Genomic DNA, 54,476 nt, shown 5'->3' with positions numbered 1-54,476 from the left:
TGGGTTTGGTTCAAATATTTTATTCGGCAAAAAGAGGTGGGAGATTCCATTAAACTATATTGCAGCTGATGGAATTGTGGATCTGGTGAGCTTAGCTGTGTCAAGATCCAAAAAATAGAGAGAGAGAGTAAGGTGGGGTTGTTAGAGTTCCTTCTTGGCTTTCCATGGCAGATCGAGAATGATGGCTACATATCAGAATTAGAGAGGGAGACTGGGTTTAGGTAAGAAGATCAGTTTGTTGCTAGTGGGAATTGTTTTAATCATTTTAAAAGGTAAAGGGAGGAGGAGGGATGGTGGCTGGGGATGAAAGACGGACTCAGGATTTGAAAATGACATGGGCTAAATTCAAGGGCGAAGTTAGGAATATTTGTAGGAGTAGGCTAAATGTTGAAACGAATCCAATGATTGATATATTTTTTTAGACTGTGTTTAATGGATACCTTTTTTTTTGGGGTAAATTGTAAGCTCTTGTTTGTTATCAAAAAAAATTATAAGCCCTCTTTTTTCAATATATATTTTTTCTTTATCATATTTAGAACTTTTTTTCTATTCTACTGACAATAAAAAATTATAAGCCCTCTTTTTTCAATATATATTTTTTCTTTATCATATTTAGAACTTTTTTTCTATTCTACTGACATTTGAAACAGACAAAAATCTTGGAATTATTGATAATATTGTTGAAATATTTGGAAGGGATTGAAGGGAAACAAAGAAAAAAAACAAAAACAAAAAGAAGAGGAAAGCTACATATGTACTGGGAAATATTTAGAAGGAATTGAAGTAAAAATAAAATAAAAACACATATCTCATCCCAACACACACATCCTTTTTTTTATTCTATTTCCTCATTTCCCCTTTTTTATTCTATTTCTTTTCTCTCTCTCTCTCTCTTTCCGATTGTTTATCATCTCCCCCTCTGTTTTTTTTATTCTTTTTCCTTCTTCTTCCTCTCTTCCTTCTTCTTTCTTTCTTCTTCCTCTCTGTTCTTTCTTCTTCCTCTATTCTTTCTTCTTGTCAGCCGATTGATTGCCTAGGCTAGAGTACGAATTTAGTCCCCAAAAAAAGAAGTTCCCTGGGCTATAGCCCAGGTTAACATGTTCATGGGACCGTCCCTGGATACAGAGACGGAAGGGGGATGGGAAGGGGTGGCTGAGGTCGTGATGGGGTTGGCTGGGTGTGGAAGAGACTGTGAGAGATTTTTTTGTTTTGAATTTTGAATTTTTATTTATTTAATATAATTTATCTTTTTTTTAATATTTGAAAAAATAAAAGAATTGTTTATCATATATTTTGTCCACCTGTAAGTCCACTCCATTAAAAAATGGAACTAACATTCGCCACGTCAGCATTTAACAGATTCACTAACGGTTTGGCTAACGAAGGGGCAAATTGTAGGTTTTCCGCGACGTTGAGTATGTACTCGTAAATGTCTCCAAAATCAGATATAAACTCGTAAATGACCCTATAGGTTGAGGGGTTTACTGTAGTTTGTCCAAACAAGAACAAGAAGCAAAAACACCAAAAGAACAAAACAAACGAAAAAACCACACAACAGAAGATTACTTGTGGATGTGTACTCAATTGATTTAGTTGTTGAAAGCGCGAAAGAAATTAATAAGATATACTTTTCTGGTAGAAGTTAGAACCAGTTTTAAGACTTTAAAGACTTTGAATGGTTAGCTTTGGAAGACTTTGAAGACGATAAACTTCTCTTCACCTTCTTGGTTTCTTCTCTTTGATTCCCTTACTTTTTTTTTTCAATTTTTTATACTTTCTCTAGTTACAACTACGTTTTTCATGAGTTGTGCGTCTATAAAAGGAGTTTATAATTTCTCCACCCTTAATTGTGTGAGAGCCATAATTAAGCATACATAATTAGAAAAAAAAATTGTTGAGCCCATGCCCCATGGTTTATGTCAGCCACTTGAATAATATATGGAATTATTGAATCGCATGCTTATAAATATATTAAAGTATAAGATAAGAAAATGTGCTTTTATCTCTTGGAAATAATGCACGTGGCTTTTCTTGACCCCAAGAATAATAAGTTTCTCCAATATTAAATAATTTGTAAAACTAATGAATACACCACTTATCTGATAGAGGCTTTGGTAAGAGTAGTGTCATTAGTAATTTTGAGGCAAAATCTGAGTGGAGGGTCAGGAGAGGTCACACAGGGCTGCCGTTCGGTAATTTTGAGAGTTCAGCGTCCTTGGGTGCCTTGAGAAGTCTCATAGTGACGGATAGAGATCCAGTCCGTTCAGTGCCTTCAGCGACATGGCTGATGATTTGTTTTGTATGCTGCCGTACGGTAGGACTTCTCAGCTTTTTATGTAATTGCATGGCTGAGTGCCTTTTGGTGGTTATCATTTTGATATTCGCCATGTATGTTGGCAGCCCTCCTTAGTAAAGTATGCAATGTGGGATCCCTCCAATAATGCTTTCCAAGGAATATGCCGAACGGAAAGGCATGTCAAGAAAAGATAGGGTGGCCCATGTGTTTCCTCTTCTTCTGAATATTATATTGCAAGGATTTATCTTCTACATGTCACTGCTTTAGCATTCATGGTTGCTCCAACATGGTATTGCCGAACGGCAACTTAGGTGATGCTGATTGTAGGGGTGCCGAAGGGCACTGAAGAAGGGGAGAACGACAGAAGCCTTTTGTGTCGATTCCCACAGACGGCGCCAAACTGTTGACGCACAAAAATGGTTCAACACTTTTGAGCCCAACTTAGAAATGAGGTGTAATGATTGATGGATGAAGGTGAGGGTCTTCAGCATGTGTGTGAAGATTTGGGCAAGCGATAAATATACAGAAGACAAGATATACGTGGTTCACCCTTAATGAATGGGCTACGTCCACGGAGAAGTATATTCTCATTATTATAACAATGTGTATTTATATTTGTACAAGGGGCTGGGCCCAAATATAAAGAGAGAAAAGGAGAAGCCCATGACTGATTATAAAGCCCAGCTTAAGGGGGATCCCTTCTTAGGTGGAGAGTGGTCTCCTTTTATAGGTGAGAGGGAGTCTTCACTTCTTGCAATATTTCAATGTGGGACTCTTTGCCTTGCTTAGAATCGCTTCTAGTTGCTTGGTCGAATAGGGTATAAACATAAACCAAATTTACAATAAAAAATATGCATGACAAATTCACGACAATTTACAACCAAGAAAACTGGATTTTTTTTAATAAAAAAAACCAAGAAAAAGTTCCCAAATGCTCAATTATTAATGAAAGCTTTGTGCAAAGAATAATATTTAAAGCAAGATTAGGGAGGTGAAAGACAAGATATAATATATTATTAGGTTATGTGTTGGAAACAATGACTTTACATTCAGCATACGCACCAAGTTTTCTTTTATGAGAAAATCCAAGATACTATTTTTCTTTCCTGTTGCATTTCTGATCAAATATATAAATTAAGATAATTCCTATTCACTTGTGAAAATACAATTAGGGACCACTTCAATTTCTTTCTTCATAAATCAAATAATTTGTTTTTTATTTAATTCCTATACACAAGTCTTGTTTTTTATTTCTTGTCACATAGTTAAAACATTACATACTATATTTCCTTGTGCATATAGTATCCACACATGACATAATTGATAAAGTATATGCAGAAAAACAAGATTCTCTTAGTTAAAGAAACTCACTTGTCGATAAATTTTGTGGCTTCTGTTTCTTTCCGCGAAGTTAAAGCACTATGCGTTGCTTTTGGTGATGCTTATAAATAACTAAGTGCACAAATTTAGTAAAATAAAAATATATGTTGTCTTGAAAAAATTATCTAAGGACGGATTAGAAAGTAAACTATTGTTTTGTCAAAAATTACATTATAGTACGTTGCGTATAAATTTTGTGAATTTACATATCTTAACAAACTTTATAGTTGGATCCAAGTGTGGGGATTGAATATGTGACATAATGGAGATAACTTTGGTCTCCCTACCTTCATGAAAACTTTTGATTCTATCGAAGATACTAGAAAGTGAAAGATGAAAAGAGTAATTGTTAATATTTTGATAATGCGATCAAAGAAAATGAATCATTAATAAAGCATATGTTGTCCTGGCAAAATTATGAAGGGCCAGACTAAAAAATAAAGTTAGTAAACTATTGTTTTGTTTAAGTTTGTATTTTATTACTGTTGTTTTGTTAAAATTTGTATGTCATACTTAAATGATAATTCAAATTTGGAGATTGAATCATAACATAGGGGAGAGTTGATTACCAATATCAAAAAGCACAGGGAGACGAAGAGAGAGAATAACAATGGTTGATATCTTGAGAACAAGAGTAAATGGCAAAGAAGTTAAAAGCATGGAAATGAAGAGAGAGAGAGAGAGAGAGAGAGAGAGAGAGAGAGAGAGAGAGATGGGTTTTTGGGGGGTCACAGAAGAACCAAAAAGAAGTAGAGGAAAGTGTGATTTCTTGGCCTCTTTGATCTTCGTCTTGGGCTCACCCCATATTCTTTTCTAGGATCTCGGGTATAAGTGTAAACGGTCTCTTGTTTTTTTCTGTGCTATCTCTGTGTATTTTGATTTGGGTCTGATTTGGTTTTTCCAAAGATTATAATGAATTTGTCAATTTCTTGGCCAATTATGAACTAGGTCTGTTTCATTTGTTGAATTAACTACTCATAATTAACTACTTAGGATTGGCATTAGGGTATTGTGTGATAGAGTGTATTAGGGTGTAGGGGTATTTTTGGTAGTTAAATAGGGTGTACTTAGTTAATTTTACATTTTGATTAAAATATTAGGGTGTACTTAGATCATTGGGTGTACTCAATTAATTTTAGGGTTCGTTTAGTAGACAGGAGAGACACAACGTACCAAAGAACTAAAAACAAGAACAGGAAGCAAAAATACCAAAGAACAAAACAAATGAAAAAACCACACAACAGAAGATTAGTTGTTGAAAGCGCCAAAGAAATTAATAAGACATATTTTTCTGGTAGAAGTTAGAACCAGCTTTAAGACTTTAAATACTTTGAATGGTTAGCTTTAGAAGACTTTAAAGACTTTGAGTGGTTAGCTTTGGAAGACTTTGAAGACGATAAACTTCTCTTCACCTTCCTGGCTTATTCTCTTTGATTCCCTTACTTTTTTTTTTATTCTTTTTTTTTTCACTTTTTTTTTACTTTCTCTAGTTACAACTACGTTTGTCATGAGTTGTGTGTCTATAAAAGGAGCTTATAATTTCTCCACCCTTAATTGTGTGAGAGCCATAATTCAGCATACATAATTAGAAAACAAAATTGCAATGGGAATGGAATCGTGGCGGTCGAAGTTCATTTCTCTACGTTGTTTTATTTTTCTGTCACTCATTGCTACTCAATGTTTTTTATTTGTGCAGACTCATGCACTTGGGCAGGTTGATGAGTGCTCAGCCTTGCTGCAGTTCAAGGAAAGCTTTGCAATTAAGAAGTCTGTTTCTGCAGATCCTCTTGCTTATCCGAAGGTTTCATTTTGGAAGCGAGAAGGAGATGGGAATCGGAGTAATTGTTGTTCATGGGATGGTGTTGAGTGTGATGAAGACTTTGGCCATGTTGTCGGCCTTGATCTCCGTAGCAGCTGTCTCTACGGTTCTATCAATTCCAGCAACACTCTCTTCCGCCTTGTTCACTTGCAGAGGCTTGACCTCTCAGATAATCACTTCAATTTCTCTCATATACCATCAAGGTTCGGTGATGATCTTTCGAGTCTAACATATCTCAACCTTTCAAATTCCTTTTTCTCTGGCCAAATTCCATCAGAAATTTCAAAGCTATCGAAGCTGTCTACCCTTGATCTGTCTTTCAATGGTTGGAAACTGACCATGGCCAACATGAGAAGCCTGGTTCAGAACTTGACCGCCATAAAACAACTTCATCTTAATTATGTAAAGATGTACTCCACTGTGCCTGATATCTTGGTCAATGCATCTTCTCTCACATCTCTCCAACTTCGCTATTGTGGGTTGAATGGGGAATTCCCAGTTGGCATTTTCCACCTACCAAACTTAGAGGTTCTCGATGTGTCCTCTAACTCAAACCTTACCGGTTATTTCCCTAACTTTAACAGGAGCAATGCCTTCAAGAAATTGAATGTTGGGGGCACAAATTTCTCTGGCATGCTGCCTGTTTCTATGGGAAACCTTCATTCCTTAAATTTGTTGGACATCAATAACTGTCATTTTTACCCCCTTGTTCCTTCTTCACTTGGAAACCTTACCCAGCTCAACTCCCTTTACATGACTAGATTTTTTGACGTTCCAAATAATAATTCCACAGGCCAATTAGTTTCTGAATATTCCTTGTCTTGGATAGCAAGTTTAACCAACCTCCACCGTTTGAACCTTGCGGCCACCAAATTCAGGGGAAAATTCCCAAGTTTTGTGGCTAACCTCACGCAACTTTCAATTCTACACTTGAGTGTTAACGAAATAACTGGTCAAATCCCATCTTGGCTTATGAATTTGACCCAGTTAACTACTCTATACCTCTGGGGTAACAATTTGCAAGGAGCAATTCCTAGGTCACTCTTCCAGCTCAAAAATCTTGAAGTTCTTGACCTTTCCTCTAATAGCTTGAGTGGACAAGTTGAGTTTGATCAGTTTTCCCAGCTCAAAAATTTAAAGCTACTTCGATTATCATACAACATGTTATCTCCACAGATCATAACCAATTTGAGTGCTACTGTTCCACAGCTTGAACTTCTAGATTTGAGGTCATGCAACTTAACAGAGTTTCCAGAACTTTTAAAATATCAATCCAAATTGCGCTACTTACAACTTAGCGACAACAACATTCAAGGGCGAATACCAAAATGGGTGTGGAATGCAACTAGAGAAACTTTGTTGACTCTCGAGCTCTCTTCCAACTTCTTAACGGGATTTGACCAAAATCCAATCAATCTTCCATGGCAGAATCTACATGATTTAGATCTCCGGACCAACAAGTTACAAGGATCACTGCCAATTCCACCACAATCAATCAAAAACTATGTGGTCGGCAGCAATCATTATAGTGGAGAAATTTCGCCATCGTTCTGCAACTTGAATCATTTGCAGACTCTTGATTTGTCCAACAACAGCATGAGTGGCATGCTTCCACAATGTTTGGGGAACTCCAGTGCTCTTGAAATATTGATGCTGACGCACAATTCTTTTCATGGCAGTATTCCTCAAATGTGTCCAAATGAAAATAGTTTGAAAATGGTTGATTTAAGTTACAATCAGTTACAGGGGAAGATACCAAGATCAATGGCCAATTGCACTCAATTAGAGTTTATTAACCTCCAAAACAATCAGATAAGCGACATCTTCCCATCTTGGTTAGGAGCACTTCCAGCATTAAGGGCTCTCGTTTTGAGGTCCAATCGATTTCATGGCATGATTGGGAAGTCTGCAACAAACCATGACTTCCCAAAGTTGTGCATCATTGATTTATCTAACAACGGTTTTTCAGGTATGTTGCCCTCTGACTACTTAGAGAACTGGAATTCCATGAAATTTGTTGATGCGAACGAGGAAACTTATTTTGAAGTCGTTTCGAGCTTTTTAAGCACACCTACACGTGTCTATTTATATCCATACTCGATCAGGACTTTTGCAAAGGGTGTTGAGTTGAAGTATACGAAAACACCTTATCTTCTAAGATTGATAGACTTCTCAAGTAATAGCTTTGAAGGAGAGATTCCAGCAGGTGTCATTGGGAATCTAAGAGGCCTTCGTTTCCTTAGCCTTTCCAACAACGCTCTCACTGGTCTCATCCTGTCATCTTTATGGAACTTGACGGCTCTTGAATCGTTGGATCTCTCCCGAAACCAGCTCTCAGGAAGGATCCCCAGTAATTTGGCACAACTCACTTTCCTTGCATATTTCAATGTATCTGATAACCATCTTTGGGGTCCTATACCACTTGGCCAACAATTTGGTACATTCCTAGAAGATTCATACCAAGGAAACTCAGGTCTGTGTGGAAAGCCTTTGTCAAAGAAATGTGATAGCTCTATATCACCACCATCAGTCTTTGAAGAAGATGAAGATTCCGGGTTTCAAATTGCACTAGATTGGTATGTGGTTCTGCCAGGAGTTGTTAGTGGTCTAATAGTTGGAGTGGTTGCTGGGAACTTTTGGACAAGCAAGAATCATGAATGGTTTTCAGAGAAATTTAGCAGGAAGAGGCAGCCAAGAGGCACACGGGGGAGGAGAGGACACAGAAACTAAGTACTTATTTAAAATCCATGTTCATCTTGCAGCTGCTGCTGTTGTTGTTTTGAATTCTTGTATGGGGTCTGGTGCATTCTGTTTTATTACAATAAGGGTGGTGGTGTAATTTGCTTGTATTAATTTGTGGTGCTGTAAGTTGCTTGTATTAATTTGTACAACAATGTTTGTAATATGTTTCTGTACGAGTACAAAAAAGTAGTGTACGTTTTCGACTAGCTACGAACTACATTTTCTGTTTCCTGTTTGCTTAGTTTCTTTGATTTCCTGTATTGATGTTCTTAATTAAGTACCCAATATTTGGATGCTTAATGCTTACTTTGCAGACTTCCCAATCTCTAGAAATTAATTTGCCAACTCTCTTGAGGTTCATTAAGCTGCTGCTGTTGTTGTTTTGAATTCTTGTATGGTGTAAATGTAAGCCAAATTTACTATAAAAAATATTCATTAGTTTTATGCACATGACAAATTCACGACAAAGTTCCCAAATGCCCAATTATTAATGAAGGCTTTGTGCAAAGAATAATATTTAAAGCAAGATTAGGGAGGTGAAAGACAAGATATAATATATTATTAGGTTACGTGTTGGAAACAATGACTTTACATTCAGCATACGCACCAAGTTTTCTTTTATGAGAAAATCCAATGATACTTTTTTTCTTTCCTGTTGCATTTCTGATCAAATATATAAATTAAGATAATTCCTATTCACTTGTGAAAATATAATTAGGGACCACTTCAATTTCTTTCTTCATAAATCGAATAATTTATTTTTTATTTAATTCCTACACACAAGTCTTGTTTTTACTTCTTGTCACGAAGTTAAAACATTATGTACTACCTTTCCTAGTGCATATATTATCCACACATGACTTAATTGATAAAGTATATGCGGAAAAATAAGATTCTCTTAGTTAAAGAAACTCACTTGTCGATAAATTTTGTGGCTTTTGTTTCTTTCCACGAAGTTAAAACACTAATGTGTTGCTCTTGGTGATGCTTATAAATAACTAAGTGCACAAATGTAGTAAAATAAAAAGGGAGCTTTAATAATATACCCAAAATAGGACTTGAAATTATAAAAAAAAAACCCTATATGAAATAGACTTTAGAAACATACCCAAAAACTATTTACTATCTACAAAATGAGTGTTGAAGTTCCTATAAATTACATCTCTGCCATTGATTAATTTAAAACAAGCCCAATACAAAAAACTCAAAAAAACCCAAAATAAGCCCAGCAACCCCGAAGTACATTGTTAATACCATGCCATAGAAGTATATTGTTAATATCATGTCATAGAAATACATTGTTAATATCATTTAATAGAAAAACATTGTTAATACCATTTCATACAAAAAAAACTCAAAAAAAACCCAAAATAAGCCCAGCAACCCCGAAGTACATTGTTAATACCATGTCATAGAAGTATATTGTTAATACCATGTCATAGAAATACATTGTTAATATCATTTTATAGAAAAACATTGTTAATACCATTTCATACAAAAAAACTCAAAAAAAGCCCAGCAATACATCCGATATCCTTTGCAAAAACCATCTCCAATTGTCCATAGTTTCACCAGAAGCAATCGCAAAGGCCCTCTACAAGAAAAAAAAAATGTACACTGTTAATACTATGTCATAGAACTATCTTCCTAGTGAAAATCACATTATGCATATCATAAACTTCAAGTGCACAGCTATATGAGCAAAATATAGAGCATGCTTTGTTACTAAAAATCTGTAAATACTATGTCATAGAAGTACACTGTTAATACTATGTCATAGAAATCAACTCAATTGCAGGGTATGAACAGTATAACAACTATTCATACCACTTACTGGAAGCTAACAATTACATTTCATTTGCATAATAGGTACGATAAAAATGTACAACTGCAAAAACCCCATGTTCATAAACCAACAACCTTGAAAACATAATGGAAAACACAACCCTTTAGAACAAACCTAGGAAACCAGAGCAAAAACCCCATGTTCGTAAATCGGCAACCTTGAAATACAACTGAAATTGAAAGAACAAGTGTTGCAGGTCAACTGGTTTGGCAACAAGTTGCTGCGAAAACTGCCATGACAGAAACAAACACTATGAGCTGCAGGAGCCAATGGTCTGATTTTCTTTTCACTTTTTGCCACTGGTAAAAAAATATTAAATGTCTTCTTCCTTGCTAACTAATGGCAACAAACTTTATACTGAGCAAACCCCTTTGCAGTTTCCATGGATATGGTAACTAATTAAGATTAGTAAATTTGATGTGACACAAAAGCAAATGGAGATTGCTGGCTAGAAAACCGAGCACAGTGAGCGATAGACAAAAGTTGAAAAGGGAATTTTGCATTCCATTATTAGAACAGAAACCATTCAATCAATACTCCAATTTTCTACCACATCAGATAATCTATCTGAAATTACTCATGCTTTTTTTCTTCTTGTTGGGCTTTTTTGGGTTCTTCTGATGCATGCATGCAAATACTCTCTTCTGTAAAACAGATGCTAAGATTTTAACCTTGCCTCCTCTGCTTCAGAGAGTTGGTCTATAGATTATGAAAAAAAAGAAGAAGATTGGAGAGTGAGAAAGAGAAAACAATTGTTACCAACTGCAAAGAATCTTGAGCAGATAATAAAATTGCTCAGAAAGTGGTCCAATTTTCTGTACAAGCCATCGCTCTCTCTATCTCCCTATGATATTCTTAAGCCTAAAAGCATTTAAGAAAAAAGTTTTACTTTACACCTCAATTGCACAGGCCAACAACTACTGTTAAATTTGCTTCCTCTCAGATTGTCTCACTTGAAGTTCTCATATTAACATTATTACAGAAAACAGATGCTACTAGCATTCCAACAACCCCGGATAGAGTCTGAAACGAACATACCAAGCATACCGTCAAAGTCAAATGGTAACCTATCGCTAAAGATTCCCAAAACTCCCTGCAATACCTATACCAATATATTCAGACTAACAAGGGGAGTAATTTTTGGTCTTGGACCCCGGCCAAAAAGTGGCCGAAGCAATCCAGAACACTGCCAAAGCTGTCGGTCAAACTAGGGTGTAATGATTAATTTCCAAAACTCCAAAATCTATCCTAACCACATACATAAACAGCTAGAGCACAAAAATTAGATGAAGTTTCATACCTCGATCGATTGAAACAACTGCCGGAGTCACTGGAAACGACGTCGGAAAACTTGAAATCCACAAACCTTTCCGAGCTTGCAGCGGCATCGTAAGTGGCTGATGTGGCTGGGCTTTAGCCTAGGCTTGATCGTCGGCCCTGGCTGGAGCACCAAGATCACTGGCCTGGTTTTCGTGAAGGGAGAGAGACGAGAGAGAGAGTGCCCAGAATTTTTCAAAAAAACCAATTTAATACTAAATGGGTAATAAAAGTATTTCATTTAACTAATTAAACTAAAAAAATGTAACAGCTGTTAGTTTTGGGTATTTTTTGGGTGTGTTTATATACATTGAATGGTATAGGATTTCTTTATAGAATTATGTCTAGGAATGGGTATTTAACTAATTTTCTAAAATAAAAATATACGTTGTCTCTAAAAAACTATCAAAGGACGGATTAGAAAGTAAACTATTGTTTTGTCAAAAATCACATTATAGTACGTTGCGTATAAAGTTTGTGAATTTACATATCTTAATGAACTTTATAGTTGGATCCAAGTGTGGGGATTGAATATGCGACATAGTGGAGATAGCTTCGGTCTCGCTAGCTTCATGGAAACTTTTGATTCTATCGAAGACACTAGAAAGTGAAAGATGAAAATAGTAATAGTTAATATTTCGATAATGCGATTGAGGAAAACGAATCATTGATAAAGTATATGTTGTCTTGGCAAAATTATGAAGGGCCGGATTGAAAAGTAAAGTTAGTAAACTGTTATTTTGTTAAAGTTTGTATTCTATTACATTGTGTAAAAATTTGTGAAATGTCAATCTCCATACTTAGATGATAATTCAAGTGTGAAGATTGAATGATCACATAGTGAAAAGTTGATTTCCAATTTGAATGATTCCAATACCCAAAAACACAAGGAGACGAAGAGAGAGAATAAGAATGGTTGATATCTTGAGAACAAGAGTAAATTGAAAAATTGCAAAGAAGTTAAAAGCATGGAAACGAAGAGAGAGAGGAGAGAGAGAGAGTGAGAGATGGTTTTTTACAAGAAAACGACACGAGAGGAATGAGAGGGAATTTTTAATTCAAATTTAATTTGAAATAGGTGAATGGGGGTAAAATAGGAATTTTAAAATTTAAGAAGCGTGTTAAACACAATATTTTTTTTCTTCTGGTACCAAGCGTGTCGAACACTACAATGCAAAAAATTTTGGTTATTTAAATTTCTGCCTCAGATCAAGTAATCAATAATTTGATTTCGGCCCATTTTTTATTCTTTGGGGTCAATAATCATAATTTCTCATTTTCCTTGGTCTGAAAAATCACAAATTTAATTTTTTTCTCCCACTAAATCAGAGTTTACCTCCAAAACCAAAAGTTTGTGATTTCCCTCCAAATCTTTCAAACTCAAATCCATGTCTCTCCATCTTTCTCTCCTCTCACTATTTATTCTGATCATGAGAGCACTTTCCTTCCCACCTCTCTTCTTCCCTCCCAAAATTTTAAATCCCTTCTCTTTCTGTAACCCTAAATCCATGGCTTCTTTCAAGCCCTCAATTCCCTTGACCAGCGATTCTGCTGCCTCTGTCCCTTCCAGCCGCACCTCCGGTGAGGTACATGTTATCATGGGCCCCATGTTCGCCGGCAAAACCACCGCCCTCCTTCGTCGGATCAAGTCCGAGGGCAACAACGGCAGGTAAATATCGAATTTTTATGTCTAACCCAAGGTGAATTTGTGGGATATTGAATAAAGATTGAAGCTTTGGTCCAGGGCAGGTGGATTGATTCTGAATTTTCATTTAATTTTGATAAAGATGAGAAATTTATAGTTTGTTGTTTGTATATTATGTGTAGAAATGTGGCAATGATAAAATCCAGTAAGGATACGAGATATGCTATCGATTCGGTTGTGACGCATGATGGGGCAAAGTTTCCGTGCTGGGCTCTGTCCGATCTGTCGTCCTTTAGGCAAAATTTTGGAGGAGAGGCTTATGAGAAGGTAATTTTGGAGCTGGGAAATGTATAACCTTTGTTGGGCTTTTATCAAACTTTTTTTTAAAATTTTTTCTAATTATATATTACCGAGTGACGTTTATCTATTTGATTTTGACCTTGATTTCTGTAAAATATGTTGTGATATGCTAAAACAATTTGATGATCTGTTATGAGGAGGTACAGTTGTGTTAGTTATGTACAATTTGATGATCTGTAAAACATGTGATATGCTAAACCTATCTGGGTTTTGATGGTTGCTCTGTAAGATATGGCAAATCATGAGAAGTGGGTTGACTTAAATTAAAGGAATTATTTAATTAACATAGAATGACTTATTGAAATGAAAGAGTTGGAATTTGTTGTGATGGTTAGAATAGGCCAATGACCTAAGGTCATGGTTAGTGTCTGTGATTTGATACATATGATGTATTCTAATTCCCTTCTCCTTGTTGGGATATGTTGGCAGCTTGATGTCATCGGTATTGATGAGGCTCAGTTTTTCGAGGATCTATATGATTTCTGCTGCATGGCTGCTGATCATGATGGAAAAACTATTATTGTTGCAGGCCTGGATGGTGATTACTTGAGGTGCCTTTCAAATAAACTTTCTAATTTTTTTAGGGTTCTTCTTGCCCTGCAGTTATGCTTGTGTTATTAGCTGCTGTAGTTGGTTTTTGTTGCTCTCTCATTGATGAATGTATGATTATTATTCGCAGGAGGAGCTTTGGCTCTGTGCTTGAAATAATACCTCTGGCTGACACTGTGACCAAGTTGACTGCTCGATGTGAACTGTGTGGCAAACGAGCTTTCTTTACCCTGAGGAAGACAGAAGAGACACGAACCGAACTGATTGCCGGAGCTGATGTCTACATGCCTGTCTGTCGCCAACACTATGTCAATGGACAAGTTCTCGTGAAAGCTGCAAGAACTGTTGTGGAGTCTCATAAATTTAAGAGTGACACCTTTCCTGAAGTAGCTGCAGTTGTTTAGTAACAATAGTATATCTTTCACAGCCTATTATGTCTTTGGGTTTGCTATGTATTGTAATCAGGCAATGATTCAGCTTATTGCCTGCTTTTGTAATCTAAGCATGGGCGATTTGGACCTAACTTGGAGTGTACTTTGTTGCATATCCTTTCATTATGTTAATAGACTGAAGTTTGCTTTACAAAACCGCTTCTGTAGGTGTACTTATCAATCAAAATTTTAACAAGAAATCGTGTTATTTCTTACAAATTCCAAATTCTCTTTCTTGTGGGATCAATTTGTTAGCCTCCTTGAATTTTGCATTTGCTACTTGTTGAATATATGAACATGTAATTCTATGTGCTCATGGCTGCAAGAATGCACAAAAGCATTAAACTATTCATATATTGATGCCCTGGTTGTATGTGAATGAGCAAACCACTTTTTTCCAGGAAAATTTCACAATGAGCAATTATTCTCGCCTTGTATATGATCATTACTGGTTCTGATTTTCATACTTCTTTTGCTGATGAGTGTTCTGCTGCATTGGCATGGGCCATGGGCTGGGGCCACCCCCTCTTTGGTTTTCTACTTCCAAACAAGGAAATCCGGCGGAAGATCTTCAATAATCGACTGGCATATTTTCTTTGTGAGGCGAAGTTCACAGAACCAATGCAACTTGTCACTTGTCCAAGAGGGTTACTCTTTTTGCTCATTGATCTACTTTCCTTACCATACGATTTCATGCTATATGCTGTGGTTGAAATTGCCTCTTTTTTCTTTGCAATGCTCTGCCATTGAAGGCTTCGCTTCAAGGACATGAGCTCTTGTTCAAGGTTCTGAATTCTGAAGCTTGTTGATTCATATTCCTTCCTTGATAACTCAGGTCTCTGATTTACATTGTCCTTTTGCAGTAAGAAGCTCAAGGGTCTGCTGCCTTGCTCTGCTCCATCTACATATGGACTATCTCCTAGATTCTGGCTTTTGGAGTTTGGGCATCTGGAGCTTGAGAGGCTCCCAGAAAACTCTCCACAGTGTACATATCTGAATGAATCTGAGCATTCTTTGAAAGCTTGGTGAGTGCTGATTTGCTGGACAAAAAGTGCCTGAACTATTAAACGTAGCGGCATCAATTCATTTTGCACAGCCTCAATGCATGCCTCTTGTGATAGTTTCTGGCAGTTGAGGTACTTGCAGACTGCCCACTTCTCTTCTTGGGATATATTTGGGTTTGCCTGAAGAACATAACATATGCTGGTATGAGAACTGACATCTCTGCTGACCAATTTGTTTGGGTTTTAATTCATGTTAGATTGTTTGAGTTGAAAATGTCTTTTTATTACATATTAACATATCATGTTTTTTTATCCTTTTTTTTTCTTCTTCTGTTAGTAATTAAGTGGATGCTATAAAACCACATTTTTGGCAGAGTATAGAGTTGATCATAAAGTACTTACCTGTAGGAAGGTGTTCGTTGCTCTGTAGAGTTTGTCATGACTGTGTCTGTAGGATATCGGCACTCTTTCGATGAGTTCCATGAATCTTTTAGGCTCCATATTTGGATCAGGAGCTATGTAGGAAAGATATGCATCCCACAATTCTGCAACAATAATTGAATGGCCTGCTGAAAGACTATGGTCTGACTCCATGTTAGATGATACATATGTTGAAATTATGCTCTCCATTGTAGCCAGCTCCATGCTAGAAGAAATTGACTCAGTTCCACTTTTTGGAAAGAGAAAGTCTTCTAGTTGGGCAAGGTGCAATATAAATACAATCTGCTCTTGCAACTTTGCCCTGCTATCGATTCTCAAACCTAATTCAAGGGATCTAGAAAGGATTGCAAAGTAAAACCCGACTGGAATTGATCGACTAGATTTCTCCCCCATGGGGAGCAAATCAAGAACACCTTGTAGGATGACTGAAACTTTGTGATCATCCCCAGTTTTCTGACCAGAGTTCTCCCAAAATTGGAGGGTCTTCTTTGAAAGCACCCATTTGTTAGCATAGAAAACAATGATGGGGCTTAAATATTTTTCTTTCATACCTTGTCTTCTTAAGGACCCTATAATCCTTTTAAAGAATCCAAATGGTAGAGCAATCAGATCCTTGATCCAAAGGTCCTGACTCATAATCTCCCTCCCTATCTCACAGCTCCAATTTCGGGTGCTCAATGCCTCTAATGTGAGCACTGGGGTGTCACGTCTTCTCTCTGGATCAAGGATCTCCATGCAAGCCATGAAGGCAAGGCACTCGATGCAGCGGCTGACGATGAGCAAATCTTCAGACCATGGAAGCAAAGTTTGGCACTTTTGGAGTACTATTAGAGTGTCATCCCAACTCTGCATGACCACTTGGTTTAAGTAGAGATCAAAGCGCTCGCAGAGGTTGCCAGAGCAGTAATCTTCTGTCATCTCAAGAAACTCTGCTGCACATCTCAGGGCTACAACATTGAATGGATCAATCAATGTGGAGGAGCCATAGATGAACAATGCAATCATCTCAAATGTCTCTGGCCCTCCAGGGAAGTCTGGTGGCAGCTCAAGCTCAGTTGATTCATTCAATCTTTTCTTGAAATACCCACTCTTTGAAAATAGTGGAAACTGAAGAAGAAGAAAAAATCAGTAAGTGTAAACATTAGGCCAACATTGGACAGTTACTTTCTTTATATCAAAAAAGGGTTGTAAGATTCAATCTCTGACCTTGTGGAGGTTGAAGATCTTCCCACGAACTCTAACGCTAACGGAAACAGGCAAACCGGTCTCTTGGGTCCTGAGACAAAGATTCAAAACTCAGAAACTCAAACAAGAGAGCTTAAAGTCAATGCTGCAAGTTGCTAACAAATGTAAATGAAATGACAGAGCCATGAGCCAACAATCTTACTTACCATGACAAAATCTTAATCTTGAGCAAGGCTCCAACGTTTGGTGAAGAGAAAGGACTTGATGAAACAGAACTACCTTTTAATGGGCTTGCAGCTTCCATTGGCAGAGCTCATAAGACTCTCTCAGACTGAGATTTACTGAAAGTGAAACTTTGAGAAAGCAATGGCAGTCGATTTTTCTCTAAGCATGGACATGTGCTTTATAACATAATCCTTTTTTGCCTGCCCAATTGCCATAAAATGCTCGGAAGTTGTCTCAATATTCAAAGAAAATTAAAATAGAGTATAGTATACAACTATACACACAAGGCTTCTAGAATTGGCAAACCAGTGGAATCAAATAGAAGAATGATTGAATTAAAAGAGGTGGTTTTTAAAATTTTAATCAAGACATTGTGTAACACACACATTCGTGCAGCTTAATTTTTTTTTTTCTAGTCAAAGTCAAATGCACACGAGTGAAACCCTCTCAATGTCCAAATTTTAAGGCTTCAAAAACGTTCTCGAGTGCTGAGCAGTTGAATTCTTGGTGCTACCAGTCACTAGAATATGGTAATTCTCCACTCCTTTCCATGTCATAGGCTTGCACAACAAGTTTTCTGTCTATGCATGTATGTGACCCAAACTAGAACCCCATCAAATTGAATGCAAATCCTAACCGTCCGATTGGACTTTCCTTTGGTACCCATTAATTAGATCAGTTCATTCATTTTCTCAATATATTGGTTTAGTTTCTCCCAATTGTGAGTTCAAATCTCACATACGACAGTTGTTGATCAGAAAGGTAAAAGAAAAAAAAGACCCCACAAATATGAGGAAGGCCATGTACCCATGAAAACTCAAGTTAGAAGAGGTGAGATGAAAAGTCATGGAGATTTGCAAAGGATGTGTTGGGAAATTGAAAAGGGAAGAATGAGGCAATGTAAATTGGTAAACTAGTTTAGAGGAAATGATTAAAATATGATAAAGGGAGAAGATGAAGTGCGGGCGAAGCTTCGTGTTTACATTTTATGTAGCATAACAAACACCCAAGACGGCACGGCTCCTGATTGTTGTCAATATTCTGGTGCTCGGGATGAAGGGGTCTTTGCTTGCTTTCTCCCAACAACCCCCAATCCCCAAAATTACTTTTACTTTGTATTTCCATGCAACTTTATACTTCATTATATTATATATAGTATATCTGTGTGTGTATATAATACTAAATACATAACGTGTTAGACAGTCAATCTGACCGTTCAATAGGTAAAATCATGTTTGAGTGTGCGGTCCTGATTACAATTGCGTGTATACAATTGTCGTCTAAACAAATATCTTATAGCATAGAGGAAGACAGCAAATTGTAATGGACTGAACTGAAGTACCAGCTAAGCTATGATCCTTTTAGCTCAAGCAATACATTCCCTTAAAAGCTGCAGATAAATATAATGGTTTTTTTATCCGTCAAGGGATCGCTGTAATATTATTCTCAATGAGAAGCTTTTATGTTTTTATTTTCATGAGATGCAAATTCTATGTGAAAACTCCGAAAATCTCAAGGGGTGTTAGTGTAAATAACTACGGGAAGTAAGGTACGCGCACACTCCACTGATTTTATTTTACCAATATGAGAGAGAGAGAACTATTGCTAAAGCAGTCTCATTGAATTTTTCATAATATTCTCATAATATTTTTGTTTTTAATACAAATTCAACTACACAGCATTACCAATATCTCCATTACTAAAATCTACATTACAGAGAGAGAGAGAGAGAGAGAGAGAGAGAGAGAGAGAGTCTATAGGTATATACTTGAACAGAAACACCACGGATCAGTTGTGATGGTTCAGAAATGAGAGCCAAACCCCTAGATCATCATCAAATGAGGTCTTGAAAAGATCATTAATGTCGAAAAGCCATCAGAGGATTAGTTCAATCTCTTCAATATTGGATTTGGATTCAGACAAGAAAGGGTCCTTGAGAAGATCAGAGGCAGTAGGTCTTGCCCTCGGTTGGGCTATGGATTTCTCAATGAACGCCCTCACCTCTGGATCAGTCACCTTGTTCAAGCCTTCAGGCTTAATACCGGCTGTGACCTTCTTGTATATCTTGACAACAGAATCACATTCACTGTATGGTATCTCCATTGTCACCATCTCCAGCAAGCACATCCCAAAGGAGTATATGTCCACCATCTCTGTGTAGTCCTCCTCGTATAGCTCAGGTGCCATATACTCAGGTGTCCCTATAATCGAATGTGCTGAATGGTTCTTACCAACTATTGCTGCAAATCCCAGATCACCAATTTTCACCTATAAATCAAATCCATAATGGTTCAGGCAGGGCCAGAAACTTATGAAAAGGTTCATGAAAAAAGGATAGACATGAATTAGGATATTGGATTTGCATTCCTATAATATTAGGAAATTATACATGAAGTGGGGATATAAATTCTAAATTTTGTAGTTCACACTAGATTTTCAACTCTTCAATCAAAACATGCAAGGCTCTTTTGGGGTTCAGAAAAATAGATGTACCCCAAATCACTAAGGACTATATGGTGATGCAGAGTAGAATGTAAATATAGAAATGCTGCACCATTACAAGAATAGGATGGAAAAGTCTGTTTAGTGGAAACATAGAGAAATCCAACCTCATCTTACTGGCATGCACTACTCAGATTCATTTTCCATCTGAACAAAATAGGTCTAAATAATTACCCCAAAACCCTCATCTAACTTTATCACTTCGTGTTCTTCAAGTTTACATGAAAACACTATCAAAGATTTGGATTGCATGACTGTAAAAATAAATTGCCATTGTTAGCTATATATATTAACTCTGATTTGGGAATAGCTTTCATTAGTCCAAACAGATTATAAAATTCATAATGACGAAAAAGAGAGCGACCCAATTTATGCTCACAGAAATCAGGAGAAACAAGTTGATACAACTTACGAGTTATAATTACCTGGCCAGTGTTCCCATTGATGAAGATGTTGCTGCAATTGAGATCTCTGTGAATGATGCATGGCTCATGTGTATGGAGGTATTCCAATCCCTCAAGCACCTGTCTTGACCACTTCTTCAAAGCCCTAATAGACACATGGCGATGCTTCTTCCTGTATTGCCTTAGGTTTCCAGATGTACACACCTCAGTGATGAAATTCAAAGTGTTGTGCGCCTCATCCTTCCAAACATTGTAACAAACAATGATATACTTGTTCTTCAATGTGCTCAATAGCTTTACCTCTGAGTAAAGCCGGTTCATGAGAGTTGGATCTTCACTGAAAGTCCTCAAGCGGACCTGATTCCAGGCCACCTCTGTACCTTCCTGCTGATCAAAAGCCCTATAAACCTTCTTCACAGCACCATGACCAAGGAGATCATCATACCGCCCAAACCGCCCAGTTGGATCAACCTCCACAAATGGCTCAGTATCTCGATCAGACGTGTTTGAGTTCTCAATTGGCATCTTCAAAGATCAATCTGATGAGGTAAAGAACCAGTTAAAGCTCTAAATAACTATACCCTTCACAAGGGACTTCGAATCATGAGACAATTCACCCTAACGGTCCAAACAGAAACAGAATAGAACACTAGTCCTACTGCTGTGATGCATGAGAACTAATTATCTCTAAATTTTCCAGCAAATGAGTAACAAATAAGAAAAAAAAGAGAGAAAATATCTGAATGAAGAAATGCAAATGCCATCCTACGTGTTCCGCAGAGAAACTTCATTTCTGATTATTATTATCACAACTTGAGTTTCAGCAGCAAAACTGAAGAAGGAATTTTAACCATCACTCTCTACACAGATACACACAGTCATACAACTATACTGCAAAATCATCAAAAGGTAATCAGAAAATTAAGCCAAAAAAGAACAGTTAGAAATTGTAAGGTGAAGAAAGAAGGCTCAACTGAATTTCAATATTAAGGTAAAGAAAGATAGCTCCAACTGAATCTTGATTCTTTTTAATTACAGAACTACGTTTTCAGTTACATAATTTCAGTCTCATTCATACACAATTATACATTCAGAAACAAACGGAGATAAACTATCAGAACAAAAAGAAACACAATTCAAGCACACAGTAAAACAGAAAACAAAATTACAAAAAAAAAAGAGAAAAAGAAGTCTTATTACTACAAAATTAAGCACTACGTAGTTGTGTGCGTGCGTATGTGTATGTATGAATGTAAACTGCCAAGAAACGCAGAGTTTTGAGAACTGTATAGCAAATTGAAGAAAATCAGAGCGAAAGAAGGAGAAGAAAGGCTGAAATTGAAGCGCTAATCATGCTGAAGATGAATTTAAATCCAATTCTTAGAAAGATCGTCAGAAACAGCAAATGCTAAATGCATCAAATAGATTCTTATGCATGCTAAGCAACGATTACAGGTCTTAATTTCTCATACATACATACATACATACATACATACATACATGTATGCATACATAACATACATACTACATGCACTTCAAGAAAGAGAGAAGAGAGAGAGAGAGTACCTTGAGATTCTTTGGTAAACGCGAATAACAGGGAAGCTCTGCGAAGCGAAGAGAGATAGTGAGAGAAAATGGTGGTGAAGGACGGCTCTATGTATAACTGCCGTGAAGCGGGGATCAGTTTCTACTAACGACGTCGTTTCGTAGATCGAATAACGACTTCGGCTTCGCTTTTTCTCAGCTGTTTTGTCCGGTCAAGTTTCTCAGCCGTTTCGTATCGAGAATATAAAGAAGGTTACGCTGTTAGAGATTTTATTCTTTCTTTTTCTTTTATTTTTGTTTATTTTATGTATTATTTTGGTTGTTTTCCATTATGAGAAGAAAAATACTTTCCACATTTCAATAGAAACTACATTTCTGCCAATAACAATTTCATACGTGTGTAAATGTTTTTCTTTTTATATTTTTTATGAATTATTTATATATATATATCAAAATGTGATTTTCTGGAAGAGGGAATATCTCATTACGGCCTGTCAAACAAGTATTCAATTTGGTCAATTTGCAAATAATGTTCAAATTTGTTAAGCATTTTGGTAATTTTTTTAGCATTATTGTGCAGACATAGAAGAATCAGTTGGCATGTGAAGCTTGTGAAAGTATCCAACTGTAAAAGTCGATGGGTGGTCCATGAAGAAGTCGAAAACAAATCAAAGAGCTCTCATGATGGCCAAGCAGGCAGAGTAAGTAATAAAAGTAAAATGAAAGAAGTGGCCAAATTAAAAGAGCCTCCCTTACTGCTCAAACTTCACGTAGCACCCGTGCCAGAATCCAGCCAAGATTTTCCAAACACTGTATCTGACCTTTTAGAAGGACTCCGAGAGGCACGGATAGCAGATGCCAACTTCAGTCCATGCAAGTAAAATGATCTCTACTTTAATGACCAGTTCATAAAAGTTTGAAAGGTTGAGGCAGATTTAGGCAGCCAAGATTTGCAGGTCGATTTTTCGACGACAATGAGTGATTCTAATACAGTCCTCCAACTCCATATTAGATGAGAGGATTATGCATCCCCCAAAGACCAGCAAAACCTTATGAATCTATCTCTCTACAGAATGACCAGACAAAGTTCATATCCTCGACAGCATGATAAGACTCTGCTGCAATACTGAAATACAGCAAAACGTTGAATGACAAAACAAACAATCCACATCAACCAAAAGAATCATCCAGCAATGGTACCAAGATTTAATCCAACATTTTGAAACTACATCCGCTACCAAGTCATAACCCCACTAACAACAGTAGCTAGTTACCTTTCAGATTTTTGCTACTCAACAAGCAATAGTTCTCTGTATTATATTTTCCATCAGCGCTTAAGTAACTTTCCAAACACACATATGGATTGGAGCTTAATAACTTTGTGAAGAGGAACACGAGGAAATCGATACAACATATCACAATCTAAAACTGAAATACTGACAGAAGTTTGAACAAAACTTATATCCTAAATTTATTGCATTCATATAAAAGACCTTCAATGGAACAAGTAGTGAAGTACGAAATCGAAACTGACATTGTTAAAAACAAGCATAGAAATCTAGAATATTTGGAGCTTGTTATAATAATCTTCCACTTATCAACATAAAGAGAAACAACTGAATTTTTACATATATGGTTAAAATACATAAGGCTTCTCCAGTGCCAAACAAAGCATTGATTCTAAACAAAGAAAGCTCCTAATTACCAAGGAGGATTAGAGTCCACCCTTGGAGATGGTGATCTTGAAATGATACTAGCATCTCTTCCCAACCTTGACATACTCCTCCCACCTTTAGGTGTAGAAAACCCAGGACTTGTACCTCTGTAACTGGCACGAAGAGTTTCATCAACAGAAGATGAAGACTTGGCAATTGCATTCCTGACAAACTTCTGGGCAGCGGGAGATAGCGTCCGCACACTCGGACTGGCACTGCCACCTCTAGAGGGAGTTGGCAATGGTGGCTTCTGAAACATTTTTGACCTTTCCCTCAATTTGCGTGCAGCTTCCCTTGACAGTGAGTGAGCCTTTTCATCTCTTACAGGCGGGCACGGGATCCTATAATGAGGCCCTTCACCACCGCCAATATCAATCTGAGTGTCCTCCAGGTCCAACCTCAGGGGCGTCCCTTCAATTTCACCCCATGTAATAAATGGAGATTCATCAACACCCGGTGCTGGTGATGGTGTCCGCACAAAACTATAACCATTCTCCGCTTTCTTCCCAGATTCCACATAAAAAGGATTCGGGGTCTTCCTCAAATCATCCAAATCATACTTCTTAAACTTATCCCCATCCCTATCCATAATAACCGGGGTTGCACCTGCAACTGTGGTATAAAGAACCTCAGCCATACCATCCTCCTTTGGCCTAGAATCCAGCATCTTGCCATGCAATCGAGTATTGGCTCGACTAATCTCCTTCTCCAAACACTTCATCCTAACTGCCCGTTCCTCTGTTGTCAATGGGGCCTCACCGCGATCAGCTGGATGGTACATCAGCAAATTCTTTGCCGTAAACTTGCACCCTTCCAATGTAAACGGGGGCTGATCAGACGTCCCATACCCATCTGTAATCCTATCCCTCTTGGCATCCTCAATCGATTTAACATCCTCCTTTTCTCCTTCTGTCAAATACTCATATCTCTCCTTCCTCTTCCTATTCACCTTCTCCATAATATTTGAAAAACTCTGATTGTCCTCACTCGTATACCGCCTAAAAAACTGGTCGAGCGACAACGAGGCCTCTACCCCATCATCAGCCCCGTTAGACTCTACCTCACCAAACAATCCCATGTTTGAAACACCGGGAGTTTTCGGGGTTTTACCATCAAATTCATCGGCAGGGGTGAAACTACGCATAAAAGTCGAACCAGGGGTTCTACCATCAGGGTCAGGATTATGAGTTACCTTCTTGCCGCGGCGCTCAATGATCTTCAACTGGGCATCGCGGATCTGAACCGGGTCCCGGGTCTTGATCGCTTCGAGCCAGTCAAGGCGGTCCCGAAGCTTCGAGATATCGGGAAAGAAGTCCCTTTCGATGATCTTCTCGATCGCGGCGACATAGGTGTCTTCGTCGAGGACTGTGGGATGGCCTCTAGGGTTTCTGGAAGTGATTTGGGCGGAACTTCTTGGGGTTTGGACGGAAGTATCGGAAATTGCAGACGGTGAAGGGGATGAGAGGTGGCGAGGAGAGTGACCCGGAGTAAGAAGCATTCTTCTTGAGAATTGGGGTTACGATTTGTGATAGAATGAGAAGGTTAGATTGAAATTGAGGGTTTTGGCGAGAATTAAAGGACGAACTTTCCTTTTAGGTTTAGGGTTTGCTCTTTCCTCTCCGTGCCTGGATTGGAAATTGGAAATTGGGGGCTGATTTTGTCAAAAGGGACGAAACGCGTGCGAATCTGTGTGGCGGTGTATGTCCTAAATTGCGCCGACGGGCGTACGGTATTTCCGTGGAATAACAAGGAAAGAGGATGGAAATACATTTTTAACCCGCATGTTTAGTCAATAGTTGAGGTTTTAAATCAAGGCAATGGCTAAAAGGGTATTTTAACAATTAAAAACGTTTTTTCCGAAAAAATAAAACAATTATAAACGTTTTTTACAACCAAATTTTAAAAAGCTTCTAATTTATAAGAGCATCGGTGAGGATCATTTCAATTTTATTTCAATAAATTGAGCTTTGGACTTGCAGTAGTAAAGTTTAGTTCATTTTAGAACTATAAAATGAAATTCATTTCAATAAACTGCCCTACCATAATAACTCTATAGCCTTTTTCTTATTAACACATAGACAACATTACCTTTACTTTTTAATTTTTCCATTACATTTAATTTAAACTAGTGGTTAAGTTTTTATTTTATTTTATTTCAAAGTTTTCACTGATTTGTATACTAGCCTCTCTCTATGGAACGACTGAGGAAGAAAAATTGTGGTGGAAGAGTTGTGAGTAAAGAGTGTGTAGGAAAAAGAGTTTATAGTTGCATTAAGAATTTTGCTTGGTTTCAATGTGGTCAAGTCTTTGTTTTGATTTCTATGTGGTCAAGTCTTTGTTTTGGCAGGACTTGAAGAAAACAATAGGACGCGTGTTGTATTTAATTAACAATGTTAACTGCAAACACTAGTGTAATGGTTTGGAGCAATTGCTTCCCCGAGAAAAGATCATGAGTTCGAGTCCTTCATGCTCTAAGACATTGTTAATGCTTTCTTCACGAAGCACATGAGCACTTCCAAGTGCTATATACCAAGTTCAAATTATTATGCTTAACCAGATTTAGTTTTGCTTATTTATATTCAATTTTGTTATGCAATAACCCGAAAAAGAGGTGCTTTAATGTATTCTCATTTAATCTCAACTTCCAATCCTTCAGAAAAAAGTGTTAATATAATATTATCACCAACCAAAGAAAATTTTGTTACTAATTTTTTATAGTTTATATATATATATATAATTAGTCTTTTTTAAAGAGATATTTGAAACCATTTTAATTGTATAATTCTTATTGTAATTAACTATATTCATTTTATTTTATTTGATTATTTAAAAAGATATAGTTTTTAATTTGTAAGCTATTGAACTGCACCACTGTAAGTGAAAGTGCAGTTCAGTTCAATAGCTGCCAAAAAAGTTCAATAAATTGAACTATTGAATTGAACTGAAATGAACCGTTGAGCAACCATTATAGATGCTCTAAAAACATTGTTAATGCTTTCTTCACAAAGCACATGAGCACTTCCAAGTTCAAATTATTATCTAAATTATTTTGATGTATAGAGAGGTGGATTGAACTCATGTGACACACTGTCTTGATCAATTGACTTAACTCATATATCCTCAAATAAAATCTTTCTCGTTAGGTCGTTGGCTGTGATAGTGAATCCGCCACCTTCCAACCAAATTCAAAATTCTCCCTCCATAAATCATATTAATTTTTAAAGTAATTTAAATTATGACTTGTATTAAAATAATAAGTAATAATTAAATTAACGTCGTTAGAAAAGAAAATATAAAATTTGGCATCAAAGTGATTTTAAAATGGGCCAAGCGACATGGTTCTATTTACACACCGGAAATGGCGTTATCACGGTCCAAACCAAAGTCCAAGGCCAAGTCCGAGGAGAACCAGCCTATGGCCCGCATGCTTTCCGTGCTTAAAGATTCCAACGGCTTATAACCAATCAAAGCCCCAGACAACCAGGGAACAAAGATTCCTCTCTGCACCTCATCGCAGCCAGCAAATTTCTCCTCCCCCTCTTTCTCCCTTCATCGTATTACGGATTAGACTTTTGGAAAACCTCAGAGCTTCGACTCGTCGTCTCTCACTGCACCCAGCTCCTTACCTTCAGCTCAATCCCCAGCAACGGCTCTGATTCAATCTAAAGCCGGCGGCTTCACGTGGAATTGGAGCACCTGATCGCGAAATTTATAGGGTTTGTAATTTTGAGCTCCAAAATAGATTGTTTGCAGATGATTATTATAATTATTTGATTTACACTGTTTTTTATTTTTTTAAATATAATTGACCTGAGCTCAGGTGATTTGGTTTTTTTTTTTTGGTCATTAAATTTTTTTTTTTTTTGGATGTAGTTGTAGCTCTTAATTAGCATATGCTTTGTTTGGGTGATGAGAAAGTGTGAAAAATAGGGTAGCCGAGTCCTTGGATTTTCCATCTTTTTACTTTTAGTTACCTAAAACTTCTCCTGAACTGAGCTAGTACTAGTAGGATTGTTTGACTCAATAGTTAAATTCTTTAAAGCCATCAACTTTTTGTTTCTCCTTGACTGTGATGGAGGGTATATTCTAAAATTTACATTTCTGGGTAATTATTGAGTGGTAATTTTCTTCTTTTTTCCCCCCTAAGAGTAATAGATGGAACAAAAGATTTGAAATTTTGTTTATGGTGGTGTCTCATGCCTCTTTTTGCAAATTTGAAGGGTTTTTTTTCTTCTAAAAAGTGGCAAATTTTGAAATATAAGTACCAGTACTGCTTCTACTACTACTTTATTAATACGCTCAAACCAAATTGAAACAGTTTATATTCATGTATACACCCGAGCACCCACGCACAAATATGCATATATATGCACATCCATTCACATTGATAGGAGAGTCCGCTTTCATTAATTTTGTTTCCCCTGAAAACCATACAATTGTGCTGTTCATGATCTTTGTTCAAATAAAATTAGGTCTTGGGACATTACCTTATGACTGTTCTGATCTGTTCTGAAGCTAGGAAGTCCTGACCGCCATTCGTGTCCTTACTTTACATTATCAGAGTTGAACAACTTGTGGTATGTGCATCTTTTTGAGGCCGAGGTCAATTGTGATGATGGCACCGTGAGTTGAAGTGCAGGCTCTTCTGTATCTGATACAAGAATCAAGCTCACATGATTTCTCTAGGGGAACCTGGGACAGATAAAATTGCTTCTGATATAGTACCGAAGAAAGAGAGTTCAAATAGTGAAATTCATGCTCCACATCAAACTCCTGATAATGGGATCTGTCCCCTGCAATCAGATCATAGAGGAAATGTTGAGTCTCTAATACCTGAGAAATCGTTACAGCTGCCTGATGGTGTTGGTACTGCATCTCAATCAAATCAAGAAGGAAGTGTTTCCTCTTTAACATCTGAGAAAGCACCACAAACCCCTGAAACCTCTGCCCTTGTCTTGCGATCTGGTCAAGAAGGAAGCACTCCATCTACAGCACGAGAGAGAGGGTTAGAGGATGGTTATCACTGGAGGAAATACGGCCAGAAACTTGTTAAGGGAAATGCATATGTAAGAAGTTACTACAGATGTACGCATCCAAAATGTCCAGTGAAGAGGCAAGTGGAGCGCACACATAATGGGCAGATAACAGATACTGTTTACTTTGGTGAGCATGAACATCCCAAAGCTCAAGTTAGCGTCCCAGTAGCTGTTAGTTTTCTCGTGTCCATTGTCGAAGAAAGACCAGAAGAGCTTTTGTTAACTGGTGTCGAAGGTGAGAATGAAACTTAGTTATTATCTAGATCTGGTTACAGTACCCAATCTTGTTTGATTTTTATTTGATGACCTTGTATTTGAAGGCAAACCATCGGATGTGCATGGCCACACATCTAACCAGATTGAGCCAGTGGACCCCTCTCAGCTATCAACCGTTGCAGATAATGAAGGTGTGCAGAGAGTGCTCTCTCAATCAAATAGAACCAGAGATGGTGATCCAGACTCAAAAAGACAGTATGTTCATGCATTAGCTATTTTGGATTTTCGTGTGTAGTGGTATATACTATTCAACTTTTGTTTAACTGCCATTCTGGAAAAACAAAACAAAACAAAACAGGAAGAAGGAAAAACATAATGGCAACTCAATTCCGGTGGATAAGCCAGCTGGTGAACCGCGTGTTGTTGTTCAGACTATGAGTGAGGCTGATATAGTGAATGATGGTTACAGATGGCGCAAATATGGGCAGAAGTTAGTAAAAGGCAATCCAAATCCAAGGTACATATCAGTTTAATGGTAGCATGTATTAACTCTTTATATTAGGTGTGTACCTGAATTTTGCCACCCTGCTCATTGGTTTGGAAATATAATAATGTATAGATCATGGTTTTGATAGATTCACTGCTTATGCAGGCTAAGTTTACATTAAGAGTTTTGGCCTGTGAGCCTAATATTTCTGCTTGATATTTGCAAGCAAGGGGAAGGAAGAAAATTTTAAACGTAGTGATCATTGCAAGTTTGCAACTGCTTAGTAGCATCAAACTGCAACTGCAGCAATATGATAGTATCCGGTGGAAGTAATTTACATGCTTTATGACACCTCTGATCTGGACTAAGGACTTAATTGAGGATATGGTGCAAACCAACGTCTGTCGAAGTGCCTTAATAAAAAAAATTCATAAAAAACACACGTTCTGAGACTTTTGTGCCTCCATGGAACCATTTCCTATGCAGTAACTGCCTGGACCAAATAAGGCATTCTTTTCCTCCATCTAACTTGCATATACTTCTGTAGTCTTGTATCTTGCTTTGATGATAAATCGGAAGAAGTAGATCCGATTACTTCTTAGACAATAGGGCAACTGGGTAAATGATTCACTATGCATCTGTAAGCTTTGTTCAAACATGTCCTGCTTCTGGTTTTATTTAGTTTTGTCTTCCTTGGTATGTATCTTGGAGAAGGATGTGGACGAGATTTGTTTATGTTTTGAAAATTTGAAATTAATCTCTTTGGTATTAATTTTTCTGTCCTATTTTCTTTGGTGTAATTTTTTGCTGACTCTGCTCTGCTTCTGCACTTGCATTGCATAGGAGTTACTACAGATGCTCAAATCCTGGGTGCCCTGTTAAGAAACATGTAGAGAGGGCGTCTCATGATTCAAAAGTTGTTATAGCCACATATGAGGGGCAACATGATCATGATATGCCACCCACAAGGACTGTGACCCACAATGCATCAGCATCAAATGTGATTACGACGGCCCGTAATGGTGAGTCTGGCACTACATCAGAAGGGAATGCTGTCTGCCATGATACTAGCCCAGAACACGAAGATAAACCAAACAAGCAACTTTATGTTGAGCCAAGAACTAAATCAAGTGATGTTGCTGGCTGTGATATGGTCGTTGATTCTGATCTGGGTCCTGAAAGAAAATTAAATGAGCAAGTGGTTGGCAAAGCATGTACCACAGAAGAAAGTGATGCCCCCGATATAATTGTTCCTAGGGCCAATGAATTGCAAAATGGCGAGTCAGGAATTAAATCAGAAGGCAACAACGCCTGCATTGATACGGTCGTTCACGGCAATCTGTGTCCAGAAAGTAATTCACCGGAGCAAAAAAATCCAAAAGCAGAACCTGTCTAAAGTTAACCTGCAATGCTGGATCCACATTCATCTAGACCCTAAATAATGTATTAATGTATCAGGACCTGCTTGGTGCTAGGGGTATATCTTATTTTTTCTTCCTCTATTTGTCTTTTCGGAAGAGAGGATGCCGGTGGGGGAAGGCACTCTTGGTTGGAGGGTAGAATTTGGTGGAATGGCAATGATGTTCAACTGCAGTTCGGAAGACTAACAATAGTTGTGTAAATTATTTATATGGATTGAATAAACTCAAAGACGTAGATTAGACTAAGCAAGTACTCAGTAGCACTTGATATCTGATAGCTGTTTTTGTGCACAAACCCTTGTAGTATTTGATTCAAAATCCTGTAACTTGGATATGCTGAAGACCAAACTAGAGCATGCATGGTTACTTCCAACCATCATTTTTCAATTCTCTTTATTTGACTGTATTCAATTAAAACTGCCTCGAAAAGAAAAACAAAAGCCGAAAAAGAAGGAAAAACGAAGCATTTGTGCCGGTTACTCCAACCATGTACAAACCCAATGCCTCCTGAAATCAGTTCTCTCTCTCAGCCATCCAAACCAAAAGGTCTGATCGCATGAAATGGACACAAAGAAAACTGCTAACTTCAATTTATTGAAGTGTGCACAGTTGATGGCACCCTTCTCATAAGCAGTTAGCAGCTAATAAGTGTACAAACAGATTGAAAAAGAAAAAACATGTTCTATTCTAAGGTTGCCTTGCCTCCACTCCAAGAAAAAATGCTTTAATTTGTGCTCGGCTTGCACTTCCAGGCACAAGAAGCAACCAAATCTCTGTTCTTCCAGCCAAGATAGAGAGCTCCATCTCTCTCTTGAAGCCTATATTTGTCAGAGTAGTTGTCTAGCAGTGTCTTGATGGTGGCATTTACCAAGGAGCTTAAAGGGTACGGAGTAAATCCAGCCATTGCGAACCGCAACCTCCACTTCCCAAGAAGCTCATGTCTTTCCACCCTCTCAACGCCCTCGCACGCGATTATGTTAACCACCTCCCTAGCCAAGCAGTGTTGCTCTACATTGATCCTTTCCTTATGATCCCTTCGAAGAGTAACATCGATTGACTCAAACATAGCCGTGTAGTAATTTAGTGTTTCCACAAACCGTGGAAAAAATGCAGCAGTGTTTGTGTTAGATTCTTGTTCAACAAGGGTCACTACCTTTGGAGACAGGCTCTTAACCAACCTCAACAACCGGTCGCGATGATTCTGAGTGCTAACACTCTCATCTGGCATGTGGTGCAGCATGAATGCAAAGTTCATAGCTAATGCCTCCCCAGGTCGAACACCAAGATGCTTCAGTTGAACCTCGCAACCAGACATGGCAGCAGCATGGAACTCAAATGGCACTTTGAACAACTCGGCAAGCTTAGATAGCCTCTTCCCTACAATATTTAGTCCTCCTCCGCGGGCATAAGCTGACATGGAGTCGTCGATGCCTGTTATGCGGATGTGGGGTGGTCCACCAGGTCTGGCTGCAAAGGCCTGGATTAGAGTGAGCCACTGACTCCCCTGCCCAATTTGGAAATCAATTATGTGAACTCTATTTTCATCCTTCATGGCTTCTGCAATGGCTCCATTTGCAGACATGTACCCGAATTTGAAGTAGGGGCAAACCTCATAAAGAATATGCATGTAGGAGAGGAGTTCTGAACTTGCTGGTTCTTTGCATCTCAGTGCTTTGTAGATGTTACTCCCTGAGGATGCCCTCCGTGCAACTAGTCCTTCCAACAAATATGCTCCCAGCCTTTGAATTGGCTCACCAGAAACCGACACCATCTGGCGTAGTTCATCCATCATCCATTGTGCCAGTAAAAGATCATTATCTGCTACTGCTTTTGCACAGAAGATGAGGACTTGTTTTAAATCCCTTTTAGAGATTGAATCCATAATCTGTCCCCAGCTATCCGTTTCTGGCAGGGTATTGCTAGTCCCATTCTGAAAGGTGCTGCAATAGTTGTCAAGAATATTGGAATCAGGACCTAGCATTACAGTTTCTAACTGTTTCAGCTTGTACTTGAAGTCAGTTGCATCATCGGTAATGCAGGATCCGCTTATCGGAGAGCTATAATTCTGGTCAGGGGAATGGTACTGGTCAGGTGTTGGATATGAGTGAGAATCTTGCTGTGACATCGGGCTTCCGTTGGGCGAGAAATTGACAGTTGAGGGAGAGTTATAGACAGTGTAGCTGCCATTTGCTGCGGAAGACTCCAAAGTGCAGTACTTAATATGGAAATTCTGAGCTGAGAAGACGGTACTTTGGCTGCTCTCATTGTTGTAATGCACCTGGGGGTCCAAAGTTTGGAACCGAGGCAAGCAGTAGGCTTCTACTTCTTGGACTGGCTGATAACACAACCGGTTCGACATGCCTGAACTTCTGTGATGCTTTGATGCTTGCATTGAAGAATAGTTTGATTGTTGACTTTGTCCGATCCCTCTATTTGGTGTTATTCAGTCTCCATCTGAGCAGCGTAGGAGGCCTTGGATTCTCTTGCCAGAAACATAATCTGTATGACAACAAGAGACCTTGGTTACACTGATATCTGGAACAAAGAGGGCAAAACACAGCATAATCTGCAGGAAAACCATAACGGACAATTTTAGCCTAGTGTAGGATAGCCTAATTGTTCTCTGACAATTCTAGTTCTTGTTTTCAATTCTCGATTTCTATGTCCTTTAAAATATTTGTACTAGAAAATACTGGTAAATATCTTTGTATCTAACTGGGAAACATTCAATGTAAGCTATTTACAACAGAGAAAATTACCTAGATTTTTTTTTTTTTTTTTGGGTCTGAGAGAAAATTACCTAGATAACCAGAGAAAATATATATAAAATTCTAAAATGGTATACATGAAAAGTGATCAACTATAGGTGGCCAATCTCCATAAATATGATCAAACAATTAAAGAAATAAAAAAGTTTTGCCAACCATAGATTTGAATTGATAATGATCACAAAATTTCTGGTGCAATATATAGCTCGACCAATTTAATGACCTTGCGTTGCCGCATTCTTTCCATTTCGAAAGTTAAAAGAAGTATGTATGCTCTCCAACCAAATGCATCTCAAAAGAAATTGCCATGATGAATTCGAAATGCAGACTTTAATTTCAAAATCAGCAAATGAAGTAAATAATGACCAATCAATATGCTCAGAAAAACATAAAGCGCTTAATCTTTGGCTCCAACACCATCAAATTGGAATCCAAATTTTTCGGTCTGTGAGAAACCCATTTGTTTCAAGCCAATGATAAAGTTTGTTGCTTTCCACAAACATTCAAATCATAAAAAAGGGTCACCAATTCTCAAACAGAAACAAGAACATCAAACAACAATATGCCTTGTAAAAGCCATTTCAAATTTCAAGCGCCAGTCTTTCCAGCAAAAAACAGAGCATCATAGAATCCACCAAAAAGAAACCAAAATTCATATCTGATATACCTTGAAGAAACATCACCAACCCAGTTTGAGCAATAGAGAATCCTCCATGGCAACAAAATTTAAAGCTCAAAATTTTCCCAAAAAAAGGACTAGTGTAGCAAGACCACTATTACCAATGAAAAACAGAGGACTTGAATGGAAAATTAATAAATGCTAGACCGTTTGTTTGACAAAGAATTCCAACTTTGAAAACATCAAATCTTGTTGACAGGAATACCTTGGTAGAATGAATTTGAAGCTTGGACTTGCACTGTATACCAGCGTCTTTTATGAGAGTGGGAGTGACTTGGTGAGAGAGACAAAGAGAGCAGAGTCCTCTTTAGAAAAATTCCCACCTGTGGACTATAAAAAAATTCTCAATTAAAACAAGCCCTATAATTGATACAAAATTACATAATTACCACTAGGATTTGTTTGCAAGTTGTCGCATTTGGGTCTAGTGGAAGTTACAGAAAAAACCCTTTATTACAACTACTCTGTGCTCACCAAGCCTCCAACCCAACAACATAAAAAAGACCCAAACAAAAAAAGAGAAAAAAAATATACAAACCTAACCTAAACAGCATTTTCTTAAACAAATTACATAAATATTGCCAGTCGAGTATAACTCAGTTGGTTGAATTTTTCTACCTCTACTTATGTGGGTAGAGATTCGAGACACTTAATTAATATTTGTGTAAACCATCCTTATTCAATCGCTTGTACATAAAAACAAATACATAAATAATTATTAAGTTCATTTAATGCTGCATTCACAAATGAGCTAGAGTTCGCTAGCTTAAAAATAGTACAACTGAGATCTTTTCTTGTAGATACTATGATATGAAGACCAATATACCCTTTGATTAGTAAGATGTGTTGAAATCTGTGTAGGTCATTATTAGCTGCTAAATATCATATTAGTTTATGTTAACACAAACCATTTGACGCGCTTAAACTTGAATTCCCCATTATAGATATGACTCTGAGCTGGTTTAATCTCCTCCTCACCCGAAACACATGGAGACCAAGTCAGCATGACATCATGGCCAAGAGGTTCTTGATGATCTCATCATCAACTAATCCAATGGTTAAAATTAATTGAGTTTTGTAGTTGGTCCTTCAAGTAAGCCAGCTTTGCTCCTCATCACTTGCAGCTTGCTTGTACATTTGACAGAAGGTACCTAGAAACTTGATTAAAACTGACTAAGGGTATAATAGTCCGTTGAAGCAATTTAAGAAACTATTTCTAGGTCAAAATATTCAGTTAATTTGGGAGCATTTTTTCTTACCACTTTAACCAAAGGTGTTCCATCATCATCCTTCTCAACATTTGACACGTGTCTATTGACATAATTATGGTTTCATAAATACAAAGTAAAAAGTTAACTATGGTTATGCCAAGAAACACGTGACAAACGTTGAGATGAGTGGTGAGAGTACACCTTGGGTTAAAGTGATGAGGAAAAATATATCTTTTTTTTTTTTTTTTTTTTATTTAAACCGAAAATTCAGTTGAATTTAGGTTTGGTTTTTGAAGCAGATGGGTCCTGATCTGGTTATCTGAGATAGTGACATACGCGGTTGAGCGTAGAGCAGAGCAGAGAGATGAAGAGAACGTTATTATGGTAAAATTAAAGTCACACATTTAGATGACGTAGGAAAGCAGTGCCTTCCACTTCAGCTAACACGCTCCGCCTTTTTTGTCTTCCCATTCCTGGTTCCATTCATCCCATCTGTAAATTTGATTTATTGTATTCTATTATGCTGATTCTTTTTCTTTTTCTTAAGAACCAAGTTGCTCTTATACTATAATTGTATTTTGTAAACTACTTTTATGGGAATTCTTCTGGTCTATTTCTTTTGACATTGATGTGAATTTATACTCGTACCAATAAAATCTTGACGGAAAAACACTTGTTTCCTTCTAGAGAAGTAGAAGCTCATACTTTTTTGTCAATCACAGGTCGGTCGATACGTGTGTATAGATTTTATTTGCAGAAAGTAGGAATCCCGCAGAATCCTATGTTGACACTATTTCAGCAATATTATGTATTGGTTTATAATTCATAAACCCTACTAGGGAAGGAAAGAATAGAAAAAATTGGAGCACATTTTATTTCTCCTCTTTCCTTTCTCATTGTTGGGACTTGGTATTTGAAGTACTTGCTTCAGTCAATCACTTTATGCGCATGCCAATATATAATTGTAAGATACAAATGTATTTTTTTCTTTGAAAGTAATAAGAAGATGAGGGCAGCAGAAATCTCACAAAATTCTTATTCTAGAAGAAGCATAAATTAATTAATGAATCAAAGAAGGGTTATTTGGGTCACCCCAGAAGAATTTCAGGCCTTGAATCCCATGTATCGATGTTTAAGTGATTATTCTCAGCCTTAAACATATATATTTGCAAGAATCAAAATCTAATTAAAAGGGAATCTTGTTGCTTCCTTGTCCCCTCTAAATGAGTGTACCTAATGGCCCACACTCTTATCTTCAGTCACCCTTTCTAGATGCCCCATTTGGCATTTTGTGTTTGTCCAGAGAGAGAGAGAGAGAGAGAGCGCTTGAGTTGTATTTTGCTTCAAGTAAGCATCGCTTATCGCTTATGGCTTAAGTGAAAAGGACCTCTAATCTTCTCAAATGGTTTTCTTGTTGTGCTTTCATCGTTTGCATCCATTAAATTGAACAAGTACACAGTGATATATATATTTATATATATACACACACAAATATGCTTTCACGAGTGGGAATCCATTTTAGCGAAACGTGGAAAAGTCGTTCAACTTTCTCTCATGCAAATTGAGATTCCGTTTTTAAAATGAGAAAAACGTGCATGTACCCGTTACATTCGTTACATGCAACATGTATGTCACATTCATGATCATGGACTACTTGTTTCTCAAACCTGAAAAAAAAATATTTAAAAAAAAAATAAAATACTCCTTGATTATACACAATTCTAAAAAATGTTTAAGCAATACATGTAAATATAAACTCCCATAGAAGCAAAAGTAATCAACACTTTTTTGAAGTGAATCATGTTCTGTCTAACATGGTAATGGTGGACCCCAACCACATACCTAGCTAGCAGGCTAGCAAGCTGGCTTTATTGTATTTGGGTGGAGGAAACTCCTATAGTTTTGGAATAATTCCTCAACATTTTGCAGGAGAAAACTTGGTTGGAATGGAATAAACGGTTGAACATCTCCCATAAATCAAGTCAGCTAATCAAAAGCTAAAACAAATCTTTGAGCAAAACCATTTAATTTCCACACATGACAGATTAAGTAGGAGCTCGGTCACTCCCAATTAAAAGGAAAGAAGACAATCGTTCTCGCAGACAATCGTTCTCGCATCATATGATTGATTTTTAACTATTATCAACGATCAGAAATTGAACTTGTACAAAACCCTTATTGCTAGTATCTACTAGCATGGTCCATGTCCCTATCTTAATTTTGCAGAGTTCTATGAAGCAAGCAAATGGAGCGAACCAAAGCCATAATGCAACCTTGACTTTGTGTGTACATTCCCTATCATCACGCCGACCATGTTACGGCTTTTGGGAGACTGACAGCACCAAAATTTCTGCCTTTGTATTTTTTCAGGTTTTGTCCTCATCTTCCCCAAAGTAGCAGGCCTTGGGTTTGCGAACTCAAAATTGGGTCCAAACCCCAATTCTGTTTTGCATTTTGGGTCACATGTAGGCCCCTCTTGCTACCCTTTTCGATTTGGTAGCACCCTTCTACTGATTCTCTGTCTATATTTTTGGACCCAGTTGTGCTCTTTAACTTTTTAATTGTTCATGGATAACATGTTCATGAAACAATCGTCTTGATGCAGAGGAAAGTAATGAACATGAAATCTGCATGTGTGAATTAGCGATAGTTTAAACTATAAGAGAAAGGGGTTTTTCACACACACACTATTAAGATGTCATAGGATTCGAATCTGAAACCACTGGTCTGTAAATAAATGCCTTTTTTTAATGTGCTAGATCCTGTTGGCTTGCATGTGTAAATTTAGTGAATGAAATCTCTTTTTTTGTGTGTAAGTTTTGAGTTTTTTTGTGTGTCAGAACACAGAAAGCAACGGTTGCCAACCTCAGATGGAAAAGCCCAGTATGCTAGTGAGAGCCTGACCAACTAAGAAGTTAAGAAGATGATCAAATAAGCCCAAATAAGAACCAAAAATGCTGACACGTTGAGGAGCCTCAAAGCCCACATGAGAATTCACAGAAGCTCAACCTCTGACAAAGGATGTCACTGCTTTGAAATGTGCATTCAAACAGAGGTCTTACCAGATTATACTATGAAAGAAAACGGCTCATGTTCATTGAGGAATTACTATATAATCATTCATGCTTTTGATCCGGGATGAAATGTGTTATCGACAAAGGAGAAAATACTTACCTATTCTATTCCCATTTCACTGTCTCTCTTCTCTCTCTATTTCTCTCCTCACGTGATTAGTCACGAAAGAAAGATAAAAACGGGACAACAATGAAACTAGAATAGGCAACTCCCCGATTATGTGTTCGAGTAATAGAGCATCAGATTCTAGTCCAACAAATGAAAGAACAGGACACCAAATTCAACTGAAATAAAAACATTACCACCCACAGGCATCACATCTGTTTTATGGTGATGCACCTGTGGTGATGGAAAGCCGAAATATAATATAACTAGAGACAAAAATGAACTCTCACTTAGATTTTCTGAGCAAGCTTACAATTGAAGGCACACCAAAAGAAAAAAAAAGTGTGACTCTGCCACTGCCAACTAGTACAATTTCTGCAGGACTTTATGCTCCCATAACAGCAAATCTCTGTTTTAAAATTTGATGATGGGCATTTGGGATCTTGTATTTCCTTTGAATTAGGGAATAAACTCATAGTGGCAAGAGGCATGACCTGCAAGCAAACATTTTGAAAAATGACTATTATATCCTTACATCAACTATGCGAGGAGTGCACATGTGATCTGCTGTTTATTTTCAGACACATCACAAGCAAACAAGTTTTAGTAGATCCCATGTGAATTATGGTCCCTGTTTTTTTTTTATAATTTTTTTTAAAAATACATTCTTTTTGGCGTGATCAAAGGAAAAAAGAAAAAAGAAAAAAAACTATAGCCTGTCCAACTCAAGCCCAGCTGTTTAAAGCTACTTCATATGTTCTCTAAGAAAAAAAAAAAAGGCAAATCCAAATCTCAAATGGCCAACCCACCAACACTTTCTCCACCCAAAGAACATGTGATCAATCATGGGTTTATGCTAAAAATCCAAAATTCTGTGTAAAACACAATGTGACTGTTCATGGGTTTATGCTAAAACAGAAAAATTTTGAAGTACTTACTGGGATCAAGCTCTGTAATGAGAGCAGCAGCCTTGAAGTAGCAAGATCCACCTTTGTGTTTGAACTTCTGGAAGTAGCTGTTGAAGGCATAGGAAGCATGGTCTTTGACAGTGTTTGGGAAGTAGCAAGGTTGGTTCACCTGAATTTTGCTGCAATCTGCTCCTCCTCCTCCACAAGCCCAATCCATTGCTGCCTGCAACTCATTATCCGGGGTCTGTTCGTCGGCTACACACCATTGCTCAAACTCCGCACCTGATCAATGTAACGCATTACGCGTACGCATTAAAAACAAGTACTGTATGCTTGCTGGAAAAGAGCATTATTTTGTTCTTACTTATTAGAGAGTCATAATTAGCGAGGAGAAAAAATGTTAGAAAAATTAACATTCTAGTGTTCAGCCTAAATTTGAGTGCCGTAAATTGCTCAGCATGCCTTGCCATATAAGCACGTGAGTTCATTATCTTGAGCATAGAAGATAAAAAGCTTATTGTATAACTGATTATATGTATGTATGGGCTTGGAACTCAGAAAACTTCTTATGGTTTGTTTACCTGATTTGTGTGGAGCAAGTGAGAGACAGAGCAGAGCAAGAATTAGCCACATCAGAACCCTCGTCGACATTTGAGAGAGAGAGAGGTTTCAGTATGGATGGCCTATCCAAATGAAAATGTCATGGCCTGAGCCACCAATATATAGAATTTGAATGTGAAGTGTAAAGCTTTGAAAATTGGTGCTGTGAAGATCTCTATTATTAATAAATTAAGGAGTTGCCAGTGCATCTTGAAGAGGGTTTTGGATCATGGGCACCGTTTGTTTTCTTGATATTTACGTTTCTTTTAAGACATTATCGTAATATTTACGTTTCTTTTAAATTGTTGATTACTATCAAATTGTGGTATCTGTCGCTTGAGCAACCACATTAAGGGCTAGTTTGGTATTGTTGTACTTTTTAAAAAAACTGTTTCTATTGTGTTGTGAGAATAAACAGTTAGACGTTTGGTGAACTATATTAGAAAAAGTGCTGTGAAGAGTCAAAGTGTTTGATAAATTTTTATCAGAAGTGCTTTTAGTATGTATGTAACCTAAAAAAAATAACAATAAAGGCAAAAATTGTAGCAATGGTCCCTCAAATAAGACCCCACTTCACTTTCGTCCCTCAACCCTAAAAATTGTTATGATCGTCCTTTATTTAGATATTGCTTTGCACTGGTAGTCTTTCCGTCAATTCTTTTAAATTTTCTGTCAAAATTAAGGATAAATTGGGAAATTCATATAAAATTTTAGGGGCAAATAAGAGTCAAATTATTAGATTGCAGGGCACTCGCAGAAAGGGAGAGTGGGAGGGAGGAAGGAGACAAAGCCATTTTCTTTTTCTTTTCTTTTTCTTTTCTTCTTTTCTCTGTTTTTGTGGGGTGGGTTTGTGATTTTTTGTAGACCCCAAACGGCAGCAGGTAGGGGACAATGACTCTCTGTGTTGATAAAAAAAAAGTGGATTTTGTTGATGGGTATTATGGATTTTGTTGATGGTATATTGTGGTTGTTCTTGCGTTCTGGAGCCTCTATGACTTGGCATTTGGTTCTGTATTGCAGGAAATTGAGAGAGAGGTCTTTATCTGAGGGAAGGGGTAGGAGTAGGGGTAATGGCAGTGGTTGGTTCAGTTGCTGGGTGGGATCATCATTCAGCCTGTTAGAAGAATTTTTAAAAAAAATGGTGTTTAAACATCTGGTTCCAGATCCTGCACCACCCCTCGCTCGAGTTAAGCAAAAGTGGTCGAAAAATACGACAGCTAAGCTCCACTCGCGTCAGGTGCTGCTAGTGTCTGTCATTCGGCTGGGTTTGGTCAGCCCGACATGAAAATTTTGAGTTTGGGCCGAGCTTCACAGACTTTTTTTATTTTTCAGGCTCGGCCGAGGTTTCAAATGTCAAGGCTCTAGCCCACCATTAGGCCATTCCTAAACGGTCTTGATGGGTGAGGCCGCTCGAAAATCGAGATTCGTGACAACGGCATGTACCTTGAGGATCCCAAAAAATATAACACTTAGATTCGAGGGTTATACTCCCAAGCTTCCCAAAATACGCTAGGCCTTTTAATTAAATAAAACATGTTGGATTGTAGTTGTAAATAACAACGGAAAAATGGATAGAACCAGTAACCTCAAAAAGTTATTTTACAAACTGTAAAAATTAAATACACACTAACCATCCATAATTTATAAAGATGAAGGAAATGAACAAGAAGTACACTCAACTATGAGAAAAATAAACCACGACATGTTATGAGATACATGAACCAAAGTATTGACAGGTTAAGGAACAACACCAAGTGATGCTCAAGGATTGTAATCTATATGAAAAAAATAGGGGTGAGCATCACATACGTTCATCTGTCCAATAGGAGGGCTCCTGACCAGGTTTGAAAATAGATAGCCAAATAACATAATAGTAAGCCCAGGTCTCTGTGTCACATCATCATTTAACGGATTTTCTGACAAGAAGACAACAAAAAGGAAAAATTAGTAAACCTCCCAAACTATGGGGGAGTCATTACAAACTCATACCCAACGTTTATTGAACCGTTTGACCGATACACAAACTTCACAAAACTTTTCAAAATATACCCTTTCTTAGTCAACCGTTAATAAATCTGTTAAATTCTGACTTGGCAAACGTGGATCCCATTTTTTTGCTCACATTGGCTCTATGTAGACTAAAAAATTAGTAAAAGATTATTTTATTTTAAAATAATTTAAAATTTTAAAAAACAAATATATTTTAAAACATAAAATATTTAAAAACTAACCCACACCTCACCCCCTCCTTCCCAGTCCCGCCCTCGACCCACCTTCCCCACTCCTACCACCGTCACCCAAACCTAGGAAAAAAACTTGCCTGCACCGGGGATAGGACTACAGTCCTATCCCCCTCCAATCGCAGCCCGCCATGTGTCCAATTTTGTCAGAAAATGGACAAGTGGCGGGCTGCGATTGGAGGGGGATAGGACTGTAGCCCTATCCCCGGTGCAGGTAAGTCTCTCTCCAAACCTAGCCACTGATAGGATTCCAAGGGTGTTTTAGGCTTTGTAATCTTGCCTACTATATTAGGAGGTTAGTCAGCATTAGCTGGGATGTTGAATTGTATTGTGTTTTGAGTAATAAAAATAGTATATTCTTTCTGTACAATTGGGTTAAGGTGGACGGGGGTTCTAACAGCCACCCCCCACCGCTGTGTCTGTGTCTCTCTGTCTCTCTCTACCCACACCAAACAACACCAACACCAAAAGCAGCGAAAATAACAAAAACCCTTCTCTGCAACTGAGCAGCACCACAAAACCCAGGCGGTCGGGGCCTCTAAAGCCAGAGCCAAAGATGCTCAAAAGGACAATAAACTGAAAATATCGGTTTCTTTAACAAAAGAAGAGATTGTCCAAGGCTGGAAGATAAGTTACTGACAATATCAACTGAGCAAGTAATTCTGGCATTCACTGATAGTAAAAGAATATGTTACATTTAGCGTACACTGAAGATATACCCCTACAACATTATCTTCATTAAATAATATCAACAGTAATGTATACACCCTAGAAAGAATTTCAACAAAAACATGCTGCCACAATGCCAGACTAACTCTCAAGTACACAAGTTCTCTAACTCCGATTATCACCATCTTTCGTGTTTTGTTCGATCTCCCTCAATGCGTCGACGAGAAATGTAATGAAATAATGTCAAAGCAGCCATCATCAACTCATCAGAGTTATATAAAAAATGGATGGTTTTGGCATTATAACATTTTTGTTTCTGGCCAACCTACACCTACTACAATGGAGAATGTACAAATTAGTGAGGAAAAAATTCAAGGAAAAAGTGGAAGGCACTAATCTACAAACAAAGAGCAGAGGGTTATGTACAGAAGGCCATCAGCTATCTTCTTTTGCTTGGCAGAAGATCGTAAATATTGATCTGATGACAGCCAGTCTCTATGTATACACACATACAAGAACACATTGTCCATGGCCTGATGCTCAGTATTCCTGAAAGAAAAGAAAAACGAGTTATGGTTATGGTCAAGAAATTTTTTTAAACAGTTGACATATTTTGATACTGTTTTTTATTCTATATTAAACCCTACTGCTCCCATCAGTGAGACTTATAATATAATAAAAAGAGGCATTTGTTGCAATGCATCATGCAGACTTGAGGCATTTGGTGCTTACATGCATGTCCCATGCAAAAAACATCATGTAGTGAAGAGAAATGCTGAACAATTACCGCAGTTGGAAGACAGCAAAAATATGGATAGAATTAGTCTCTCAACCAGGTCATGGCAGGGCTGCTACGAGTGCATGACACTCTAGCCATCAATCCCATAAAAACCGAGATCGCTTGGCTAGGTGCCATGAAAAACCACATTCACGAATCATATGAGTCGCTCTCTATTAACCGGATTCAAGAAACGTGCCACTGCTGAGTATAACTGTTCTTCTTCAAATGGCTTTGACACATAGTCATCCATCCCACACTTCATGCACTCTTCATTTGAAGCCTGAATCACATCAGCCGTCATAGCCAATATTGGCGTGTGCCAAGTTTGGACGTTGCCAAACATCTCAATTGATGGTTCCTTGGATGCAATTTTCTCATTTACCTCACTCTCCATACCACGGATCAGCCGAGTTGCTTCAAACCTGCACAATTTTAGACAGTATTAAACTACAATCAATACTCAAAATGGGATTATTATATCGGCAACCAGTCATCATAGATGCTCAACACCTAAAACATTCATTTTTAACCCATTATCTTTTCCCTTCATATAAAATGATCATCTGGCATAGCAACCAATCATATTAATACAAGCGTGAAACAAAAATGTGGAACTCTCTGACCAGGTGAGTGAACATGATAGTATGAAGTTAAAATCTCAGAGACCCAATAACATAAACACTGTCCAATTCATTAGTACTTGCTAAACTTGAAGAATTAACACAGAAGAAACACCTAATACCAGCCACCAATTGACCAATAAGCAAGAAATTCTGGTTCTAAGTTACCAGCCAATACGCTGAAAGTTGACCTCATTGATTCCAAGTGAGGCTGCCATCAGGTCTTCTATATGCTGCCAACCAGGAAGGGTGGTAGACCTAAACTAGGATCCTTAGCTATGTAGGATCTGTACTCTAGCTTCCTTTGCATTCAAAGCTAAAACAAGAATTTAAAAATCAAGAGTGGGCAGATTGATTACCCATCCATTTCTGGCATTTGGAGATCCATAAAGCAAGCATCAAAAATGTGTGGTGGCTTAAGCATTAATAAAGCAGCCTTTCCACTGTCCACACAAGTGACAATTGCTCCATACTTCTTTAAAGCACCTTCAGCTACTCTTCTGTTAACTGCATTGTCATCCACCACCAAAATTTTCTTCTCTCTCAGTAACTTTCCCAGAGTAGGTTTGTTAAGATTTAGAAGCCTCTTCTTACGACTTCCAAGGGCATCTTGGAAGCAAGCAATTATGACACTTAACCGAAGAGGCTTGATCAATACTTCATCTATAAGACCAGCGGATGTTAGTTCCTTGCGTTCAGTAGGTGTAATGGATGTAGCCAAGAGAAATATCTTCGGAAGGTTTATGAGGGATTCCACATTGTTGCTTTGCCTGTGCTCTTTAAGCGACTGGCTGAATGTAAGACCAGTTTCTTTATCCCAAACATCTTTGTCAATAAGAACCATGGTCAACTGTGAGGAGAGACTGCACGCAAGACAGTTAACAATGCATCAGCAACATCAAACCCCTAGTTGCAAAGTTATTAGTAGAAAATTTACATTATTCAACTCCATAGAAGAAAAATCTTTTTGTCATGTTTATGGTAATTAAATGCTAGAGAAGAATATTAAAACCATGAGTATTCAATGATGTGTTTCAGGACTTAAAGCCAACTTCAAATATAACCTATACTTGAAAAAGGAAAACTTACCTTGTCTTGCCAGAATTAGATAGATAAGAGCATGTTGATTCCAGACTGGAAGCTGAATCTACAAATATCCCCAACCTCTGCATATGGTATTTTGTGACCTCAGTTCGGATGATACTTTTATCTATTACCAAGGCTCTCAACCCTTGAAATTCTGAGACAGCTGGTTCATACTGTTGCCACTTTGTCTCTAGAGAACTTTTTTCTCCCTTTCCAAAAGATCCAGTAAATGAAAAGGTACTGCCAGTGCCAGGTTCACTCACAAACCCTATCTCCCCACTCATGAGATCTACCAGACGTTTGCTAATGCTCAATCCTATTCCAGTACCGCCATAAGTTCTAGAAGTTGAGCTATCAGCCTGCATAAAAGGTGTGAAAATGCGACTTTGTGCATCAAGAGGAATTCCTACACCAGTATCCTCAACTGTTACTAGTAATTTGATCATATCAGGTTCCTCCATTGTTGTGCTGCTTAATGCTTTAAAACATTCCCAACTTTTCCATCTATCAACAACGGGAAAGCCACTTAATGTATTATAAGTTTTGTTTGAGATGTCTCCAACTAAATTCAAGCCTTGTCTTAAAACTTCGTCCATAACATCCGGTGGAGCCCTCACTTCATCTGCCAGATGCACCGAGACAAATATGTGTCCTTTGTCATGGGTGAACTTCAATTTAAACAAACAAACAGACAATTAGCATAACAGTTAAGTAATGAATGAAACCTGTAACATTTTTTATGTGTAAACTACTACAAAGTATGGATGGTTCTAAACATAATCATCTGATTGACCTAAATTTTAGCATAATTCAGGGAAACTGCGGACTTACAAGTCCCAAATTCCCAATTATATTATTTTATTTCTGACCTTTAGCATAATACAGAGTTTATTTGTGTTAAAGACCATCATAATCATAGCAGTTATATCTTCAAGAGCATCTCAAATAGCACCTTGTAGCCTTTCATTTCAATTTAGGGAAAGAAAAAGGGAAGTTATCTGCAAACAAGTATTAAGAAACTTATCTAACCTTAATTGAATTCCCAACAAGATTTGTAATTATCTGCCGAAGGCGTCCAGGGTCCCCGATGACAACCTCAGGTACCATATCGGAGACATACACAGCCAACTTTTCTCACCCCAAACAAAACCCAAAACCACAAGAGCTGGTATCAGCAACCACAAAAGAAGAAATCAACTAAGAAGGTTATAATTAGTTTTTTTACCTCAATCCCTTTCTCATTAGATTTCCCGGACAAAAGTGATAGAACATTATCAAGAACTAAACGCAGATCAAAAGGTACGGTTTCAAGTTCCAGCCTGCCTGATTCGATTTTGGCCTGATCAAGAACCTCATTTATCAGTGATATCAGCTCTCTCCCACTAGCATGAGCAGTCTCAGCATAATCCTGTTGGTTCGGTTTTAGATCAGTGTCCATCAGCATTTGGAGCATGCCTGGATTTTGATTGAAATTATTATCAGAATATGTAATCTTCAAAGTTTTGCACAATACTAACTGTTTCACTAAAGAACTTCCCAATTACCTAAAACACCATTCATTGGTGTCCTGATCTCATGGGAAACAGTTGCAAGGAACTGCAAAGGAGAGAGATGTTAGGATGATACAGAAACATCGTGTAATATACAAATAAGTAAACAATTGAACAAATTTCTTTTTTCTTTGGGGAGAGGGGACTGAGACTAAATATTTATAAGAAAACCTTCCAGTCATAGGAAATTCTTATTGCTAATAAGCAAAATGTACCTGAGATTTGGCCACATCTGCAGCTTCTGCACGAACTTTGAGTTCCATCATCTCACAATAGTCTGCCTCCACTTTTGCTATTCGGCTTATGGCTGCATGAAAAATATGACCAACTAGCAAGGTAATGACTAGGACTCCCATTGATGCACTTACTGCTGTCAAAGGAAACGGACGTTTTTGCTTAAACCTGCAACCAAAAGAGAACTGTATTGGATTGGAGGAAAAAAAAATGCAATTCCACATATTTGGGCTGATATAAATAATTGATGTATGAGATCTAACCTGCAGTGCATTTCATGCTTGCGTTGTGGATCACCAAAATCAAGATTGCTAATGTGCAACAGGCCAGTATCAATAACATCAGTACCATACATGTTGACCAGAGCAGATGCATTAGTTGTATCATAAACATTCACAACAATTGTTTGCTTGCTGGCAAGTTGGTGCAGGAGCTTCTCCACCAATGACGGTACATCATAAGAAGCACCTAGATACCTATTTATGAAGGCCCCGTATAAAAACCAATTTCTACTTCCAGATACTAACACAAAATAATTCAAAAACACAAATCACAGCCATAGAAATTAAGAAAAATCCATGGTTACAAAATTACCCCACAGTAGCTTGACTGCGTTGCTCTGATGTGGCATCTGGAGGCAAATCAGTATCATAGACAGCGAACGTGAGTACAACTCCCAGGTGATTGGATTTCAATAGCTTAAAGGGGGAAGTCAGTACTCCCTTTGCAGTTGCCCTTGCTCGCAAGATGTTCTCACGGTCTTCCTACATTGTATAATTAGTAACATTTCATATTAGATTATCAGAAAAGTTATTGGATATCAGAATATGCTTCTGCAAGAACAGCTTGTAGATGTAAATCTTTCCAAAGAAAACACAATCTTGGCATCTGCTGATACCATATAGTCGGATCTCAACTGGTGCATACACTTCTCAATCAAGAAGGCTGACTACAATTCAAGAATAACTGACCAGTAAGTAGGCCCACAAACACCACACAGTCTCAGGCATGCAAACAGGTGCAAAAGAATGTCTTTTGAAAACCATATAACAATGCCAAAGTAACAGAATCAAAACATCATTGACCTTGGCGCTTAGACACCCTAGTGACATCAATTATCACCATTGTCTTCAAATTTACCCAGAACACACCTAGTCATAATAAATAACTATATACGATGCATACAACTGGAGAAGATGTACTATCTCTGCCTTCTTGTAGGTCTCATTCGGCATGAAGGATAGCAATGCTTAGTCTGAGGCATGTGGTACAGTTGAAGTGGCTAAGAAATAAAAAATTAAAACAAAAGCAGAGAGAGAGAGAGAGAGAGAGAGAGAGAGAGAGAGAGAGAGAGAGAGAGAGAGAGAGAGAGAGAGAGAAATATGGAAGTCCAAAGCTAAAAAAGCAAACCTTTCCTGACATCATGTCAATAGAGACAATATGGGAGACAGTTTCTTGAGAAAATATCACAGGTGCATATTCATCTTGAATAGGGGCAGGGGCCAAGCTTTCTGGAAGAAAATCTTGGACAAGAGTCTGGTCCTCAGTTTCCATTTTTTTTATTGTCCATCCATGTTCCTTCTCAAATTGTTCCCTCTCAGCATGAGTAACTTTTAAAGCATAAGCAACACCACTAGTAAGGGGTCTCTCAAAAGCTGTTCTCTCTGTGTATTCACCAAATGTTTTCTGTGGAAAGAATAAATGTACAAGGTTAAACACGCTTCACAACCGCATTGCATAAGAGTAAAGTTACTCATTATATTTTCCTTTCCTTGTTCAATAAAATATAAATTCTCGAATTGCATGCTCAGAGTGCCTACTAAGCCGGGCATATCTAAGGGGATAAATAACTAACCTAAGTTAGATATGAAAAATTACCTGATCAATTGCTGAGGGATGTTTCCCATGGTGAAAGGTGGAGACAAGAATAGCCAAAGCATGAACATGATTCAAGCTCACATTAAACTGATCCTGCAACATCCGTGCTCGTTCATCACACATGTTGGCAAGTGTTTCTTCTCTCCACAAAAAATCTCTTTCATTCAAGTGCCAAAATAACCAAAATGACGTAATTACTCCAAATACAAAAAATACTATTAGTAGATTCTTCCTCCACTTTCCAGCAACCTTAGGAGGACTTTGGGCTTGCTGTTTCTCTGGCTGCACCCTCCAAGCCAATGGCTGCTCTTGAACCATTTTCCGTTGCCAAGTAAATGGCCATTCATGAACGAGCTTTTGCTTTTGGTTCCTCCACAATTTCAAAGAAAAACCAGACATTTTGTAGATCAAGATCAATCCAACAAAAGCCCACCAATATCGTATTACCATGATGCAAAGCATCTGAGAATCATCTTTTGCACACTCCACCTGCACCCCTGATCCGAAATTTTTCTAATCAAAGAAAAACAAACAAAACAATTAGTTATTTTGTGCCATCTCTGATGAGTTTTGTTCTTTCCAGAATAGTAACATGGGTACAAATTATTTACATAGAGTTTGTACAGAGATAGAAAAGCCATCACCCACATCTTCACAGACTGAAACACAAGTTTGAATTTTAGTATACGTATTAGATACATGATCCTGGCATGGAATCATAGCAACAACTCAAATGGGAAAGAAGATATGCAATTGTGACAGGAAGTTCCTTTACGAAATCTATCACAGTGCAATCTCTTCCATTTGATCATCAATCCTATTACACATATTTAGTTTTTTTCTTTTCCAATGTTTTAAAAAAGCCGGCCCAGACTGGCTCGTTAAACCTAGTTAACACTTTCGTTTTTTTTTTTCCTTTGATGTGTTAGAAAAGGGGTTGATCATGATTCATATAAGTAGTCAGTATGCATATCATCTATGGTAACATTGGTATCTGAACTGTAACCATGAGACATCCATGGTTCAATCTAAGCATCAAAGTTCTACCTTTTCACAAATCCTATTAGCTGAAATTGTAGACTGCGGAGTGCATGATACGGATTTGTCCTCTAGCAATGACAGGTGAAGCTCCCTGGGGATGTTCTCAACTTGAACCAGGCATTGGTCCCTGGCTTCTACATTTTCTGTGACCCATTTATGGCGCTTCTGAAACTCCTGACTATCTGAACATAGCACCTTCAGAGCACAGGTAATGTCATCACTTAACATCATTCCAGGTCCTGGTTTTTTGGTACATTCAAGGGATGCTATCTGCAATACATGGAGACTATTGAGAAGAAGTTGAAAAATGGGGACGTGTAAAAGCTTTTTCTTGTAACTAGGTAGTTTTCTCCTCTTGATGCATAGAGACGGCTCAGGCACCTTACATATGATTGCTTAGAGTGACATGTTATCATCTGAACGGGAAAATAAATAGTGAAATCAACTGATCAAGAATCCACTATTCAGTTAATATCCTTGCTAAAAAAGTAGAACTATAGCATCGTAACATAATGCTATAACTCATAGTTGATACACAAATGTTTTGTGTTGCTTTACTTTTCCAGCATAACCTACAGATTTTGGTGGGCTGTTATAGCCTACAGATGTGGAGTATTGAAGTACATTAGATTCATCGTTTTATAGCTGCTTAAAGTTTGGGAAAACCCAGTAATTCATTGTAAATCTGAAGGGATAAAAAGAAGAATACTGAAGTGTACAGAGATACAGCTAGAAAATCCGTTGATTAAAGGGATTAATCCATTAAGCTATAACAAACATAAGAAGATACACCCACCAATTTCTATCTCGTAGAGAATTAAGATTAACAGATTGACTTTAATCCAACTACAGGATATCCAAAAACCAGAAGAGAAAACAATTTCCTGAATTTAGTCTCCTGTCTTCCAAGTATTGCTATTCCTATCTTAATGTGAAATTATTTTACTCTTCACTCCAAAGTCAAACCGTATACAACTGAAAGATCATTTTAAGTGTGAAACTTGTTCTGGAAAGGAACACCATGTTGCACTTTAACACTAGTCTGTTCAGCCAAATTCATAAACCCAAACAAGGAGTTCTTAAAGACAAGCACTTGCTTTAAGCACCCTCCACTACAAGCTGCAAATCAAACAAACAAAAGGAAAAAAAGGAGAAAATGCTTAAAGATGCAATTTTAAGAGCTATGAATACAGCACCTGATCTGATTCGGAGAATAAGGAAGCTAAAGCAAGAAGCTGGTCCTTGCTGACATTGAAATGCTGCTGCAGTATCCGAGCTTTCCCTTCAGACATGTCTGGAGTCTTCTCTCTCATCCCCAAAGTTCCATCATTGAAACCCACGAAAAACCAAATAATTGTAATAAAACCTAAAAGTCCGAGAAGTAGAAGCTTTCTTCTCCATTTTCTGACACAATTAGGCCCATGCAAAGGCTCCGTTGCCTTATTCAACTTGAAATTACCAGTTAAAATGCCATTAAAGCCAGAGACCCTGAAATTCAGATACATGATACCAAAGCACACCTATTTAACTTCACAAAGATCCTTGAAAGCTTGACAGAAACCTTCTTCCAACTCCAGTAGGACAAGTCATGAAAACCAGACCACCAAGAGAACCACAGACTGAAATTCAAACAGATTTGCTGAAAACCCAGTATAATTTTCACCAGAACCAGCTCACTAAACTCGTCAAGAACAATGCTTTATGACAAACCTTTGACAGAGACTCGACAAAGATGTGAAATTGCATGGAACCCACTTCAGGTTTCTAAAGCCCAACTCTCCAATTAACCACCAAATCCAGAAAAAGTAAGTGGTCCAGCTCCATTTCTCTCTCCAGACCTCCTCTGGTTTTCCACTTTCAAGTTCAATACTAAGTTCATGTCTTTACATCTGTGAAGCATGTAAAACCCATCAAAACCACACCTTTTCTGGAGAACACTGAAGGGTACTTCCAATCATGCCAAACAACAAGCTGAAAGAAACCCCTGTTATTATTTGGGCAACCTGTGAGGAAATCATTAAGGAGATAAGAAAAAGAATTGGCCTTTTCCTATATCAGGCTCTTTCTACCACCCACACTTCTGTGCAACCAAAAAGAAGCATCCTGAGTGATACATTTTCAAAGAAAAAGCCTGAACCCAAAAATAAAAAGAAAAGAAAAAAAGGATTAGACCGGAGTTGGTTTCTATAGAATTCCAACTGGAATCAATTATCAGAGTGAGAAAAAAAAAAATACATGTGCCCCTCTTCTTCTTTTCTTTTTTAACCCCACACTCTCTTATTCTCTCTCTTCAGTTTTGGTGTCCAGCATTTGATTTGAGGGGCACATCATTATCTCATCATCTAGTGGGGGAAGGTTAAGCAAAAGCAAACAAAACCCAATATCAAAATTACCCACAATACATAATAACCGGAGCTTTTCCAATTTTCTAATTTTTTTTAAGCTTGATTTATTAATTTTCCTTCATTTTTCTCTTCTGGGCCTCTTTTACTTTTGTAATAGTTGAAAGAGACTGCACCATTCAGTGTGTAAGATGGTGTATCTGCTCCCCTGCTGCAATGCAGGTATACGGACGTACAGGTGAGAGAGAGGGAGAGAGAGAGTGTTTGTTTTTTTATTCAGTAAATATAGGCAATGAAGAGGGAGAGGCTTCCACCCAGACTTCAGTTTCTTTCTTCTTTCTTTGCTTCTTTTTTTTTTCCCGGAGAGAAAATGACAGACAACAAAAATAAATTTTGAAATATAGATCTCAACTAATGTTGGAGTATTGTTTATTTTACTATTGTTTTGTGTCACCACACACATTATTTGGTGATAAAAAGATATGAAGAAAAATAAAGAAATAAATAAAAATTTGTGTCTCCAGTATTTTACTACACATAAACAAAAAAATCGGCAATTACTCGGGAACTGAGTTAATGGGTACATGTGTCAAGATTCTTAATCTGCAATTGTATTTGGAAGATATATTTAATGATGGGGGCATCTATGAATATGTGTGTCGGCTATATACCTTACCCTCCAATGTAATATAATGGAATAAATTCATTATGAAAATGCACAGGCAATAGGACTAAATTAAAACCAGTGTTTAAAGTAATCACTTAAATTAAAACCATGATTAGTTTGACCTTCATTTGGGAGTTTTTATATTCATGCTTAAGAATTAATAAGTCTCTACATAAATTTGGGACAAAACTCAACCAAACCAAAGCCATCAAACTCAAACATTGTACAAACTCTTTCCCCAACTTTTTTTGTCCTTACATTGTACTACTTTTTATTTCAAGTGGGCATATGTTATTTGTCAAGCATTGACCTTTGCCCATATTACCTTTCTTTTTTCACCTTTGTATTTTTTCTTCTTTTGGCTTAGTTTGATTTGGAATAGAAATTGTTGTAGGCTCATCCATCTTTTTTTAAAATATGTATATGTAAACAAATTTTTGGATTTTGTAAATCACATGTTCTCTCATAATTAGTATATATGTGTTGATTGTAAGGGACTTGTGGCTCAAGTGGTTAAGAGAATTTATCATTGCACCTGATGTCCTAAATTTGATTCTCCCCTCCTCAATATAGCTTGTATAATATATATATATATACGGATGTCTGTACGTTATTCTCGTGTGGATGTCATTGTAAATAGAAAGAAAAGCATAAAGGGATAATAGAAAATACACGGCGTCAATATAATAATAACATCTTGACGTCTACTTAGGATATGTATTTTATTAATTAAGAGATATATTTTGCATCATGGGGATGATGGGGTGAGCTAGGTAAAGGTAGATTTAAATTTAAATATCATTGTAAAAAAAATAAAACTAAGAAAGAAGAAGAGAGATGCTTGAAGCCACTTTGACATAATGGCATCAAGTGCTCCACTGTTTTTATCTTCTCCACTTTTCTTTTCACTTCTTAGTGATAGAAACTACAAAGTACACATCCAAGAAATGCCTCATTCTATGGGCCACATTAAGCAACAAGTTTTTAAGGCTCAATAATTACTTTATCCAGTTGGACTTTAGACCCACCACTATGTGTGCATTCTTCTTCCAATGAAGATTTACTTTGATGGCCATTCATTTTAATGATTTTTAACTCCTCATTTCTCACTTTTTTCCTAGGTAAGCTAAACTTATGAGAGAGAGAGAAAGAGAGAGAGAGAGATATATATATATATATTGGACTGTTTTTTAATCATATGACAACTGTATTTTTATATCATACATTGCACAATGCATTAGCAAAAGAACAAAAAAAAAAAGCATTGTTATACAAATGGCATATTCTTTTCTAGATTGTAACCTTTCTTACTTATTATGTGGATTTTTAGACTTATCTTGCACCTTAAACAAGAGAGAAAGGGACAACTTCAGATACCAATACAACTTTTAGGTAAGGCTGATGAGGATTAAAAAAATAAATAAAATTATCTCTTTATTCTGCCATATTTATAGAT

General features: G+C 37.5%; 9 protein-coding genes across 14 annotated transcripts; 3 read left to right on the top strand and 6 right to left on the bottom strand.

The window, feature by feature from the left end:
• The first annotated feature begins 5,204 nt into the window (after positions 1 to 5,204).
• Positions 5,205 to 8,443, top strand: LOC110749951 (receptor like protein 24-like). Its single transcript, XM_088250006.1, has one exon. It carries the CDS (start codon positions 5,280 to 5,282, stop codon positions 8,223 to 8,225), a length of 2,946 nt encoding a protein of 981 aa, XP_088106132.1. The 5' UTR covers positions 5,205 to 5,279; the 3' UTR covers positions 8,226 to 8,443.
• A 4,268-nt stretch (positions 8,444 to 12,711) lies between these two features.
• On the top strand, positions 12,712 to 14,604 carry TK1A (Thymidine kinase). Its single transcript, XM_021950171.2, has 4 exons — positions 12,712 to 13,069; positions 13,228 to 13,372; positions 13,835 to 13,956; positions 14,085 to 14,604. Exons 1-4 carry the CDS (start codon positions 12,789 to 12,791, stop codon positions 14,356 to 14,358), a joined length of 822 nt encoding a protein of 273 aa, XP_021805863.1. The 5' UTR covers positions 12,712 to 12,788; the 3' UTR covers positions 14,359 to 14,604.
• A 196-nt stretch (positions 14,605 to 14,800) lies between these two features.
• Positions 14,801 to 17,319, bottom strand: LOC110749953 (Phototropic-responsive NPH3 family protein). Its single transcript, XM_021950172.2, is given in 5 exon segments — positions 14,801 to 14,909; positions 14,911 to 15,569; positions 15,792 to 16,937; positions 17,037 to 17,106; positions 17,222 to 17,319. Coding segments are annotated over 5 exon segments (2,052 nt in total). The 3' UTR covers positions 14,801 to 14,830.
• Positions 17,320 to 18,830: 1,511 nt separating this feature from the next.
• Positions 18,831 to 21,941, bottom strand: LOC110749957 (putative serine/threonine-protein kinase WNK11). 2 transcript variants are annotated; one of them, XM_021950181.2, is made up of 3 exons: positions 21,713 to 21,941; positions 20,168 to 20,685; positions 18,831 to 19,508 (listed from the first exon to the last, which is right to left on the bottom strand). In XM_021950181.2, the coding sequence occupies exons 2-3, from the start codon at positions 20,669 to 20,671 to the stop codon at positions 19,116 to 19,118; spliced, it is 897 nt and encodes a 298-aa protein (XP_021805873.1). In that variant the 5' UTR covers positions 20,672 to 20,685; positions 21,713 to 21,941; the 3' UTR covers positions 18,831 to 19,115. The 2 variants fall into 2 exon arrangements, with proteins under 2 accessions (XP_021805873.1, XP_088107092.1); XM_088250966.1 differs by lacking the exon at positions 21,713 to 21,941 and adding an exon at positions 20,916 to 21,032.
• Positions 21,942 to 23,244: 1,303 nt separating this feature from the next.
• On the bottom strand, positions 23,245 to 25,127 carry LOC110749955 (DGCR14-like protein). Its single transcript, XM_021950176.2, has one exon. The coding sequence runs from the start codon at positions 24,902 to 24,904 to the stop codon at positions 23,393 to 23,395; it is 1,512 nt and encodes a 503-aa protein (XP_021805868.1). The 5' UTR covers positions 24,905 to 25,127; the 3' UTR covers positions 23,245 to 23,392.
• A 1,758-nt stretch (positions 25,128 to 26,885) lies between these two features.
• On the top strand, positions 26,886 to 30,812 carry LOC110749956 (WRKY transcription factor SUSIBA2). 4 transcript variants are annotated; one of them, XM_021950180.2, is made up of 5 exons: positions 26,886 to 27,122; positions 27,968 to 28,677; positions 28,763 to 28,913; positions 29,017 to 29,175; positions 29,989 to 30,812. In XM_021950180.2, the coding sequence occupies exons 2-5, from the start codon at positions 28,080 to 28,082 to the stop codon at positions 30,539 to 30,541; spliced, it is 1,461 nt and encodes a 486-aa protein (XP_021805872.1). In that variant the 5' UTR covers positions 26,886 to 27,122; positions 27,968 to 28,079; the 3' UTR covers positions 30,542 to 30,812. The 4 variants fall into 4 exon arrangements, with proteins under 4 accessions (XP_021805872.1, XP_021805870.1, XP_021805869.1 ...); XM_021950178.2 differs by having other exon boundaries at positions 27,926 to 28,677; XM_021950177.2 differs by having other exon boundaries at positions 27,922 to 28,677.
• Positions 30,813 to 31,014: 202 nt separating this feature from the next.
• On the bottom strand, positions 31,015 to 34,327 carry PAT1 (GRAS family transcription factor). 2 transcript variants are annotated; one of them, XM_021950173.2, is made up of 2 exons: positions 34,219 to 34,327; positions 31,015 to 33,065 (listed from the first exon to the last, which is right to left on the bottom strand). In XM_021950173.2, the coding sequence occupies exon 2, from the start codon at positions 32,956 to 32,958 to the stop codon at positions 31,291 to 31,293; it is 1,668 nt and encodes a 555-aa protein (XP_021805865.1). In that variant the 5' UTR covers positions 32,959 to 33,065; positions 34,219 to 34,327; the 3' UTR covers positions 31,015 to 31,290. The 2 variants fall into 2 exon arrangements, with proteins under 2 accessions (XP_021805865.1, XP_021805867.1); XM_021950175.2 differs by lacking the exon at positions 34,219 to 34,327 and adding an exon at positions 34,002 to 34,212.
• Positions 34,328 to 38,578: 4,251 nt separating this feature from the next.
• On the bottom strand, positions 38,579 to 40,095 carry LOC110749981 (Carbohydrate-binding X8 domain superfamily protein). The gene is made up of 3 exons (XM_021950214.2): positions 39,894 to 40,095; positions 39,343 to 39,594; positions 38,579 to 38,898 (listed from the first exon to the last, which is right to left on the bottom strand). Exons 1-3 carry the CDS (start codon positions 39,961 to 39,963, stop codon positions 38,864 to 38,866), a joined length of 357 nt encoding a protein of 118 aa, XP_021805906.1. The 5' UTR covers positions 39,964 to 40,095; the 3' UTR covers positions 38,579 to 38,863.
• A 2,706-nt stretch (positions 40,096 to 42,801) lies between these two features.
• On the bottom strand, positions 42,802 to 52,298 carry HK2 (histidine kinase 2). Its single transcript, XM_021950159.2, has 14 exons — positions 51,208 to 52,298; positions 50,018 to 50,281; positions 48,971 to 49,483; positions 48,503 to 48,778; positions 47,687 to 47,856; positions 47,356 to 47,568; positions 47,074 to 47,260; positions 46,853 to 46,904; positions 46,534 to 46,763; positions 46,338 to 46,436; positions 45,312 to 45,976; positions 44,582 to 45,085; positions 43,609 to 44,024; positions 42,802 to 43,370 (listed from the first exon to the last, which is right to left on the bottom strand). Exons 1-13 carry the CDS (start codon positions 51,514 to 51,516, stop codon positions 43,757 to 43,759), a joined length of 3,750 nt encoding a protein of 1,249 aa, XP_021805851.2. The 5' UTR covers positions 51,517 to 52,298; the 3' UTR covers positions 42,802 to 43,370; positions 43,609 to 43,756.
• Positions 52,299 to 54,476: the final 2,178 nt, after the last annotated feature.

This window comes from Prunus avium, chromosome 3 (assembly GCF_965620075.1).
Source record: "Prunus avium chromosome 3, drPruAviu1.hap1.1, whole genome shotgun sequence".
NCBI classification, from domain to species: Eukaryota; Viridiplantae; Streptophyta; class Magnoliopsida; order Rosales; family Rosaceae; genus Prunus; species Prunus avium.
Note: the sequence above shows the minus strand (reverse complement) of the source record. Positions and strands in the feature narration are given on the sequence as shown.

What these genes read in the sequence shown, in the direction of transcription:
- LOC110749981 (XM_021950214.2), bottom strand. Translation starts at nt 39,963, where the DNA reads ATGTCGACGAGGGTTCTGATGTGGCTAATTCTTGCTCTGCTCTGTCTC. An exon ending in ACTTGCTCCACACAAATCAG is followed by an intron (nt 39,595 to 39,893) that starts GTAAACAAACCA and finishes TACATTGATCAG; the next exon opens with GTGCGGAGTTTGAGCAATGG. An exon ending in CATTACAGAGCTTGATCCCA is followed by an intron (nt 38,899 to 39,342) that starts GTAAGTACTTCA and finishes GTTTGCTTGCAG; the next exon opens with GTCATGCCTCTTGCCACTAT.
- HK2 (XM_021950159.2), bottom strand. Translation starts at nt 51,516, where the DNA reads ATGTATCTGAATTTCAGGGTCTCTGGCTTTAATGGCATTTTAACTGGT. An exon ending in ATCCCTCAGCAATTGATCAG is followed by an intron (nt 48,779 to 48,970) that starts GTAATTTTTCAT and finishes TTCTTTCCACAG; the next exon opens with AAAACATTTGGTGAATACAC. An exon ending in CAAATGCCAGAAATGGATGG is followed by an intron (nt 44,025 to 44,581) that starts GTAATCAATCTG and finishes AAAATTGTGCAG; the next exon opens with GTTTGAAGCAACTCGGCTGA.
- LOC110749955 (XM_021950176.2), bottom strand. Translation starts at nt 24,904, where the DNA reads ATGCTTCTTACTCCGGGTCACTCTCCTCGCCACCTCTCATCCCCTTCA.
- LOC110749957 (XM_021950181.2), bottom strand. Translation starts at nt 20,671, where the DNA reads ATGCCAATTGAGAACTCAAACACGTCTGATCGAGATACTGAGCCATTT. An exon ending in TCAATGGGAACACTGGCCAG is followed by an intron (nt 19,509 to 20,167) that starts GTAATTATAACT and finishes TTTGATTTATAG; the next exon opens with GTGAAAATTGGTGATCTGGG.
- TK1A (XM_021950171.2), top strand. Translation starts at nt 12,789, where the DNA reads ATGTCTCTCCATCTTTCTCTCCTCTCACTATTTATTCTGATCATGAGA. An exon ending in TCCGAGGGCAACAACGGCAG is followed by an intron (nt 13,070 to 13,227) that starts GTAAATATCGAA and finishes TATTATGTGTAG; the next exon opens with AAATGTGGCAATGATAAAAT. An exon ending in GAGGAGAGGCTTATGAGAAG is followed by an intron (nt 13,373 to 13,834) that starts GTAATTTTGGAG and finishes ATATGTTGGCAG; the next exon opens with CTTGATGTCATCGGTATTGA.
- PAT1 (XM_021950173.2), bottom strand. Translation starts at nt 32,958, where the DNA reads ATGCAAGCATCAAAGCATCACAGAAGTTCAGGCATGTCGAACCGGTTG.
- LOC110749951 (XM_088250006.1), top strand. Translation starts at nt 5,280, where the DNA reads ATGGGAATGGAATCGTGGCGGTCGAAGTTCATTTCTCTACGTTGTTTT.
- LOC110749956 (XM_021950180.2), top strand. Translation starts at nt 28,080, where the DNA reads ATGATTTCTCTAGGGGAACCTGGGACAGATAAAATTGCTTCTGATATA. An exon ending in GATCCAGACTCAAAAAGACA is followed by an intron (nt 28,914 to 29,016) that starts GTATGTTCATGC and finishes AAAACAAAACAG; the next exon opens with GAAGAAGGAAAAACATAATG. An exon ending in AAAGGCAATCCAAATCCAAG is followed by an intron (nt 29,176 to 29,988) that starts GTACATATCAGT and finishes TGCATTGCATAG; the next exon opens with GAGTTACTACAGATGCTCAA.